The sequence below is a fragment of the Sus scrofa genome, chromosome 6, assembly GCF_000003025.6.
Source record: "Sus scrofa isolate TJ Tabasco breed Duroc chromosome 6, Sscrofa11.1, whole genome shotgun sequence".
Lineage (NCBI taxonomy): Eukaryota > Metazoa > Chordata > Mammalia > Artiodactyla > Suidae > Sus > Sus scrofa.
Window position 1 is genome coordinate 48405873 of NC_010448.4, and position 72089 is coordinate 48477961.

Here is a 72089-nt window from a genome sequence, read left to right on the forward strand (position 1 = left end):
CTTCTCCAGCCCTAAAGCGTAGGTTCTACTTGATTCGCGGCTAATTCTCAGGGGCAGTCCAGGTCTTCCCGCCCCCGCGCAGGAGGCAATCCTCGGCCGCAGCCCAAGGCATCTCCAGCCCGACCACTAAATAAGAAAGAAGAGCACTTGGCCATGACATTCTAACAGACCTCTTGAGAAATTCCTCAAGTGAAAGAGAAAAAAGAGAACCGCTCCTCGGTTGGCAAGAACACACAAGCGGGAAGCGCCCGCGCGAGACCCCGTTACCGCAAGCTATTGCGCAAGCGCACCGCTCCAGGGCCCAGCGCGCGCGAGCCCGCAAGGAACCGAGTGCGCATGCGCACATATTGGGGCGGAGCCTAGGACGAGGTTTGCCCTTCCCTCCACCTGTCCGGCCCTTCCAGCCTTCTCTCGGTGGTGTCTTAAAACTACGTTTCCCAGAAGGCACCAGGTCCTGGCTTTCCGCTGGCGTCAGCGGAAGCGGTGACTGGATTAGGCCGGGCCACACAGAGGCCGGCTTGGTCACTATGGAGGAGATAGGCATCCTGGTGGAGAAAGCTCAGGTCCGGTGGGGTCTGGCTCTCGGGGAGAGGGGGAAGCCGACCTGCATGGGATGCTGCGTGACTTGCGGGATCCAGGCCTGGGTCTGAGTGATTTCGAAGGGCTCGGTAGAGAGCTTCGTGCCGTCCCGAGGCCTGGAGCGGGTGGTTGAGTGATGTTAGGAGGGCAGTAGCGCTCAGAAAGCGGGCTGGGGAAACGAGTGGCATTAGAGGTTCTTTGGGACTGAATAATTCCAAAGTTTAGCAGAGAGTGCTGTGACATCGGTGGCCCGGCGGAATTGGTCGGGTGATGAGTGATGAGCCTTGGCCGTGGGGCCGAATGATAGCAGAGGCTGGGCTGGGAGCTGACTGATATTCGGGGCTTAGCTGTTGTTTGAGGGCCGAGTAGTATCTGTGGTCTGGCCGAATGGTATTTGGGGCCTACCTGGGGAGCTGGATGACATTGGGGCCTAATGTGAGTTGGAGTTCTGTGACTTGAGGGATCTTTAGGGGGTAACTGAGTAATAATTCCAGGACAGTTTGAAGTCATGGTGACTTTAACAGTCAACTGAGAGGGCCGGAACCTGCTTTGGGGTGGGGGGCGCTGGAGGGCATTGGGGGTCTAGTAAGTAGTTGATTTAGGCCCTCGTTGGGAATTGGGTGACATTGGGGACATGATAGCAAAAGACCTGTTTGGAAGGTTGGTTGACCTAGGGGCTTGTTAGTAGCTGAATGACTTCAGGAACCTGTTTAGGTGGCTGAGAGCTTTCCAGAATCGATTTAGTGGCCAAGTGCCTTTATGCTGAAGTGGGAAGGGGACTCTAGATTTTTTCATAAGGGGACCCTCTTCCAAACTGTGTTTCCCTCCATGGTCTAGGATGAGATCCCAGCTCTGTCTGTGTCACGGCCCCAGACTGGCCTGTCCTTCTTGGGGCCTGAGCCTGAGGACCTGGAGGACCTGTACAGCCGCTACAAGGTACAATTCAGACCCAATCCGGACACTGCTCTGGGCCCAGCATCCCATACTTTCCCCACCTTTCACCACTCCTTGGGTCAGCAAGGCCTGGAGCCATACCCTGCCTCTCTCCTCTCTGTTCACAGAAGCTGCAGCAAGAGCTGGAGTTCCTGGAGGTGCAGGAGGAGTACATCAAGGATGAGCAAAAGAACCTGAAGAAGGAATTCCTCCACGCCCAGGAGGAGGTGAAGCGAATCCAAAGCATCCCACTAGTTATCGGGCAGTTTCTGGAGGCTGTGGATCAGAATACAGCCATCGTGGGCTCCACCACAGGTGCGTGGGGGCAGGGGCTGTTTCCTCATCTGTCCATGCAACAGCCGTTAACTGTTTCCTACCATGTGCCAGGAACTTAGCACGGCAAACGAGGCAAGACAGTGTAATGGTGTCTTTCAAAGTATTTTGATCTGATACAAGAGTGGAAATGTGTTTCATATTTTCTTTTTGTGTGTGTGCGTGTATATAACATATAGTAAAAGTTTGGCCAAACAATGGTTAGTCTTACTATGTGTGACAGGCTCTAATTCGTTTTCAACCCTGTTCTCATCATGACTCTGTAAACTACTACTGGATTAGGACCTGTAGTTTGAAAGCATAGGTGATGTGTTAAGAGACTGGGCTTTGGTAAGGACTCTGTATACAGTACCTGCTGTTGCTAACATGGATCTAGGCTCTGCCTTCATGATGGTCATTGTCTCTGTGTCTGATCTGTTTCTTCCTGTTTCTGGCCTCTGCTCCTCGAGACCAAGCCGTATTCTTGTAAAGCTTGTGGGGAAAGGTGTGTGACTGGGCAATGAAATTGCACTGATGGGCTGGTTGTGAGGTAGTGAAGGGAGGGAGATGTCTAAAATGAGGCTTGTGTCTTTGGTCTATAGCACGGAGGGGGACAGTGGGGTGATCCCTGAGATGGTGCCTTAGGCAGAAAAGCGGTTTGTGGGGAGACGGTGAGGGCAGTCTGAGACATCACTGCCTGGGAGGTGTCTGGGAGGCTGCTGGACAGCCAGGTCTGAAGGTCAGGAGAGAGACTGAGGCTAGACAGAGATGCGTGTCATAAATGTAGAAAGTGGACCGGAGGCCCAGTGAGCAGAGTCTGGTGCAGAGACCTGGATGAAAAGGATGGCGCTGAATCAGGGCAGGGTCCTTGGGAAGGAGAGAGGGATTGGCTGGAGAAACATTTCTGGAGGTGGGTGGAAGGCCATAGTGACTGATGGGCTGTGGAGAGAAGCAGAGAAAGGTCCAGGATGGGCCGTAGGGCTCTGGCTAGTGACGATTAGGGATCACTGGCCTCCCAGGGACAGAGTCCTAGAAAGAGCAGCACCATGCGGGGTGGGGGGGAGGTGTCACTGAGAACACATTGAGACACAGGGAGTGAGACATGCCCTGAGGACATTGTAGGAGGCTGCTGGTCACCCAGGGTTGGAGCTCGAAAGAGGCAGGGCTGTAGACAGACAGGGAAGCTGTCAATGTGCATGTGGGCTGTGGAAGGGAGGAGGCAAGACCGGAAGCCAGGGGCAGGGGACAGTGTTGAGGTTCGGGCACGTCTCATTTTCCCCTCTCCCTGTCTTCTTCCCAAAGGCTCCAACTACTATGTGCGCATCCTGAGCACCATTGATCGGGAGCTGCTCAAGCCCAATGCCTCGGTGGCGCTCCACAAGCACAGCAATGCCCTGGTGGATGTGCTGCCTCCCGAGGCCGACAGCAGCATCATGATGCTCACCTCAGGTGAGGGGGAGCCCAGGGCCGAGGAGGCCTGAAGGGACCCTGCGGGCCAGGCTGAGGACCCAGCTGTGCTCTCTCTCCCACCAGACCAGAAGCCAGACGTGATGTACGCGGACATCGGGGGCATGGACATCCAGAAGCAGGAGGTGCGGGAGGCCGTGGAGCTCCCGCTTACACACTTCGAGCTCTACAAGCAGGTGAGGAGCTGGAGCCGCCAGAGAAGGGAGAGGCTGCCCCACGGGTCTCGAGGTGGCGATGGACTCCCTGGCTCATCCTCTCCTGCCCCTCTGTGCTTCAGATCGGCATCGACCCTCCCCGAGGCGTCCTCATGTACGGCCCGCCCGGCTGCGGGAAGACCATGTTGGCAAAGGCTGTGGCTCATCACACGACAGGTGAGCTGCCGGGCCCCTCTCCTGAGCTCTGCCCTCCCGGGCTCTCAGCGCTCTCCTCCTCCCCAGGAAGCAGTGATGACGAGCACGGACGCCGGGGTCAGAGCCCCAGCGTGCGTCTTACTGCCGGTGCTGTCCTGGGGAGGCAGCTTCATTCTCGTACCTCTGTGTCCTCATCGGACAGAACCCTCCCTTCACAGCACGCTTGTGAATTCATTAAACGGTGCCACCTTTTTCCTACTGTGGGTCCTGACCCACCAGTAATTATGAATTCAAACCCATGGGTTGCAACCAGCATTGTAAAAAATGCAGAAAACGTCAGAGTCCACCCCACATCATAAGAGCTCATATTTGTGAAACTTAACACACACCCATGTGCACACACATGTGCTGTGGTTGTTTATAAATGTATTTCTTCCTGTAGGTTCCAAACAAAAGTGTCTAAACGTCACTCTATTACTATTTGTAAAGCCCAAGAACAGGATTTGGTATATCTTAAAATTTTAACATGTATTAGCTGGGGAGCAGTAGAGGGCAGTGGGGGAGCTGTGTGTTTTCTGGGCCAAACTTACCCGGGTTTGAAATCTGGCCCCCCCCCAACTATTTCTGTAAGTTGGTACTAATCACCTAGTTTGTGTTACGACTCAGCAAGTTAGCCTCCCTGTGACTGTTTCCTAATTTTCTGAATTGTTCAGAGGACTAAATGAACAGAAACCTTTTAGAACTATACCTGGCTTCTAGTAAGAGGACAGGAAATGTTAGCCATTGTCACGATCATCCATTTGCTCAGCAGCTCATTGGTCTTCTGCTCCCCCAGGTGCTGGGGTACATGATGAGTCAGCTGTGTCCCCTGCGCTGGGGGATCTCCTGGTGTGGCTGGGAAAGAGGAAAGTAAACACTTAGACCTCAGTCATTCCATTAATAACTACCAAGCACCCGGTATGTTCCACGCTATGTTCTAGGTGCAGGAGCCATGACCGTGAGCAGAACAGTGTCTGTTCCTCCCGGAGGCAGTGTCTCCGTTGAGGACGTGCTTAAATGAGAAGTGAACAGATGGGATGTCTTGTGCCCGGAGAGAACACCTAAGCCAGGGCAGGGGCATAGGGAGTATCAGAGACTGCAGCTTTAGTGCTAGGACTGGAGGTTGGCAGGGGAGACTTTTCTGAGGTGATATTTACGTAAAGACCTAGAAGAAGCCTTGAGAGGGGGAGCGTGTCAGGCTGAGGGCTGGTGGCCTTGAGGCGGGAGTGTGCTTAGTGCTCCAGGATGTGAGGAGGCCCCTGTCGTGGAAGCCACGTGAGCGAGGGGGTCATGGTTGGTGGTGAGCTGGGGTGGGGACAGTCCGCAGACTAGCAAACCTCCAAGGAAGCAAGACAGGTAGTGGGACCGACCTAAAGGAGGGCTGTCAATCCAATCTGCAGAGGAAGAGAGGCGTGAGGAGTCTGTCAGGCACACCGTTGGGAGGGGGCATCCAAGACAGCAGGAATAGCATTTGCAAAGGCCAAGGGGTAGGAAAGAATTCTTTTAAGGAGTTGTGAGCTGACCGTGACTAAGGGAACTTTGTTTCTGGTATCCACCCAGTAACTGAATTGTGATAGGTGCTCAGAAAATGAGTGCTGGCTGGCTGGCTGGCTGAGGAGGGGCTGGGCTGGTCCAGGGGGTGAGGCTGAAGAGATCAGAGAGGGTGTGGATATAACTACAGTCTTAGTACTAATCTGAGAGATTTTGCCTGTTGTCCTGAGAGCAAGGTTTTAGACTGGCAGAGTTCCATAGAAACACAGTTGACCCTGGAACAACAGGGGCTTCAAGTGCGAGAGTCCATTTATACCTGGACTTTTGTCACATGATGCATGGTTGGATGAATCCACAGATGCCGAACTGCAGCTCTGGAGGGCTGGCTGCAAAGCTATACACAGAGGGTCAGCACCCCAAACCCTGTGTTGTTCAAGTATCAACTGTCTAATGCAAGCTACATATGTAATTTTTTTTTTTTTTGGTCTTTTTGCCATTTCTTTGGGCCACTCCTGCGGCATATGGAGTTTCCCAGACTAGGGGTCGAATCGGAGCTGTAGCTGCCAGCTTACGCCACAGTCACAGCAACACAGGATCCGAGCCGCATCTGCGACCTACACCACAGCTCACGGCAATGCCGGATCGTTAACCCACTGAGCAAGGGCAGGGATCGAACCTGCAACCTCATGGTTCCTAGTCGGATTCGTTAACCACTGCGCCACGATGGGAACTCCTACATATGTAATTTAAATTTAAGTACACATATTTTTAAAACAGTTAAAAGAAATTGGTGAACTTAGTCTAAAATATATTTTTTAATTTAACCAGTATACTCAAAATATTTTAACATGTAGCAGATAAAAAATTTGAGTTTTTTCTATAATTTTTATTATAGTAAAATGTATATAACAAATTTACCATTTTAACCAATTTATAAATAAACAATTTATAAGTGGCATCAAATGCATTCAGTGTTGTGCAGCTACCACCACTATCTATTTTCAGAACTTGTTCATCATCCCAAACTGAAACTCCATACCCATTCAATAATAATCCCCTATTTCTCCCCACAATCCCTGGTAACCTCTATTCTACTTTCAGTCTCTGTGAATTGGCCTATTCTGGGTGCCTCATGTATGCATGGATGAATCATACAGTATTTGTCTTTTTATGACTGGCTTATTTCCTTCAGGACTCATCCAGGTTGTAGCATGTGTCAAAATTTACCTCCTTTTGAAGGCCGTATAGTATTCCATTGTGTATATACAGCACATTTTACCTATCTTTTCATTTGTTGGTGGATGTTTGTTGAGATACTTAATTTTTTTTGTACTAAGTCTTTTGAAATCTGGTATTATTTCCCATTTACATAACATCTCATTTTGGACCAGCCACATTTCACTTGCTCAGTAACCACATGTGGCCAGTGGCTACCATATTAGGAGGGCAGGGCTGCAACTTTCACAACTCCTCGCTTATGACCTAAAACCACCAAGTCTAAATAGTGGACCTTGTGTCTTCCTTCTCTGTGGTGGCTGGAGGCAGCGTCCTAAAGGTTGCTCCTTGCAACACAAAGCCAGAACCAGTCACTCATAAACAAGTTAAACTCTAAGAAAAGACAGAAAGGTGAGGCAGGCCCAGAACAAACCTGTCTTCAACTCCATTGCCCGTTGTAGTTGATATTGTTGTTGATTATGTCAGAATATGTACTCGTGGCCCCTGACTCTTGCATGATATTCAGAAGTGGGTCCTTCAAGCAAATGGAATTGGGCTTTTGGTCAGGCAACATGATAGAAAATCTGTTTGCTAAGGATCCTGACTTTATGAGTGGGGCAAAAAAAGTCATACATCTTTGGGCAGGATTCATGATTTGGGCAGCTGGGTCGCTATGGGGTACAAGCAAGAAGCTGGTCCTCCTGACTAGGTCTGGGATGCAGCCTGAGGCATGAGAGAACTACCTGGCTCCTTGCAGTGGGCATCTAAAGAAAGGGATGTCCTCAGGGAATTCCCAGTTTCAGTGAAAGCAGTATGGGGCCCTATAGGACTCCCATCCTTGTCTGACGCCTGTCATCCTGCCATCAGCTGCATTCATCCGAGTCGTGGGCTCAGAGTTTGTACAGAAGTACCTGGGTGAGGGCCCTCGCATGGTCCGGGATGTGTTCCGCCTGGCCAAGGAGAACGCACCTGCCATCATCTTCATAGATGAGATCGATGCCATTGCCACCAAGAGATTTGATGCCCAGACAGGGGGTGAGTGATGCCCAAACAGGCCCTGGGGTCTTGAGGTCTTGGGCAGGCTTGTCGTGCAAGATTCCCTGGGCTAACTGTGTTACCCGCTCTCTCCAGCTGACAGGGAGGTTCAGAGAATCCTGCTGGAGCTACTCAATCAAATGGATGGGTTCGACCAAAATGTCAATGTCAAGGTTTGGGGTTCAGGACGGGCAAGGGGAGGTGTGGTGTGGGAATCAGGCAAAGGTGGAGGCTGGCCTGGGAGGGGTCAGGTATGGCCACGGGAAGGAGGGTATACCGGGGACAGAGGACTGAGCTAGCCTATCCCCCACCAGGTGATCATGGCCACAAACAGAGCAGACACCCTGGATCCTGCCCTGCTGCGGCCAGGACGCCTTGACCGAAAAATTGAATTTCCACTCCCTGACCGCCGCCAGAAGAGACTCATTTTCTCCACTATCACCAGCAAGATGAATCTCTCTGAGGAGGTTGATTTGGAAGATTGTATCCTGCTCTAGCAGTGAGAGGAGGGTCACGATGGGAATGGGGACAGGCTCTTCATCTCCACCTCTGGCACCACCACCACCCAGATGGGGCAGGTGGGGGCCAAGGTCCAGGAAGTGGGTGGTGACAAAGACAGCCCAAGGATGGCTTCTGGGTCCAGCATTCACCCTGTCACGCAGGGAATGGTTTTCTTAACTCACACACCACAGATGTGGCCCGACCAGATAAGATTTCAGGAGCTGATATCAACTCCATCTGTCAGGAGGTAAGTGCTGGTTTCTCTCAGGATGGGGCAGGGGGCGGTCTATGAAGACCCTTCCTCCTTGAGCCCATTCTGCTGCAGGCCTTCTGTCCATTATCACCTCCCTGGGTCTTGGGGCCGTTTGTCTCTCCCTCCACCATCACCAAGGGCGGGGAGAGCAGGGACAAGATGGTAACGCCCATCCCTCAACAGAGTGGGATGCTGGCTGTCCGGGAGAACCGCTACATCGTCCTGGCCAAGGACTTCGAGAAGGCCTACAAGACAGTCATCAAGAAGGACGAACAGGAGCATGAGTTTTACAAGTGACCCCTATCCCCACACCCCAGGAGCTGGGGACTTCTTACCTCTCTAGCCTGTCCCCTGTCCTCGTTCTCTTTTCTCTTTACCCAGGATTGCTTTATTCATTAAACAGACAAGACTGAATCTGTTTAATTTCTTCTTCTGAGTTTCACTCCTTTGGAGAAGCAGGGCTGACTAGGATCCTCTGTGCCCCTTCTGCGCTCATGACAGATGAGCAGTTTGAGGCACATGGCCTGGGAGGGGGGCGTGCTCAAGACTGGACTAAATGAGAACCTGGGCAGGCAACTGAAGGATTTCAGCATGAAGGAAGCAGCATGAGAAAAAAAAGAAAGAAGAAGTGGGTCATTAAGATACCCAACGTCCTCATCATTCACATTCAGTAGCAGCTAATACCTAAAACAGTTTACAGAAGCATATAACTTAGATAACTCAGACATGTGGAAGCAATTTTATGAGACTGATGCACTACCTACTCCACTAACGAGGCACCTTGTAGAAGCAAATTTTAAAAGAAACAAAAGAAAATGGGAAGTTATTGCCTCTTGGAAGTAGATCAGAAAATTATACTTTCTTTTTTTTTTTCCTTTTTGGCCATCCTGAGGCATAAGGAGTTCCTGGGCCAAGCAGGAGCCTACACCACAGCAGTGGCAACACCAGATCCTTAACCCACTGTGCCAGGCTGGGGATTGAACCTATAGCCCAGTGCTCCAGAGACACCACCAATCCCATTGTGCCACAGTGGGAACTCTTGCTATACACTTTATAAATAGCTGACCTTTTCAATTAAGTACTTAAAAATGGCAATAAGAAAATCATGGGGGGGGGAAAGAATTTTACAATTCAGCTGATATTTGGAAGGAGGAGGGTATAGGAAGGAAATGGCTGAAGTGGGAAAACACACCCTAAACATCAGTGATAAAAGGCAAAGCGATTGGGATAGAACAAAGCCATGTACACCAGAAATGACAGCAGACCAGAGTAAGGCTAAAACTTTAATTGGTAAGAGGCAGTAATATCTCACATTAGCTGGGGGAGGGGATATTTGGTATATTTTGTGTGTTGCCCAGCAACTTTGTTGTCTGCTTCAGCAAAATTAGGAAGTGACCTGTTGTTACCGTCTCAGAGTGACCTTGGTGATGGTGTTCCATGAGACCGTTTATGTCCTCAAGAGAATAATAGCCTAGCCTTGAGTGCCAGGCCAGCTTTCTTTTATTTATTTATTTATTTATTTTTGATCTTTTTGCTATTTCTTGGGCCACTCCCACGGCATATGGAGGTTCCCAGGCCAGGGGTCGAATCAGAGCCATAGCCACCAGCCTCCGCCACAGCCACAGCAACTCGGGATCCAAGCTGTGTCTGCAACCTACACCACAGCTCACAGAGGTTCCCAGGCCAGGGGTCGAATCAGAGCCATAGCCACCAGCCTCCGCCACAGTCACAGCAACTCGGGATCCAAGCTGTGTCTGCAACCTACACCACAGCTCACAGCAACGCCGGATCGTTAACCCACTGAGCAAGGGTGGGGACCGAACCCGCAACCTCATGATTCCTAGTCGGATTCATTAACCACTGCGCCACGACAGGAACTCCCAGACCAGCTTTCAATACCACTGAGGCTTACCTGTAAGTGGCAGGTCAGTTTTTGCATCTCAGGGGCTGCTTTTTTTCGATACTCAATTACATACTACCATGTTGCAAGAAAGGGGCCACTTTGCTGAAGAGCCTAGGCACTCATACCTTTTGGAAGTAGAATCTTTAAAGCAAGCATTTTCCTTTTTTCTCTGTTCCACTCTGCAAGGATGAGAAAAAAAAATTCAAACATATGCAAATCTGTTTTTAACTGTTTTCATTGTAAAAATAATACACATAAAGGTGCCCCAAATAAAAATGTATTGTGTAATAACTTACTATAAACAGAACACTTGTGTAAACATCATCCAAGGACCAGGGGTTAGGTTGCCACAGAAAAAGAAATTCCTACACAACTATTTGCCCACAGGCAGTGATCCATTTTCTGAATACATTTGCAGTTACTGCCATGGTGAGTGCACCCTGGCCTGATACAGCAACAGTGTGGACACATGGCAGTCATTTCCTCAGTTTCATGTGCTCTTCAATAGCACTTGCTCTGAGTATAAGCAGGATCCATAAGCATAGCTCAGATCAGACTACAGAGCATGTTCTGCCAAGTAGTTTGCAAGGACTCTGTTGATCAAAAATGACTGTGTAGCAGTGTGGCAACATGACAAACGTCACCGCTGTCTGCAAGTCCAGAAACCAGGTCATGACGGCACAGATCACACTGCAGCCATCCCAGATGATTCAAACATAGGCTTCCATATCAGCCTCAGAGGGAGAGGATGATGAAGAAGCCTAAGATGCCAGAAGATGGTGTTCAGTGTCCTCATGACTGCACCATGTTTTTACTCATCCTCACAAATTATCCCCATGTGTTACTTGTGCATTTTGCCTTTTCTTCAGGAATTTAAGGTGTATTTACTGTTTTATGTGATAGGACAGGTGTTTCCAGTGGACTCTTCCTGCTGAAGCCGGGACACATCAGGCCAGGCAGATGCTGAACCCAGAGCCCCGCAAGGGAGGGCCAGGCCTCTCCCCAGAGGTGACCTCAGTGGCCCAGCACTTGCTGATTTTATTTGTATGTCGATCCAGATGAATAATAGTTGTATGTACATCTAGTTTCAACCCACCATCACAAGACTCATTCCAGTTTTCTCCTTTTCCATATCTGCAATTTCTCAGACAGCGAGAAGCCTGGCTGCTCCCATTGCACTTGATATTTTTACTTTTTGATCAGCACCCCCATCCCAGCCTCCATCACATGTAACAAACTCCTATCACTGCTGCAATGGCCTTTCCCACACAGATGCTCTCCCCATACCACTTGGGTTCTGACATCCACTCTCCTATTCAACCAATATCAGCGTCTCCAACACCCCCACTTGGGCTCCACAGGTAGCCACAGCCTTCCTCACCCAGCCTGAGCTCTGAAGTCCCCTGTAGGGCATTCCTCCAGTGTGGATGCCCTCCTTATGCTGCTGCTCAGGTTAACACTCCCATACCAGAGGGTGTAACCATTTGCATTACCCCTAATAAGCCCTTCAGTCAGCACCTAGCTACTCCCTGCCTCAACACCCTCCTCACCCTGCTCTGGCGCCAAGACCCGCTCTAAAGCCCATCCTATGGCTTTAGGGCTGAACTGCTCACAAAGGGAAGGGAAGAGAAAGGGACAAATGTGTTAGCATCAGACTCTAACTGCCCACTCATGATTCTATGGCACAGTGCCTTTCTAGGCATAAAGCTATCTCCTCAGTCTGAGATTCTCAAATTTATCTGCCAGACACTCCTAACAGCACAGAAGGGTAGAAAGAATTCCCTCAAATTTTAAAAAAGTTCCCATGTTATGATGGAGCATGAAAATGTGAGAAACGGGATGTATATATGTACGTGTGACTGGGTCACCTCGGTGTACAGTAGAAAATTGACAGAACACTGTAAACTGGCTATGATGAAAAGATAATAATTTTTAAAAATTTGTAGAAGTTCCCACAGTTTGTGTTTTTGTCTATGAAAAAACTTCATGTGATTCTATACAAAAAGGCAAAATTATTCGACAGATAAATCGCAAATCTTTGCTCCAAATCTTGAAATAACAGCTGATGCTGCAAGAAGATGCAACATATTGTCTTTATAATCTGTCTGTGGCTGCACACGGTCACACACACCCAGTCAGCACATATGTAGATCACACACCCACGTTTCACATAGCCCCGCTTGCACCCGCCACTCAACTGCCGCAGTCACACAGCGCCCCGCACACCCAGCCCCTCACACACACACACACACACACACACACACACACACACACACATCACCCGGTCACAGCCCCGCACGCCCACAGTCCCCGCCGCGCCACTCCCCGCCATGCTCAGGTACGAATCACCCTCGAATGCCGCTTCAGGCGCACACCGTCCCTTCCCCAAAGAGTTACATGCAGGGACACAGCTCACTCTCAGCCAGACGCGCAGTAGGTGCCGAAGCCCTCACAGCGGGGCACACACACACACACACAGGCTCACGAAGCCAGGTACGATGGGCCACACACCTGTGCACCAGGCGCCCAGACTACCTCAGGGAAGAAACCGACAGAATCCGTCCCTACGCGCTTGGCCTCAGGGCTGCACCCACGGCTGCACTCGGCGGCGCAGCACTCTGAGGGTCCCGAGAGGCTCGCACCTGCCGGACCGCTCCCGTCGGGAGGTCGCTCGGCTTACAACGCTGGTCAGCGGTCTCCGCGGGGCGACCAGAGACGCCAGATCCGCGCGGCGCACATACGCCTGCGCACTCAAAGCCCGAGCACATCGCCTTCCGGCTGTGGACTACATTTCCCAGAAGCCCCAGGGGAGGCGTAAACTTGGACCCTGAGGGCCCTCAACCGGGCGTTCTGGGTGGCTCAGCCACCGCAGGTGAGTTAATGGAATCCTGGGGAGAAGTGGGAGCCAGGCGAGGCGGAGCGGGACTCACCTGGGGTAGGGGTGGGAGTGGAGCTGCCCCCAAAGTGTGGAGCCCCGGGCCCATTGTGTTTGCAGCCTCGGGCCTGTGGGGGCTGGAGGAGCAGAGGAGGATCGTGTGTCTGAGTGTGATAGGCTGTGTGTAGTGCGTGTGTGTGTTTGCGCGCGCCTGCACACCCACACTTAGCAGGACCGAATCGGGGCTCCTGTCGGCGTGCGCGGTTGTCAGTCTGATACTGGTGCTTGCCTCAGTGGTGAGCGTCACGGACCCACACTCCTGCTGCTTTCCCCACCCTCCCCTCACAGCCCTGGGTGTCGGCACAGAGCTGTCCTCAAGAGGAAAGTCCAATAAGATGAAGGCCCTAGGAGGAAGTTTCCCAGCAAGAAGGCACAGTCCTGGACAAAGGATGGGGCTATTGAAGCTAGAATTGTCTCGGAGACAGATTCCTGGGATGAAATGATGGGAAGCGTTCCTACTTCAGGCGCTGCGGTTGCTGCTACATTTTTCAGGAACCGCAGCATTCCCATACCTCGGATTCTAGGAAGCTGCTGTGATTTCAAAGACAAGTTCCAGCCTCCTTCTCCCATCCGGTCCGTATGTGTGAGGTGAGTGCTGATGTGGCCCTAGAGGGTCCCTTCTCTGTCTCAGCTCTAAGAAAGGCCTGGTGTCTCCCGATTTCCTTCTTATCCAGTTCTGCCATTCTTCACAAGGGGATCCTGGGGAGAAAGGGAAAATTGTTGCACATTGAAAGTACAGATCAGGTGAGTTTCTACTTCCTCTTTGTTCATAAATGCATTTTTGCTTTTAGTACATGGAAATATTTGCATTTTTTTCTGAAGTGTCCAGTGCCATGGGTGTGCTCTTAAAAAAGAAAAAAGAAGAAAGAAAGGTTGTCAAAAGAAAAATGAACAATATGAGTAAAGAAATAGTCATTGTGATGAACAATAATGCTCAAATTTTATGAGTGCCATTTATTATTATTGAGATTCAGAGACATTTTACAAGGGTTATATCCAGTGATATATATATTTTTTGTGGCCGATCCCACAGCATATGGAAGTTCCTGGGCCAGGGACTGAATCCCAGCTGCAACTGGCACCACTGCCACACCTCTGGCAATGCAGGATCCCTTAACTCACTGTGCTGGGCTGAGGAGGGAACCTGTGCGCCAACGCAGCGACCCGAGTTGCTGCAGTTTGATTCTTAACCCACTGCACCACAGCGGAAACTCCCAAAGCAGTATTTCAATAGATTATTCAGTGGAGAAAGAGAACCAAAACCTGTTCTGTTTTGCCCATATTTTCTTATTTAGTCTACACACTCCCCTCACCTGACATGTCCATTCAGGGAAGAACTTGTCAGTAAAAAGATCTTATTGTAATGAAGAATGTTCAAGAATTGGTAGGCTTTATTTAAAATGGTCACACTGATTCCCTTACTATTCCCACACATGTCAAACAGAATTGCTTCTAAGATTTAAAAAAAAATTGGGTATAGATTGTATACATAAGATTATGGAATTAATGCTTGCTTTTTGAAAAAAACAATCAGTTATTCAGTTATATTACATGAGAGACTTATATGAGATTGATGCACTGCCCACTGTGCTAAGAAGGTCATGAGGGACTTATAAAAAAGAAAGTTAAAATAGCATCACCAGTAATATTTGGGGAGGTTTATTTTAGCACATTTTTCTGCACCTGTATATGTGTGGTGTGTATGTGTTTGTGTGCAGAATAGAAACTGTTCTACTTGAGCACTCAAAGGACATAGACTCAACTCCCATTAGAAAACGTTAACTCTATGAATCCAAACCATAGGTTTCTTTTACCTCCATGAATATGGAAGAAGAGGAAAGTGCCAGTGACCCCCTCTAGAGTGATAAACTTTCCAAGTACTTACAGCACCAAATTCCCACAGTTTAGTGTTACCTAAATTAATTAAGAGCAATTCAGATAGCACAATTTATCAAATAAGGTAGCCCTTCAGGATACTTTTTTTTAGATTTTTAAGTTTGTTTTCACAGGACATGGCAATCACTTTTCCTGTCCAAGAATCTTTTAATGCAAATAACATTTTGGAAGACAGATTTATAATAGTAGGAAACAAAATAAGATGTAATAACTATAAATATTCATGTGAATCTTTACATAAGACAGAAGGAAAAGACTGAACCTCCGGTACTGCATTTAATGTCTTATTACATTCTTTTTCTTAGGTTTATGTCAAAGAATGTGTCTCCTCTTTATAGCTGCAAATACAAGGAGAGATTTCTTGGTTAGATTTCTGAAAATCTGTTTGTTAGTATCGTTAGTTAAAACTAATTTCACATCCAAGCCTTGGCTTTAAAATATGTGCAATGTCATTATAAAAAAGAGTGGGCATGAGACTCAAATTTTACTATGAAAAAAGAAAGTAGGGAGTTCCCATTGTGGCTGAGTGGATGTATCCATGAGGATGCGGGCTGATCCCTGGTCTCACTCAGTGGGTTAAGGATCCTGCATTGCAGTGAGCTTTGGTGTGGGTCGAAGACGCAGCTTAGATCCTGCATTGCTGTGGCTGTGGCGGCAGCTGCAGCTCCAATTCAACCCCTAGCCTGGGAACCTCCATGTGCTGCAGGAATGGCCCCCAAAAGCAAAAAAAAAGTAGCAAAGAATTTCATCTAATAACAGTAGAATGAAGTACGTTACATAATAATACTAACTTTTATTTCGTAATTATAATGTCATTAAATGGTGTCTATGTAACATCCCAATCTTCATGACAACTGTAGGACACAGTGATTTTCTTATCCTGTTTACCAATAAACTGAGAAGTTGGTAGCTGTTAGACTAGAATTCACATTTTGGAAATCTGACAGCAGAGTCTGTGTTATTAATTACATTATCATTCCTCCCATAATTTTACATCTTTAATTTGCCTGTATCAGTCAGTCATTCCTTAGGAATGTCTTTCTTCGGCTATAAATATGGACCAATGTCATCAGTATTAATGAGGCCTTAGTATGCCATCATAACTGACCTTAATTTAACTTGGCGACTCCTATAGCCATTTATATTATTAACAGTTGGTTATTCTAAGTTGTCATGTGATAAACATCTTCTGCATGTATCTTAGTTTGCTTTTTGGCCATTTCCTAAGAAAATCTGCCTAAAATGGAATATTAGTCAAGTCTCAGTCACACAGGCTCAAACTATGCTGAATCTAATGATAGTAATTTACAAGCCCTGAAAACACAGTTACTCCCGTAAGTCTCCTGTAATACAGCAAATGATATAAAGTCAGAATGGACTGAATAAGCATGAGAGAAGAGGCAGTAAAAGCTACTAGGGAAATTCAGGTCACATGCCTTGGGAATTCATAGGAAGGAGATATTCTTTCTCTAGCTAACTCTGTCAGGTTTTGATCAAATTATTCTGCATCCAGGGGAACTCTGTGGTGAGAAGGGGATTTTATGCTGTATGCGTCATACCACCTCTGTCCAGCAGAACGCTCTTTGGTGACGGATATAATTTATGTTTGCATTCTCCATTATATTTGCATTCTCCATTTGCAGCCTCCACATGAGGCTGTTGAGCACCTGAAATGTGGCTGGTGCACCTGAGTAACAGAACTTTTACATTCATTTAATTTTACTTAATTTAAACTTTGATTTAAACACCCCTAGGTGGCGATCATTTTGGATAGCACAACTTCCTATTCTAATAATGTTAGATTCAAAGGGAGACGAGTGGTACTGCTGCAGAAGTTGAGGCGGGCTAGAGACCCTTCTGCAGGGTGCGCGTCTGGCCTCAAACAGGAGGCCGCTGCTCGATATCTGCACTTGTGCAGGTGGTTCACTGTGGCACAGAGAGGGTTTGGCTTCACCCACGCTCCCTCGTGTCTCTCTTGATTTGCATGTGGGGCACCATATGTGGAGATGAAAGTAGGAAGAAGGCAAAACAGGATGGTAGTAACTCAAGTCCTTTAGAGATTTGAGACCCGCATGGTCTCAAAGCCTCGTGTTCCTCTCTCAGCCCTGGCCTCTCCGGACTCTGAGCTTTTCCAGCGGAGGAAGCCCAAAGAGCACTAACAAGTTCTTGCAGCTCCAGAACCATGGCCCATGTAAGTTCACGCCTCTCCTCCTCGAAGTCTTGTGGTTTTGAATGCATGTGATCCTTATTATCCTGAGACTTCCTTCCTGAGGCGACCCTGTTGCTGAAGTTGCCCGGAGTTACTCCGATCACAGTGAAGGATGGTGCCACACAACCGAGTGGCCTCCTGTTTACCCGGCTTGCCTCCCACCTGTGTTCACCTCTCCAAGTGCCCCCGACTCTCTCAGGAGCATGATGGAGCAGGGAAGGGTAAAGGTGCTTGAGGAAGGCACTTGAACGTCCCTTGTTAGAGTCATGCTTCCGTGACACAGAGATGATGACCCCTTTAGACTCCACAGACCCGAGTTTTGCTGAGTGAGAAGGTGGTATTCAGTGTGGAGCATTCGGCACGTGGCAAGAGCTCCCATCTGGAGAGACGGGTAGGAGCAGACTGGAGTGCAGCTGAGGCCTTCATGTGGGGATTTCAGGGATTCATCCAGGGGGTCCCCTGAGGGATGAGCAATAGGACAGAAGTCAATTTCGTGGTTGAGAAGGGGTGCTGGTCTCTAGTGATGTCTGTATGTCGCGGATCGTCCCACAGCGGCATCCTCCAGCTCCGGAGCAAGATGAGGGCTCCTGAGGGATCCGCTGGACGCTCAGGGGGAATGAAGAAAGCTGTGGGAACTGGGGAAGACCTCAGATGTCTCGTCCCCCCGAAATGCCTAAGGATGACAGAAGGACAGGTCTGATAGAGCTACAAGATGCATGATGAGCCAGATAGTACATAAATGAACTAAAGTTTGTCATTTGTTATGACAAGGAAAACCGCTTATGACATTGTTTTATGTAATGAACCTGAATTTTGATTAAATCAAATGTCAATCAAGTCCTATTTTCTAAGATAGAGATTGTAGAGTACGTTCGAGAAAAACAATTCATTACTTTTTTTTTTTTTTTTTTTTTTTACAAATTCCTTGAAGGGAAGAGAGAACAAATTCATATCTATTCAGAACTTAAAATGCAGGCACATAATAGGCAGTGTACTTATTTATGTGATTTCATTTCATTGGGAAACCTTGATTATTCTATTCATGCATTTTCCCCATGGTGTACAGGACATTTCCTATACCAAGGGTATCCTTGTACTAACAGTGGTCTTTAAAAGCACATAGGATTTCCCTTGTGTCTCAGTGGGTTAAGGATCTGGTGTTGTCACTGCAGTAGGTCGCTGCTGTGGCACAGGTTCCATCCCTGGCCTGGGAATGTCCATATGCCACTGGGGTGGGGAACACATAGCCATTCCACTTTAATCTTTTTTTTTTTTCCTTTTGGCCACGCATGCACCAAACCCCACCAGAGTAGGGACCCAAGCTGTGGCAGTGAGAATGCTGGGTACTTAACCCACTGAGCCACAAGGGAACTCCGCCACTCTACTCTAGAAATAACTGAGTTTCTGTTTCTTCCCTATGTGTAATGGGCTTGAACCCCAGTTTACTGCTTGCTGTACTGTTTTCTCTTTCCTGCAAAGCAGTTTTCCATCTTGAAATACATTTAAAACGATGTTTGTAATACATGAGTCTGTCATTTTAGATGTCCTTGTCATTCACGGACGTGGCCATAGACCTCTCCCAGGAGGAGTGGGAATGCCTGGACCTGGATCAGAGGGCCTTGTTCAGGGAAGTGATGCTGGAGAACTACAGAAACTTGGTCTCATTGGGTAAGGATATCTGCAAATCACTTAAATCTGGTTTCCGGAGTACCTGTTTTCTCCATTGTTAAATTTCAGAGCTCTTTTAAGACACCAGCTGAATGTCTGTCTCCTATTTCAAAAGAAGTGGTTTGCGCAGTATTGGGTTGGAAATGGGCACGTGGTTCAGCCCACCCTCCCCATCATTTAGTGACCTTCCCTCCTCCCTCTGGCCCTTCCGACAGTTGCCTGTTTTTCTAAATGATTCCCATATTTGAGTTGTACAACTTTTCAGAGGAGCCAGGTGTCATATAATATGTATACTTGGAATTCTTGTAACTGTTCAGGTCTGGCCTACCTGCACAGAGATCATCTAGTCTCAGGGTTCTGGGTTTTTGTCACCATCAAATGAACCTGTACAGTTTATACAGTGGTAGATGAATTAACAGTATCCACTTAAAATTCAAGCAAACACATCCCATCCTATAAGAGACATATACTCTTTAACCTTCTTTGTGGCTGAAATGTCTGGTCTGTGAATCTTATATTTTCTGTTGAAAGAATTCTGAGGAAGAATTTGGAAGTGTTTTAGGAAACAGTATTTTTCTTTTAATAAAATAATAACAGTAATACCACATCTAGGCATCCTTGTAAACTCTTAGATATATTAATCCATTTAATTCTCCCAAGAGCCCTATGAAGTAGTTAATATTAGCCCCATTTCCACTTGATAAAAGCCTAACACCTGAAAAAAGGAAGAGCTAGTAGGTTCCAGAGGATCTGAACCCAGACCATAGTGCTCCAGAGTCTGAGTTCTCAACCCCTCTCTAAACTCCCTTTAAAAGCAGAACCAGGAGTTCCTGTCATGGCTCAGAGGTAAAGAACCTAACTAGGATCCACGAGGACTTGGTTTCGATCCCTGGCCTTGATCAGTGGGTTAAGGATCTGGCGTTGCCATGAGCTGTGGTATAGATCACAACGTTGCTGTGGCTTTGGTGTAACAGGCAGCTGTAGCTCCAATTTGACCCCTAGCCTGGGAACTTCCGTATGCCGTGGGTGCAGCCTTAAAAAAAAAAAAAAAAAAAAAATGCAAGCAGCAGAGCCAGACTTTTCTCTCCCCTGTCTGGTCTCTTTAGTCCTATGATCTGAGTCCATCTAAATGACAATATTCTTCAATAGCCTTTTTCATTTTATCAAATATAATTTTGACCTGCAGTTTAATATAAACATAACCAAGTATAAATTAAGTCATTTTGAACTCAGAGTTTTTTGTTTGTTCAAAATCATGTGGCATTTCTTTCCTGTGAGCAGGATGTCCCACTCCTAAGCCAGACGTGATTACTTTGCTGGAGCAAGAGAAAGAGCCCTGGGTGGTAATGAGAGAAGGAACAAGAAATTGGTACACAGGTGAGTGATGGCAAATTAGACAAGAGGGATGCCCTCACAGGTTACAGCCCTCTCTGGTCAGGGAGAGGCTCGCCCCTGAGATGTTCGGGCTCCTTTGGAGGGCCCATGGCCTGTGGAGAAAAGGCCTGACATCTGAGAAAACATCAGAATCCTCTCAACATGAGCTCCCAAAGGCAGTTCATCTCTACCGCCACTTGGCATCTCCTTGTTTCTTTTCTGTTTCCCTCCCATTTCAAAGAGGAAACTGCCCTCTGTCTTCCCCAGTGAGAACCATTTTACCTATGTTTCCAAGTCCTTCTTTATAGTTACACTTCTATTTATTTCTCCATTGTCTAAAATTATTTTACTCAACACCTGTTTGCTATTTACTTGAAATCAGCACTGTGTTTGAGTCTGGGTCCTATTGATATAGGTTCCTACCATCATGGAGGTGGTGGTGTTTTAGCAAAGGAGACACTGGTACAGATAAGCAAGGCAATATGGGTGGTAACATCTTTATCTTTGGTAATTTTTTTCTAAGAGTAAGGAGAAACATTTGGGAAAACAATCAACAGATTCTCAAAATGGTCTGCCTCAGAATCATCTGATGAAAAATATAAAAAGTGTAGACATTCAGGATTTGTTCCTACAGATTTTGATTCCATTTATCTGGGTTGCTGCCTGCAGAGCAGTACATCCATCCCAAGTAGGAAGGCACTGCCTTAACTTGTTCCTTTGGTCACTTATTTTATCCTCTTTTAGAGACATATTTTCTGATGTCTTTTCCTTGATTCAGATTGAACTACAACAACTTAGAGTTCTCTAAGTCAGGATCCAGCAAACTAAAGCTGGAGGACCTTATTGCCTACCATCTGCTTTTGTATGGCTCACAGGCTAACCCTGGATTTTACATTTTTGTGGTTGGAAAAAAAATCAAAAAATGAATATTTTGTGACATAAACACTTTATGAAATTCAAAGTTCAGTTTCCATAAATAAAGTGGTATTACAACATAGCTACAATTATTCAATTCCATACTATCAGTGTCTGCCTTTGAGCTGTAACAGCAGAGATGAATAATTGTGACAAAGACCACAGGTTTTACAAAAGATAAAATTTTTATTCCCTGGCTCTTTACAGAAAAGTTTGCTGACCCCTGCTCTAAACCTTTACTTTTTTTTTTTTTTTTGTCTTTTTGCCTTTTTCTAGGGCTGCACCCAAGGCATATGGAGGTTCCTAGGCTAGGGGTCTAATCGGAGCTGTAGCCACCAGCCTACGCCACAGCTCACGGCAACGCGGGATCCGAGCCACATCTGCAACCTACACCACAGTTCATGGCAATGCCAGATCCTTAACCCACTGAGCGAGGCCAGGGATCAAACCCACAACCTCATGGTTCCTAGTAGGATTCGTTAGCCACTGAACCACGACGGGAACTCCTAAACCTTTACCTCTAATGTGTTTCGGTTTTAGTCTTTTATTTTGACTAGGAGATGCAATCCCTTATTCCACCCTCTACGTAGAAAAATCACAACATTTGTTTCCTTTTTGCTTATTTTTCAGATTTGGAGTCTAAGTATGTCACCAATAAGTTATTTCCAGAAAAGGATATTTGTGAAATATATTTATCTCAGTTGAAGATAGTGAACAAAAGCAAAACTTACATGCATGAAGACACCACTTTCAGAAATGACATGCAGTGTAAACATGAGTTCGGAAGGCAAGGACATCAGATGAAATGCGCCCGTCAAATGATAATCCAAAAACATATATCTCTTCCTCTACATCAGAAAATTCATGCTATAGAGAAATCATACGAATGTAAGGAATGTAGGAAGGCTTTTAGACAACAGTCATACCTTATTCAACATCTAAGAATTCATACTGGTGAGAGACCCTATAAATGTAAGGAATGTGGAAAGGCCTTTTGTCGTGTAGGGGACCTTAGAGTACATCAGACAATTCATGCTGGGGAGAGACCCTATGAATGTAACAACTGTGGGAAGACCTTTAGACTTCATTATCACCTTACTGAACATAAGAGAATACATTCTGGTGTGAAACCCCATGCGTGTAAGGAATGTGGAAAGGCCTTTAGTCGTGTTCGAGACCTTAAAGTACACCAGACAATTCATGCTGGCGAGAGACCTTATGAATGTAAAGACTGTGGGAAGACCTTTAGACTTCATTATCAACTCACTGAACATCAAAGAATTCATACAGGTGAGAGGCCTTACAAATGTAAGATTTGTGGAAAGACCTTTAGGGTACAACGGCATATTAGTCAACATCAGAAAATTCATACTGGTGTAAAACCCTATAAATGTAATGACTGTGGGAAAGCCTTCAGTCATGGCTCATACCTTGTTCAACATCAGAAAATTCATACTGGTGACAAACCCTATGAATGTAAAGAATGTGGTAAGTCATTTAGTTTTCACGCAGAACTTACTAGACATCATAGAATTCACACTGGTGAGAAACCCTATGAATGTAAAGAATGTGGAAAAGCCTTTCGTCTCCAAACAGAACTTACTCGTCACTGTAGAATTCATACTGGAGAGAAACCCTATGAATGTAAGGAATGTGGGAAGGCCTTTATTTGTGGCTATCAACTTACTTTACATCTGAGAGCTCATACTGGTGAGATTCCCTATGAATGTAAGGAGTGTGGGAAAACCTTCAGTAGTCGCTACCATCTTACTCAACATTATAGAATTCATACTGGTGAGAAACCCTATGGATGTAAAGAATGTGGGAAGGCTTTTCGTCTTCAAGCAGAACTTACCCGACATCACAGAATTCATACTTGTGAGAAACCATATGAATGTAAGGAATGTGGAAAGGCCTTTATTCGTAGCAATCAACTTATTTCACACCAGCGAATTCACACCAATGAGAATACCTATGAATGCAAGGAATGTGGGAAGATTTTTAGTCGCCGCTACAATCTTACTCAACATTATAAAATTCATACTGGTGAAAAACCCTATTTATGTAAAGAATGTGGGAAGGTCTTTCGCTTTCAAACAGAACTTACTCAGCATCGCAGAATTCATACTGGCGAAAAGCCCTATAAATGTCAGGAATGTGGGAAAGCCTTTATTCGTAGCAATCATCTTACTCAGCATCACAGAATTCATACTGGTGAGAAACCCTATGAATGTAAAGAGTGTGGGAAAACCTTTAGTCGTCACTATCATCTCACTCAACATCACAGAATCCATACTGGTGAGAAACCCTACAGATGTAATGAATGTGGGGAGGCTTTTATTTGTAGTTATCAACTTACCTTACATCAAAGAATTCACACTGGTGAGATTCCGTATGAATGTAAGGAATGTGGAAAGACTTTTAGTCGCAGGTATCACCTGACTCAACATTTTAGACTTCATACTGGTGAGAAACCTTATGGGTGCAAAGAATGTGGGGATGCCTTTCGTCTTCAGGCAGAACTTACTCGACATCACACAGTTCACACTGGTGAGAAACCCTATAAATGTCAAGAATGTGAGAAGGCCTTTAGTGTTAAGTCAGAACTTACACGACACCACAGAATTCATACTGGTGAGAGGCCCTATAAATGTAAAGAATGTGGGAAAGCCTTTATTCGTAGTGATCAACTCACTTTACATCAGAGAAACCATATTAATGAGGTAACTCTATGCCTAATGTAAAGAGGATACAGTGGCCTTTAGAAAATGCCTTTTATAATGATAGAGAATTCATAATTTAAGAAAGTTTTTACTTGTTAGGGGACATGAGGGAACCACTTTTACTTCATGCCCAAAACTTAACAGAAATAGTTTTATATTATACATATTGACTTAAAAGAGTTGAAAAATTATAGCATCACCCAGTCCTGGTTAAAGAATGATACTGTTGTAGTGCATCTCAAACCAAGATGAAGGGTGCCTGCTTCTCCCCCACCCCAAAATTGTTGGTTCATCGGTACTTTTACAAGATGCGATGAAATGTTATTGCTAGGAAAATGAAAGAAAAACAGATGCAAAAGCCCCGCTTTTAAAATTACTGGATTTAATAGACCTACATCAACTCTAATATTTAATAAATGTTTCTAAATGTTTGCTCTCAGTGTCTGTACCAGAAGCAAACCATCTGTGGACCATAATCAGTACATAGGACCATACTTTATATAAACAGCATTGTAACAGAAGATAATTCTGTTAATGTGATGGATGTGGTAGATCTTTAGCCATGGCACATCTTTACTATAATTCTTATAATTCCACCCCTGCCTGTGTGGTATTAGCAAGACACTTCTCCCCTCTGTGCCTCAGTTTTAAAGTGATGATGATAGTACTTACCTAATAATACTTTTTTTTTTTTTTTCTTTTTAAGGCCATGCCTGCAGCATATGGAAGTTCTCAGGCTAGGAGTCAAATCAGAGCTGCAGCTGCTGCTATACTATGCCATAGCCACAGCAATACCAGATCCAAGCCACATCTTCGACCTACACCACAGCTTGCAGCAACACTGGATCCCACTGAGTGAGGCCAAGGATCAAACCCACATCCTTATGTATAATAGTCGGGTTCTTAACCTGCTGAACCACAATGGGAACTCCTCTGATAATACTTTCTTAAAGGATAAAATGTTAATGAAAAACAAAACCTTTAGAAGAGAATTGTTCAATAAGTATTATTTTATTAGCAGTAGTAGTAATATTAGTAAATTCATGCGAGAAGACCCAAATTTGTAAAAACTGTCCACTACCTTTCATTTTGTTTAAATTACCGTTAATTATGGATGAAATCTAGTAAAATAAACTTTCGAAAATTCAGAAGTCATTTCTGAAAACTAATATGAGAAAGAAATCTCAAAAAAAAAAAAAAAAAAAAAAAAAGGAGTTCCCATCATGGCTCAGCAGAAACAAATCTGACTAGTATCCATGAGGATGTGGGTTCGATCCTTGGCCTTGCTCAGTGGGTTAAGGATCCAGCATTTCCATGAGCTGTGCTGTAGGTTGCAGATGTGGCTTGGAGCCCGTGTTGCTGTGGCTGTGACGTAGGCTGGTGGCTCCAGCTCCGATTAGATCCCTTGCCTGGGAACCTCCACATGCTGTTGGGGCGGCCCTAAAAAAAAAATCTCTAGAGTTGATGGATATGGAGATTATAAGAGTAAAGCTTCTGAAGGATCAGGAAGAGCTGTGATACTTTTTATAATTCATAAAGCAGACATGTTACAGTCTGCTTTGCCGCAAATTCATGACAAATTAGAAATTAACAATGAAAAAGGCATTGTTCATTTAGGAAAAAAATAAAAGTACAATATAGTACAATAGTACAATAAAGTACAAATAGTACAATGCACACTGGTATGCCCTCTGTAGATTCACTGGTCAATAATACATTGTCATACCTGGTTTCTTCTATATAATTTTTGACATTTTTTTCTGTAGTATTTGAGTATAAATATAGACATCATGACATTTCACACACACATATATATTTCTCTGTATCATGCAACTCCTAAGAATAAAGGCTGCCTCCTACATAATCACTATGTAACTTTACACCTAAGGAGATTAACAGCAGTGCCATATCTGTAATATTACATATAGATAACCAGTGCCTTAACCCAAGATATCTAAAAGAATGTCCAGGAACAGTAGTATTTAATGGTACTTGAGAAATGTTCTGTGGTCACAGACACTTATGAAGTTCTGAATACTAAATCCTTTCTAAGGAAAAAAAAAAAGCTTTATTACGAAACTATCAAAGGACTTAAGAGGCCTACAATAAAGAAAATTTGCTTAACTTGGTTATCCTATTGTATCTCCAACTTTACTAAGAAAGTCCCATTCGCAATGCCTAATATCTTTGGGATGTGAATCCACATCCCATATATTAGTGATAATAGTAAATTCATGTGAGAGGAAGATCCTATGAATGTAAAGAATTTGTAAAAACTGTCCACTACTGGAGTTCCTGTCATGGCACAGTGCTTAACGAATCCGACTAGGAACCATGAGGTTGTGGGTTCGATCTCTGCCCTTGCTCAGTGGGTTAAGGATCCGGCGTTGCCATGAGCTGTGGTGTAGGTGGCAGAAGTGGCTCAGATCCCGAGTTGCTGTGGCTCTGCTGTAGGCCGGCGGCATCAGCTCTGATTAGACCCCTAGCCTGGGAACCTCTATATGCCTCGGGTACGGCCCTGAAAAAGACAAAAAAAACAAAAAACTGTCCGCTACCTTTTTTCACTATTTCAGATATACTTCAGTGATCACTTGTCTGTGATTACTGGATTGCGTGAGCTGGAATTTAATTGTATGCATGTGGGAGTAGAATCACTTATACATTATGTATTCTTTATGTATGTTGTATATTGCTAAACTGGCCATAGGTTACATGCACTTCCAATTCTACTACATGGTGCCAAATTGTTCTCTTAGGCTCCTATCAAATTGAGTATTCTTATAGCCTCACAGTAGATATGTTTTAATAAATATTTTCATAAATTTCAATTTCAGTTGAGCATTTTTTTCAAACATGTTTGTTGGCCAAGAACCTTTGACTTTGAGTTTCCTATTCTTGGCTTTGTCCGTTGTTTTTGTTCTGTCTTATAATTGTTTTCTAATTGATGTGAATGTCATTCTGAATAGTTCATTTACTATATGGATGTGATTATTTTCTCCTACATCAAATATAGCACACGCTATCTATCTACTGAACAGCCACTGTTTTTTGGTTTTGTTTTTTGTTTTTTTTTTGGCTGTCCCCCAGCATATGGAGCTCCCAGGCCAGGGATCATATCCAAGCTGCAGTTGCAACCAATGCTAACAACACAGGATCCTTTCACCACTGTACTGGACTGGGGATTGAACCTGCAGCTGGTGCTGCAAAGATGTTGCCGATCCTGTTGCACCACAGCAGGAACTCCTTTATTTACTTTTCTTATTGCCATAGTCTTTTCAGAACAAGGTTGAATATTATGGTGATAAGTCATCAATTTCTCCAGATTTCATGGAAATTTCCCAACATTTAGTCATTTACTATAATGTTCACTTTATTTGGAGATAAATTCTCTGCCTCTAAGTAATTTCCTTCAATATGTGTAGGAGACCAGAGGATATCTGCTTTGTTTGGTACTGACTGCCGAATTTTGTCCAAGGCTGTTTTGTTATCTGTTGAAATAATCTTATATTTTCACCTTGAATTGATTGATGTATTGATTTTGTTTTTATTAATTTCTTGAATTTTAAACAATTCCTGTATATATTGTGATTTTTAGCAAACTTATGAAGTCCATTTGGTGATATTTATAAGTTCCCATTTATAATCATATGTGAGGCAGTATTATAGTTTCCTTTTTCTTTTATTGATAAGATTTTAGAATTGTAATTAAAAACTAGAAACAGAGGAGTTCCCGTTGTGGTTCAGCAGGTTATGAACCCAACTAGTATCCATGAGGATGCAGGTTTGATCCCTGACCTCAGTCAGTGGGTTAAGGATCTAGCATTGCCATGAGCTGTGGTATATGTTGCAGATGTGGCACAGATCTCACGTGGCTGTGGCTGTGGCTGTGGCTGGCAGCTGCAGCTCCGATTCTACCCCTAGACTGGAACTTCCATATGCTGCAGGTGCAGCCCTAAAAAGAAAAAACTAGAAATAGGAGTTCTCTTGTGGCATAGTGGGTTAGGGATCTGGTGTTGTCACTACAGCAGTTTGGGTTGCTGCTGTGACACAGGTTTAATCCCTGGCCCAGAAACTTCCACACGCCATGGGTGAAACCAAAAAAAAAAAAAAAAAAAAAACAAAGATTTATGGAGAAACAATTTGTCTTTAAAATATGATGGATTTTTGGGAATCAGTGGTTAATGAACCCTACTAGTAACCATAAGGTTTTGGCTTCGATCCCTGGCCTTGCTCAGTCGGTTAAGGATCCGGCGTTGCTGTGAGCTGTGGTATAGGTCGCAAACGAGGCTCAGATCCTGCATTGCTGTGGCTGTGGCATAGGCCAGTGGCTACAGCTCCGATTAGACCCCTAGCCTGGGAACCTCCACATGCGGTGGGTTCAGCCCTAAAAAGACAAAGAAAAAAAAAAGATGGATTTTTATATTTTGACCTTGTATTTGATATACTTGCTATACATTCACTTAGTTCTAGGAAGACACTTTTTTTATAGATCACTTAGAGTTTTCTATAAAGACAATCAAGATGTGTGAAGATAGTTCCTTCTTCATTTTCAGTTTCTTGAATGTCCTTCATTTGCTTTATTGCAAAGGCTGGGACAGTGCTGAAGAAGCACTCAGAACAGACCTCGTTTCTGACCTTAGGGGGAAAGCATTCAGTATTTTATCATGCAGTTTATGTTAGCTGTTCATTTCCATAAATATCTTTCATCAGATTGGGAAAGTTTTGTTTCTTTTTTTTTCTTTTCTTTTTTTTTTTTTTTAATCCTTTTGCCATTTCTTGGGCCGCTCCGCAGCATATGGAGGTTCCCAGGCTAGGGGTCGAATCTGAGCTGTAGCCGCCAGCCTACACCACAGCTCACAGCAACACGGGATCCTTAACCCACCGAGCAAGGCCAGGGATCAAACCCGCAACCTCATGGTTCCTAGTCGGATTCGTTAACCACTGCGCCACGAAGGGAACTCTGAAAGTTTTGTTTCATTCCTAACTTCTTGAGAGCTTTATCATGAACAGTGTTGAATTTTGTCAAATACATAAAAAACAACTATTGACAGGATCTTTCGGTTTCTCTCACTTTTAACATGTTGAATGGCTTTTAGACTGTCATACCAGCCTTGCATTCACACGTTATACCCTACCTAGTCATGATGTATTATCCTTGATATTTACTGCTGAATTCCATTTGCTAATTGTTTGATTTTTGTGGGTATTTTTATTACTGATATCAGTCTGTAATTTTTTTCCTCATGACACTGTTCTCAGATTTTAGCATCAGTTAAGTTGATGCCATAAAGTGAGATGGAAAGTGGTCCTTCCTTCTCTGTCTTCTGAAAGAGGTGTTGCTAAGAGTCATATTACCTCTTTCTTAACTCTTGGGTCAAATTGCCATTGAAACCATCTGTGCCTGGAATTTTCTTTGTGGGAAGGATTTACAGTTTCAAGGACAATATATGCCCCCCAATTAAAATTTTCTATCACAGCAAACTAGTGAAAATGAAATGTAAAAGAGAAAAGTTCTATTTTTAGAAAACTTAAAGCACATAAGAATAAGTTTAACAAAATTCATGCAGGACTGCTACCTGAAAAGGATACAATTTGCTGAGAAAGGCTAGAGAATACCTAAATAAATGGAAAGACAGGCCATAATCATGGAAAAAAAGACCCCAAAAAGTTTAGAAGTCAGCTCAAATTTATCTGTACATTCAATGGAAGGTAATTAAAATCCCAACAGGCTTTCTTTTTTTTTTTTTTTTTTTTTGTCTTTTTGTCTTTTTGTCTTTTCTAGGTCCGCACCCAAGGCATATGGCGGTTCACAGGCTAGGGGTCCAATTGGAGCTGTAGCTGCTGGCCTACACCACAGCTCATGGCAATGCCAGATTCTTAACCCACTGAATTAGGCCAGAGATCGAACCCTCAAGCTCATGGTTCCTAGTCAGAATCATTAACCACTGAGCCATGATGGGAACTCTCCAACAGGCATTTTTGTAGAAATTGCGGAGTTGACTGTAAAACATATAAGGAAATGCAAAGGAGTTTTAGAATGTGTAGACAATATTTTATTTTTTATTTATTTATTTTTTTGGGCCTTTTTGCCATTTCTTGGGCGCTCCCGTGGCATATGGAGGTTCCCAGGCTAGGGGTCTAATTGGAGCTGTAGTCACCGGCCTACACCAGAGCCACAGCCAACGTGGGATCTGAGCCACGTCTGCAACCTATACCATAGTTCACAGCAACGCAGGATCCTTAACCCACTGAGCAAGGCCAGGGATCGAACCCGCAACCTCATGGTTCCTAGTCGGATTCATTAACCACTGCGCCATGACAGGAACTCCAGGTAGACAATATTTTAAAAGATAGCAATGCTGGGGGATTTACATGACCTCAAGTCAAAATTTACCATGGGAGTCCTCATCATGGCTCAGTGGTAACAAAGGCCCATCCATGAGGATGCAGGTTTGATCCCCGGCCTTGCTCAGTGGGTTAAGGATCCCTATAAACACTGCCATGAGCTACTAGGTCGCAGACATGGCTGTGGCATAGGGCAGCTGCAGCTCCGAATGGACCCCTAGCCTGGGAACTTCCATATGCCGTGGGTGTGGCCCTAAAAAGAAAAAAAGAAAAAAAAAAAGATTTACTGTGAAGCTAGAATAATCAAAACAATGTGGTATTGGTATAATGATCAAGAAATAGATAAGTGGAATAAAATAGGATATCAAGAAACAGATTATACCCATGTGTTTGATTTTTCCAAAAAAATTCCAAGGCAATTCAGTGGGGGAAAGAATACATTCTTTCAACAGATGGTGCTGGGACAACTGGATGAACTTGGGGGAAATGTTAATCTCAACCTATATCTAACACCATAAACAAAAGAAATTGAGGGGGAGCACAGATATAAACAACTATAAATTCTGGAGTAAGCAAAAAAAAAGACCAGAACTAGAAATATGAGAAGTATGGAAGGAAAAATCTCATTGGAAAATGCAAATGTACAGTAAACATAGCAGATCAATCACCCATAAAGCTAGCTACTAGGAAAGTTAAAAGATAAGTAGCAAAGTCATCTATATATCACAATAAATAGTTAAGAGATACATGAAATAAAAAGATATAAAATATGATGTTAAAAATTAAACATGGAGACTGTTAAAATGCAGAATTGTGTGAACGCATCAGAAGACACGGCTGACTTAAAGTATTCAGATGGATGAAAGGGAGATAGCTTCTCATGGTAACCACAAACCAAAAATCTATAAACACACACACACACAAAGGAATCCAAACACAACAACAAAGATAGTCATCAACTCACAAGTGGGGAGAGAACAAAAGGAGATAGGACCAAAAATGAACTACAAAAGCAATCCTAAAACTATGAACAAAATAGCAATAAGTACACACCTATCAATAACTATTTTGTTTTAAATATTTTTTATGTATTTTTATTAAAATATTGTCAATTTACACTGTGCCAATTTCTGCTGTACAGCAAAATGACCCAGTTACACACACACACACACACACACACACATATATATATATATATACACACACACTGTTTTTCTCATATTATCTTCCATCATGTCTATCCCAAGAGATTAGTTACAGTCCTCTGTGCTGTACAGTAGGGCCTCATTATCCATTCTAAATGTAATACTCTGCAGCTACCAACCCCAAACTTTCTGTCCATCCCACTCCCTCCCCCCTCCCCCTTGGCAACCACAAGTCTATTCATGTCTGTGAGTCTATTTCTGTTTTGTAGATAGGTTCGTTTGTGCCATATTTTATTTTTTAATTAAAAAAAATTTTTTTTTGTCTTTTTAGGCCTGTACCCATGGCATATGGAGGTTCACGGGCTAAGGGTGGAATCAGAGCTGTAGCTGCTGGCCTCCACCACAGCCACAGCAACACGGGATCCAAGCCACGTCCTTACACCACAGCTCATGGCAATGTCAGATCCTTAACCCACTCAGCAAGGCCAGGGATCAAACCTGTGTCCTCATGGATACTGGTGAGATTCACTTCCACTGAGCCATGACAGGGGCTCCTTGTGCCACATTTTAGATTCCGCATATAAGTGATATCACATGGTATTTATCTTTCTCTTTTTGATTTAACTTCACTTAGTATGATAATCTCTAGTTGCATCCACCTTGCTGTAAATGTCATTATTTTGTTCTTTTTATGGCTCAATAGTATTCAATTGTACATATGTACCACATCTTAATCCATTCAACTGGAACTATATCCAATCTCTGGAATAGAACATGATGGAAAATAGTATGAGAAAAGAATGTATGTATGACTGGGTCACTATGCTGTACAGCAGAGATTGACACAACACCCTAAATCAACGATACTTTAATAATAAATAAATAACAGAAACTTAAAAAGAATAAATAAAGTGCTGAAAGAGAAAAAGTAAAAGACCCAAATGATGAGTTGTCGAAATCAACCAGATCTCTAAAACAAAGGTGCCTTGGTGAGGGAAAGTGCAGCCTATTCTTTATTTAGATGCGTGGTTGTCGATTATCCCTGACAGCCTACTTATAAGTCACTGCCTGGGCAGAGGAAGCTGAAGTCAGGCACTTAATAAAGAAAGAGGAATTCCCGTCGTGGCTCAGTGGTTAACGAATCCAACTAGGAACCATGAGGTTGTGGGTTCAATCCCTGGCTTCGCTCAGTGGGTTAAGGATCCAGCATTGCAGTGAGCTGTGATGTAGGTCAAAGACAAGGCTTGGATTTGATGTTACTGTGGCTCTGACGTAGGCTGGTGGCTACAGCTCTGATTTGACCCTTTGCCTGGGAATCTCCATATGCTGAGAGAGTGGCCCGAGAAATGGCAAAAAGACAAAAAAAATTAAAAAAAAAAAAAAAGAAAAGCCAAATTCCAGGGCTTATAAATACAACCATTTAATTCCATCTCCTGCATAATTTTATAATTTCCTCTGTATTCACCATTCTTAATTTGGGGAGTCATATGCCTTCAGACCATCTGATAATTACCCCTCATAAAGTGTTTTATCACTTCATATAGACACATCATCAACATAATTTCATGAAGACTAGAAACTCCCTGAAACAGACCAAAAATCTCCTATAGGTCCTTGAATCACTGGATATAAAACAAAAACTAATAAAGAATTTTTGGAGAGGACTCTCTGTCCTTGATATTTACAAAGATATTTACAAATCAATGTCTTCAAAAGTAGCAAATCATTACCTTTGGCAATATGATGCAACAAACAATTTCTGTAAGATAAAATTAGCAGAGAAGCTATACATTGTGGCTTTAAAGTTTTTGGATAGTATGGAAAAAACTTAAATGGAAAAAACTTAATATGCATTAATTTTTTAAAAAGTCACTTGTCCTCAGAAGCCACTTTTAGAAATCTACCCTATAAAATTAAAGAATCTATATGCTGAGAAATAGCATGGGAAAATATTCCTTGAAGTGTTATTTATTGTGGGAAAAAATGAAACCAAACTGCAAGTCCAAGAATAGAGAAATAGTTGAAAACAAAATGCGAGAATCTACATTGTTATATTTTGCAATTCTTTTTTTTTTTTTTTTTTTAGGGCCGCACCTGTGGCATATGGAAGTTCCCAGGCTAGGGGCCTAATCAGAGCTGCAGCTGACAGCCACGGCCACTGCAACACGGGATCCAAGCCACGTCTGCAACCTACACCAGAGCTCTCAGCAACACTAGATCCTTAACCCACTGAGTGAGACCAGGGATCAAACCTGCATCCTCATGGATACTAGTCATGTTCTTGACCTGTTGAGCCACAACGGGAAGTCCCTTTTGCCATTCTTTTAAATGAATTTTTTCTATATCTGCTGATATATTTGGTTAGTATTATTGAACATTAATCAGTGTGATGGCTGCAAAGAACAAAAAGCTACTTGAGGTCTTAGGATTTGCAAGTCAGGAGACAGAGATCAGGTAAAACCAAGAGTGTTCTGGGGAAAAGAAAGAGTAAGGGGCTTATCAAGGCAAAAGCCCACGAGGTTGCTAAAGTTGTTTGGCAAGAATTATGATTGGCTCTGGTGCAAAAAGGAAAGATTTAGCCTTAAGGGATAGGCTGCCACGAGTTCTTTTGGGTAGGAGACTAGGTATTTTGAGTTTCTGGAACACTGTGCACATGTCCTGGATGCCGGCATGAGGACGATAAGGTGGTGACTGCTCAGACTCCATCTAGGTTGAGATACGCTGAAGTCCCACTTCCTCTGTGGCCTCCCAATTCCATTTGAGAGAGATCTCCCAGCCATACCAAAGCCGTTTAGATTTTCCTTTCACAGTAGGGGACAAATACTGTCACTAGGGGACAATACTGTCACACGACTGGTGGAATGGACTGCCTCCAACAGGTCTTAGCTATCGGTCATCCTTTGCGCACTGAATCTTTACAATTTCATCTCCTCCCTTCCCCAGAGTACCGCCTGGAGATTGGAGAGTCTCTTATGATTGCACCTCCTCTTCTCGAGGCAAACCATGCTCTTGTTTAAGTTGTGCCCGTGTGTTGGACTGGACTTAGGGTTTCCAGTAACCTTTCACGATAGGGACACACACAGCCTTCCCAGATGTCAGCTCTATACATCACCCTCCGGTGAGGCCCTGCCTCCATTCTGTAAAATATCTTAGGATTCAGACTGTACGGATCTCTGGGACTACTGGGAGAATTTCTAGGCTTTCTCTGTGGTGTACAATACGGGAAGAATCAGCGTAGATGTCTCTTTCCCCGTTGCTAGTGTCCTCAGTGGCTAGAATGGTGTCTAGTTCACACAGACACCCCACATTATAAGTAAACAAATGAATGCCACCACACTTTCCATGTCTTTTAAATATCACAGTAGTTTCTCATGTGTACTTTTTTTCACTTTTGAGAAAGCTTTAATCATGCTAGTGCCTTAACAGGCAAGGCCTTGAGAAAATGGCACAATTGTGAATGGCTGAGCCTTTGGATGAGTGGATATTATTCAACTATAAAAAAGGGGAAAAATCCTGCCACTTGTGATAATTTGGATGGATACTGAGGGAATTTTGCTGTATGAGATAAATCAGAGACGCGAACACTGTATGATTTCACTTACATATAGAATCTAAAAAATCAAACTCAGAGGGAGAAGAACGGCGGTTGTCAGGGGCTGGGAGGTAAGGGAGATGGGGAGCTCTTGGTAAGAGGTACAAACTTGCATTTATAAGATAAATAGGTTCTGGGGATCTAATGGACAGCTTGACCACTCTAGTTAATAATACTGTATTGTCTTATGTACTTGAAAGTTACTAATAAAGTGATCTTCACTGCTCTTGTCATAAAAATGGATGGTAATTATGTGAAGTGACTGAGATATTACCAACCTCATTATGGTAGTCATTTTGAAATATATACATTTATCAAATCATCCCATTGTATGGAGCAGGATAGGGAGCCCAGAAATAAACCCATGAGCTGATGGTCAGTTAATCTATGACAAAAGAGGCAAGAATACACAACGGAGAAAAGACAGTATCTGAAATAATGATGCTGCAAAAATTGGACAACTGCATGTAAAAGAACAAAATTAAAACTTTCTCTAACACCACGCACAAAAATAAACTCAAAATGGATTCAAGACCTAAATATAAGACTGATACTATAGGAGTTCCCGTCGTGGCGCAGTGGTTAATGAATCCGACTAGGAACCATGAGGTTGCAGGTTCGATCCCTGCCCTTGCTCAGTGGGTTAATGATGTGGCATTGCCGTGAGCTGTGGTGTAGGTTGCAGACGCAGCTTGGATCCAGCATTGCTGTGGCTGTGGCGTAGGCGGCGGCTACAGCTCCGATTGGACCCCTAGCCTGGGAACCTCCATATGCCGCAAGAGTGGCCCAAGAAAATGGCAAAAGACAAAAAAAAAAAAAAAAAAAAAAACCTGATACTATAAACTTCCTAGAGAAACAATAGGCAGAACACTCATTGACATAAATCACAGCGATATTTGTTTTAGATTCATCTCATAAAGTAAAGGAAATAAAAGCAAAAATAAACAAATAGGACCAAATTAAAGGTTTTTGCCTAGCAACGGAAACCATCAACAAAACAAAAAGACAACCTACTGAATGGGAGAAAATATTTGCAAATGATATGACCAAAAAGGGGTTAATATCCAACATATAGAAAATAGCTCATTCAACTCAACATCAAAAAATCAAACAACCTGATTATTGAAATGGGCACAAGAACTGAACATTTTTCCAAAGAGGAAATGCAGATGGCCAACAGACACGTGAAAAGATGTTCAATACTGCTGGAGTTCCCATCGTGGCTCAGTGGTTAATGAATCCGACTAGGAACCATGAGGTTGCGGGTTCGATCCCTGGCCTCACTCCGTGGGTTAAGGGTCTGGTGTTGCCGTGAGCTGTGGTGTAGGTTGCAGAGGTGGCTCAGATCCCACGTTACTGTGGCTGTGGTGTAGGCTGGCAGCTACAGCTCCGATTCGACCCCTAGCCTGGGAACCTCCATATGCCGCGAGAGCAGCCCAGAAAAGGCAAAAAGACAAAGAAAAAAAAAAAAAGGAAAAAAAAAGAAAGGATGTTCAATGCTGTTAATCATCAAGGAAATGCAAATCAAACCCACAATGAGGTATCACCTCACACTTGCCAGGATGAGTGTCATCACTAAGAACACAAGTAACAAATGCTGGTGAGGATACGGGGAACCCTTGTACACCTCCGTTGGTGGGAATGTAAAGGGGTGCAGTTACTGTGGAAAACAGCATGACGTTTTCTCAAAAAAAACTAAAAACAGAACTACCACATGACCCAGAAATTCTACTCCTGGGTATACATCCAAAAGACACAAAAACATGAATTCAAAAATACACAGGCACACTGTGTTCACAGCAGCATTATTTACAAAGCCAAGAAATGGCAGCAACCTAAGTGTCCATCAACAGATGAATGGATAAAAATGAATGGATAATGAAACACACACACACACACATGCACACACACAATGGAATCTACTCGGCATTTTAAAAAATGAAAATTTGCCATTTGCAGCAACATGGATGGAATTGGAGGGCATGATGCTTAATGAAGTAAATCACAGAGAAAGACAAATTCTATATGATAGAACTTATATGTGGAATCTAAAAAATACAACAAACTTGTGAATGTAACAAAAAAATGAAGCAGACACACAGATATAGAGAACAAACTAGTAGATGGTTACCAGTGGGGAGAGGGGGAGAGGGACAACACAGGAGTGGGAGAGTGGGAGGTACACACTAGTGGGTGTAAGACAGGCTACAAGGATGCATTATACAACACGAGGAATATAGCTGATATTTTGTAATAACTGTACGTGGAGTATAACTTTTAAAAATTGGACAAAATTAAAGTTTTGTTCAATCATCACATGACACACTTTAAACTTACAGTGTTATATGTCAATTATATCTCAATAAAGCTGTGGAAAAGAGCAAGCTGTAAAAGCAGAAGGCACAAGAGGCGAGGTGACAAAGTGTCGGTGTTCTCTGAGGAGCTGCTGGTCAGATTTTATCCAGTTCTGTGGGAATTTCAGTCAGATGAGTGAAAAACAACTTTGATCGCGTCTAGATTCTGAAGTTAACTTTATGATGCAGTTCAGCTGGGGAATATGCCCATCTCCAAATGGTGACTTTGCAGATGGTGAAACGTTTACCAGGGGGGCAATTTTGCATCTGGGAGAACAATTTGTTGCTCCTCTGGGACCATCAGTTAACGAGGTCATGAAGACAGCAGGTGACAAAGTGATCCACTGGGAGAAGTTTTGCCATCTCCTCCCTGCCAGTCAGACCCAGTCTCTTGAGATGTTCCACATCCTTGGACAAGCCAACCACTTTTAGTTAGGATGAGGATTATGTCACTCAGGCTTGGGAATGAGATGGAGATGGGAAGCCCTTTTCAATATTCCTATTACCCATCCTCAGCTTTGTTACAGAGACGTCTATTTTTTTCAGCTTTAATTTTCCATTAATTTTTTGTTTGATGTAAGTATATTTTATCCTCTTGCTTATATTATTGTCCATAATTCTCCCTCCTTTCATATATGTCACTTTTATTTTCTTCATTTTATTCATTTTTTATTCCTTAGGGTCTTTTACATCTCCAGTACTATTTCATTGTCTCAATCTTGTTTCATTTAAAAACTGTATCACACTTTCTTCATTCTATGTTGACTCTTCAGTTTATCCTCAACTACTTGAAAATTCCATATAGTCCATGAGTTGGCTGCTATCACCACCTACCTAAGTTTTCTTTCATGTCTCTTCTTTATTCTCTACACCTTAGTTGACATTTATTTACGTTTGATATTATTTGCCTCTATTTCAAATATTTGACCTCTTTTCTAATCATCTTATCCTTGTTTTTATTTCCCTGCATCATTTTTTAATATAATACCCCCTTTCCAAATTACCATACATCATTTTCATTTAAAAATGTTCCTGTTCTGGCTCAGTGGTAGCGAATCCAACTAGGACTCATGAGGACGCAGTTTGATCCCTGGCCTCACTCAATGGGTTAAGGATCCAGAGTTGCTGTGAGCTATGGTGTAGGTCACAGACGCAGCTCGGATCTGGTATTGCTGTGGCTGTGGTGTAGGCTGGCAGCTGCAGCTCTGATTCGACCCCTAGCCTGGGAACTTCCATATGCCACAGGTGCAGCCCTAAAAAAAGAAAAATCGGAGTTCCCGTGGTGGCTCAGTAGTTAACGAATCCGACTGGGAACCATGAGGTTGCGGGTTTGATCCCTGACCTTGCTCAGTGGGTTAAGGTTCCGGCGTTGCCGTGAGCTGTGGTGTAGGCTGGCAGCTACAGCTCCGATTAGACCCCTAGCCTGGGAACCTCCATATGCTGCAGGAGCAGCCCCAGAAAAGGCAGAAAGAAAGCAGGTTAAGAGAATTGGGAGTGCTGGGAGGTGAACTCTTAAGCACAGGCCAAGCAACTAGTCAGGCAGAGAAACAGCCCCACCCACCAGTAGACCTGCTGCCTTAAGACCCTCTAAGCATACAGCCACATCCGGACATAGCCTCGCCTAGTAGAGGTCCCAGGACCCAGCCCCAGTCACTCATGTGCCAGCACTAGATCTGGTACACCCAGGGCCATGCCACCAGAGACTCAGGGACCCAGCACCACTCAGCAGGGGCCTGGTAATGACCCCAGGACCAACCTCACCCACCAGTGTGCAGGCTCCAGGACGCTCTGAGCACCAGCCTTGCCCACCAGCAGGTAAAAAACCAACTTCTATGGGAAAACATCAAGCATATTACATTCACATTACAGGGTTACAGAAAAAGGAGAGAGAGAGAAAGGGGCAGAGAACATATATTTGCTGTCTATAGACTTCATGGTCCCCACAAACCAAAAATCCCTAATACATAAACACACAGAAAAAAAGAATGAAATTTAAACACAACATTAAAGATAGTCATCAAATCACGAGAGGAAAAGAGAACAAAAGAACAAAAAAGGACTACAAAAACAATTAACAAAATGGCAGTAAGTATATACCCATCAATAATTACTTTAAATGTAAATGGATAAATGTGCCAGTCAAAAGACACAGGTGCAATAATGCTTCAACACAGGCAAATCAATAAATGTGAAACACCCTATTAATAAAATGTAAAATACAAATCTTATAATCATCTCAACAGATGCAGAAAAACATTCAACAAATTTTCACACAGCTTCTTGATGAAAACTCTCAACCAAATGCATGTAGAAAAAACATACCTCAACATAATAAAGGTTATATTTAAGCTCACAGCTAACATCATACTCGACAATGAGAGGCTGAAAGTTTTCCCTCTAAGATCAGGAACAAGACGAGGATGCTCACTCTCACCACTCCTATTCAACACAGTACCTGAAAAGTCCTAGCCAGAACAAGGAGGCAGGAAAACGAAATATAAGGCATCCAAATAAAAGAAGAAGATAGCATGATCTGACTGAGAAAGGACCTTAAAGACTCCACCAAAAAAAAACTGTTAGATCTAATCAAGAAACAGTAATGTCGCAGGATACAAAATCAGCATACAAAAATTAGGCATTAAAAACAAATTAAGTGGGAGAAAAAAAAATCCCGTTTATAACAGCACCAAAAATAAAATAAAATAGGAATAAATTTAACCAAGTAGGTGAAAGAGGTGTACCCTGAAAACTATAAGACACTAATGAAAGAAAATGAAGACACAAACAAGTGGAAACAAGTGGCACTATATCAAGCTAAACAGCTTCTGTGCAGCAAAAAAATTATCAAAAAAAAAAATGAAAGGCAACCTACAGAATAGGAGAAAATATTTGCAAACCATGTATTGGATAAGAGATTAATATACAAAATATATAAGGAACACATATGACTCAATAGCAAAAAACAAAAACAAACCCCAGATAATCCAAGTTTTAAATGAGCAAAGGACTTAAAAACATTTTTCCAGAGATATTCAAGTAGTCTAAAGGTACATGAAGAGTTGTTCAACATCACCACTCATCAGAGAAATGCGAACCAAAACCACAATGGGCGATCACCTCACACCTGCTAGAATGGCTATCAAAAAGAGAAAGAGGTAACAAGTGGGTGAGGATGTGGAGAAAAGGGAACACCTGTACGCAGTTGGTGGGAATATAAATTAGTGGAAACCACTATGGAAAAATGATATGGAGATGCCAAATAATTAAAAATAGAACTACCATATGAGCCAGCAATCCTATTTCTGGGTATATATCTGAAGAACATGGAATCACTATATAGGCACTTCCATGTTCACTGCAGCATTATTTACAACTGCCAAAAAATGGAAACAACCTAAGTGGCAAATGATGGATGAGTAAATGCGGTATGTCTGTGTGTACACACACACACAACACACGCACGCACACACACACACACACACACACACACCACACAATGGAATATTATTCACCCATAAAAAATTGAGGAAATCTTGCCATTTTTGACAATATGAATGAAATTTTAGGGCATTATGCTAAGTGAAATAAACAGAGAAAGATAAATACTCTTATGATCTCACTTACATGCAGAATCTAAAAGAACCCTGAACTCATAGCAATAGAGAACATATTGGTGGTTGCCAAGCAGCAGGGGGTGGGTTTGAAGAAAATAAGTGACAATAATCAAAAGATACACATGTCCAGTTACATGATAAATAAGAAATGTACAATACTGGGACTAGAGTTACCAATACTGCATTACACATTGGAAAGTTGCTGGGAGGGTAGAGTGCTCATCACACCGAAATTAACTACGTGGTCAAAAGCCGAATAATGAATCAACTGCGAGATAAACAAGAAAGAGTTTTCGAAAATACACTCTGTTGAAAATTGACGGAGCACTTTCTTCCAAAGATGAAGACTTACAGGGGCCTTCTGTACAATTCATCAACTGACTGCTTGGTTCAGGCTGTCCAAGGAAGAGGATTCATAAGGCTTTTTACCATCTTGGCTGCTAATGACCCCTTGGTCATTGGTGTTCTGGCTTACTTATGAAAAAATTAGAGAGATGCGTGGAGTCAGTCCATTTTAAGCCCTTAAAGATACCGTGTTCAGTATCATTGAAATACGGGGCGTCTACAACACCCCCACCTACTATTTCTTCCTCTTAGGAAGACACCTTGCTCCACAGAGACTGTGATTTCTAGGGGGGCAGCACTTTATTTTTAATTTGGAAACCCAGGTTCTCCTCGACTCCTCTTTTTGTTCAGAAGCAATCTGATTGGCTCACACAAGGCCACCCAATGCGACCCAGCACTGCGTTTTCTAAAGAAGAATCAAATCCTGCCCACTTAGCTTAAGTGAGAAGATTTGGCCTTCGAGATGCTGTTCTGTGCCAAAGCGCCTGCTTAGAAGAGAAAGTGCCAGAAGGGAAACAGCATCCCAGACCTGAAGTAGACCATGGGAATGTGGAAAAATACATACACACATATGACCATATTCAATGTGTAGTGTCAGTGCTGAGGACTGAAATTTGATGTCACTTTCCTGCTGTCATGAAAGTGCACATACTGTAAATTAAAGGGAGATGAATGAATAAATATTTTGAGTTTCCCTAATTGTGAAGGAAGTTGATATACTTTTCTTGCCAGGAGAATAAGGATCGAGTTGAGATGATGTTTGAATCTCAGGGGGAAAAGCCCTTTTCTCTTTGGTGCGTCATCGTCAGTGGATCTGTGTTAACTGATTTAACTGTGTTAACCACACATGCTCGGGACTGCCCTCCAGCCACAGACCGGATCTTGATGAAAACCAAGAAGAGTGTTTGCATTCCCTTCCAGCTTGAATTTGTTGCTTGCTCTCAAGAATCTCAGTATGTGGAAGATGCAGTGTATCTGATTAAAGTTCAGGTGGATAAGTCCTTTTATTATAAAGAAACATCTGTTATCATCTGCCTTTCAGTGGCATTTTAAAAGCAAGGCTAGGATGAAGCCGGCCACTTCTGACGTACATCTTTTCTGAATGTCCCCTGCCCTAACCCCAAGAGCCCTAGAAAGAACCCAGAAATCACACCATAGCTGTCTCTAGCCTGAATCTTAACTCAGTTTGACAAGCCTTCCTGCCTAAAAAGTGATAAGCATGAAGTGCCCATGCTATACAGTTATGTCTCCAATCACTGAATCAAATCCCTTTGCTTAGAAATGTAATGGAGGAGTTGCTGTCATGGCTCAGTGGTTAACGAATCCGACTAGGGACCATGAGGTTGCGGGTTCGATCCCTGGCCTTGCTCAGTGGTTTGGGGATCTGGCATTGCCGTGAGCTGTGGTGTAGGTTGTAGACACAGCTTGAATCCTGAGTTGCTGTGGCTGTGGTGTAGGCCGGTGGCTACAGCTCCGATTTAACCCCTAGCCTGGGAAGCTCCATATGCTGCGGGAGTGGCCCAAGAAATGGCAAAAAGACAAAATACAAAACAAACAAACAAAAAAATGCAATGGAGTTCTTTAGGCTCACCACCTGTTCCCCCAACTTCAGGCAGTGGGAATTTCTGGATGGATAGCCACAGTTATGGCTAGAAGCTATAACTGCCAATATAGGAAAACCCGAGAAACTCAGATCCAACAAAGACCTGGGAGCTGACCAAACAGAATAGAACGTGGCTGTGGATGATGATGAACAGAAAAACGTTTACAAGGGCTCTGTGGTTGCACTAATGTGTAATCACTGCCATTTAAGAGGGGAAGGATACATTAAAATATATTTTAATGTGGTGTAAAAAAAATTAACTACATGAGGTATTGGATGTGCTAACTAAAATTATTGTGGGAATCATTTTATAATGCATACATATATCAAATCATTTTGTTGCATTCCTTGCATTTATACACTATATATGCCTCAATAAAGCTGGAGAAAATGAAAAAATAAAAAATAGATGGGAGTTCCCACTGTCGCACAGTAGGTTAAGAATCTAACTTCAGTGTCTCAGATTGCTGTGGAGGCACAGGTTTGATCCCCAGCCCGGCACAGTGAGTTAAAGGCTCAGGCATTCTTGCAGCTTTGGCGCAGGTCACAGCTGCAGCCTGGATTCACTCCCTGGCTGAGGAACCTCAATATGCTGCAGATGTGGCCATTAAAAAAAAGTCGGTTTTCTTAACTATCAATTATTAGTTTTACCACTGCTTCCTTCCTTTGGTTTATAGTTTATTCAGTTTGTTTTATAGTTTCCTGACTTAAAGGCTTAAATTGACCTAAATTTCTTTTGCAAAAGTTTATCAATTTCTTATGTGCCAGGCATGGAATAAGTAGGTGTACTGAATAACCACAAAACAAGGTTCCAGCCAAAACAATCTTGGCTTCCTGTATACACTGAAGGATACTAAGGGGGTGTTTTGTGGGTTTGTTTGTTTGTTTTGTTTTGCTTTTGGGGGCTGCATGCACTGCATAAGGAAGTTCCCAGGCTCGGGGTCGAATCAGAGCTACAGCTGCCAGCCTACACCACAGCCATAGTAACATAGGATCTGAGCTGTGTCTGTGACCTACATCACAGGTCACAGCAGCACTGGATCCCCAGGTCCTTAACCCCTGAGCGAGGCCAGGGATTGAACCCGCATCCTCATGGATCCTAGGCCATTAAGTGGATCTTTGCTCATTAACTGCTGAGCCACGAAGGCAACTCTTTTGTTTTTTTGCCACACCTGCAGCATATGGAAGTTCCTGGGCCAGAGATAGAATCTGGGCCACAGCTGTGATCTATGCCAGAAACCCTCAACCCACTGTGCTGGGGTGGGGATCAAACCCTGACCTCAGCATCGACCCAAGCAATTTCAGATGCTTAACCCACTGTACCATAATGGGAACCCCAAGGATACTGATTTTTATACAGAGCATAGCTTCAGCCACAGTGCACAAGTTCAGTTATGTCGGCCTTTTAATGTCATTCATGCCTGAATAGTCTATTCCAATTTTTATTTTCTATTTAATCCAGGATTTAAAAACACATGATTATAAATTTCCAGAGAGATGACAAAGACGGCCACACAAATTACCAACTGCAAACTAGATCTTTACAGTGGAGATTCAGAAATCACCATTGTACCCAAATGATCAAACTTAGTTTCACTAAGGATGGGTGGCCTGTCCTTAAATGTTTTCTGATATGTTGCAATATGACAAACATAACCTACAAAGTATTCTTTCCTCAAACATTTAATGTGAAACTAATGGAGTTTCTAGACAACTTCCTTTGTTAAAGAAATGAAAAGGCTAAAGCAAGGCTAACTGACACTGCAAAGAAACAAAAAACCTGGTAGACAATTTTCCTGGACATCGCAAAAGTCAACATGATTTTTAATTTTTTTTATTTTGTCTTTTCTAGGGTCGCACCCACAGTATATGGAGGTTGCCAGGCTAGCGGTCCAATCGGAGCTATTGCTGCCGGCCTACGCCACAGCAACGCGGGATCTGAGCCAGTCTGCAACCTACAACACAGCTCACAGCAATGCCAGATCCTTAACCCACTGAGCAAGGCCAGGGATCGAACCTGCATCCTCATGGTTCCTAGTTGGATTTGTTTCGTTGCGCCACAACGGGAACTCCAACATGGTTTTTAAGTGAGGAGAAATGTTCTATTCTAGCGGCTCTCTAACTGAGGTGCTGGTCAGAATCACCTGGAGAGCTAGTAAAATACCCAGGCTGGGGCTCCCTCAGGTAGGATGAAGACTAGACCTTTGCAGTCTTACCAAGTTCCACAGGTGATTCCGATACCCAAGGAAACTTGAGAGAAACTGCTGCCGACTAAAAGAGGCTAAAGAGCGCTACCAACCAAATACAACACAGAATCTGGAATGCACTCGCCTTAGAAAATAAACAGCTATAAAAAGCATTTTAGACACCAATGAAGAAATCTAAATATAGGAAAGATATTATGGAATTATGAACATTATGAATAATTTCCTTAAGGGTGATTATGGTACTACAGCCGAATGTAAGATGGTCTTTATGTCTGGGAGACACAGACTGATGTAATAAGAGATACGGCGTCATGGTGTCTAAAACATACTCTCAATGGTACAACAAAAAATATACAGAAAAAGAAACACATTAAATTGTTAACCACTTTGAATCTATGTAGGGGTACATTGGTGTTTGTTCTACTATTTTTTCAACTTTTCCCGTTTTAACAATTTTCAAGATAATGAGTTGGATTAATATAGAAGTGGGTAGTTTTTTATTTTGCTATCCTTTTGATAAATAATTTATTTAACTTCTGGACCGAGAACATAAATTACACACTTTCTGCCTGCTGAAATCTTTACAGGCAAATCATTTTTGAAAAAATTCTCCTTGGTTCTTCAGCAGCTATAGATATATATATATTTTTTCTTTTTTGCTTTTTTAGGGCTGCACCCGAGGCATGCAGTGGTTCCCAGTCTAGGGGTCTAATTGGAGCTAGAGCTGCTGGCCTACACCACAACCACAGCCACAGGAGACCCAAGCTACATCTGTGTCTTGCACCACAGCTCATAGCAATGCCGGATCCTTCACCCACTGAGCGAGGCCAGGGATGGAACCTTCAACCTCATGGTCCCTAGTCAGATTCGTTAACTGCTGCACCACAATGGGAACTCCAACAGCAGTATTTGCAACATTTCCATATTCATTAAACCCATAAGCTTTTTTCCCCCCGCATTAACTTTTTGACATAAGGAACGAGCTCTTGATGAAAATCCTCTCATGTTCTTTAACTTCCACTAGACTTTATCCAAAATAAGTTATTTAATAAAATCAATAATAGACGTGGCTTTTCTAAATTACTCACTATAATACAACTTCCTTCTCACAACAATAACAGTAAACAACAATGTAAAAGCTATTCTTTGAAAGCAGGCAAATACTCCTCCAAGGATGTGATGTGCACACTAACACATTTTCTCCCACGAATGCACTAATACTAGCGTTGCCATTTACTAATGGTGCAAAAAGAGGATAAACATCTAGTCTAACATCACACAGAGAGTGAAATGGCAATGATGACAAAGTATGCACCTCAGGTAGACATTTTCTTGTATTTGTTCAAGTTTTTCTCCAGCTTGAATTTAAACGCTTTTATAAATTTACGAAATTAACATATCTAGTAAAATCTCTTTTATGGTTAGCGAATTATGAACATGAAAGGTATCCTATATTCCTTACATTCAAAGACATTCTCTGAACTCTAAGATGTTTACTGTGTCTATAAATAGTTCCACATTACGTATCCTCAGTTTCTCACCAGTATTAATACTATGCAGTTGAGCAAATCTCAGACGAAGAAAGGTCTTGCCACATTCTTTTATATTCATGGGATTTCTCACTAGTATGAGTCCTCTGATGTTGAGTAAGTTGTTCGTATTCAGTGAAGGTTTGTCCACATTCCTTATGTTCACAGGACTTCTCACAAGTATGAATCTTCTGATGTCAAGTAAGCTGACCATTCACAGTAAAAGCTTCCCCCCATTCTTTACACTCATAGGGTTTTAGACCTGTATGAATTCTTCAATGGGCAACAAAAACTGAACTAAGTCCAAAACTAAGTCCTACATTCATAAATTTTCTCACCAGTGAGAATTCTGTAATGTTGAGCTACAACTAAAGGTCTTTCCACATTCTTTACTTTCACAGGGTCTCATACCCATATGAACCCTCTGATGTGCAGTAAAGACTGAACTAAGCCTAAAAGTTTTCTCACATTCCTTACATTTATAGGGTTTCTCACCAGGATGAATTCTCTGATGTACAGTAAGGTCATAATTATTGCTAAAGACCTTTTCACATTCCTTAGTCAAAGGGTTTCTCACCGGTGTGAATATCAACATGTTTAATAAGGTTTGAGCTATGATGAAAAGCCTTTCCACATTCCCTACACTGATAGAGTTCACCAGTGTGAATTCCCTGATGTGCTCTAAGGTCTCCACCGCAAGTAAAGCATTTCCCACAGTCCTCACATGCATTGGGGTTCTCACCAGTATGAATTCTGTAATGTCCAAGAAATTGGGAAGGGTGTTGAAAGGTCTTCCCACATTCCCTACATTCAAAAGATTTCTCACCCGAGTGAATTCTCAGATGAACTCTAAGGTCTGTACCACGACTAAAGCTCTTTCCACATTCCTTACATTCAAAGGATTTCTCACCAGTATGAATATGCCGACGTTGAACACGGTTTGAGCCACGACTGAAGACCTTCCCACATTCCTTACACTCAAATGGCTTCTCACCAGTAAGAACATTCTCACGGCGACTAAGCTGGCTGGGAAGACCAAAGGCTTTTGCACATTCCTTACATTCAAAAGGTTCTCCCTGGAATGAATCTTCTGATGCTGAATAAGGTTTGAACCACGATTGGAGCTTTTCCCACATTAATTACATTCATACGGTTTCACACTTGTGTGAATACTCAGATACTGAAGAAGGTCTGAGACACAACTAAAGGACTTCCTGCTTTTACATTCAAATGTTTTCTCACCTGTCTGAACGTTCTCATGGAGATTAAGCTGGGTGGGAAGACTAAAGGCTGTTCCACATTCCTTAAACTCAAAGGGTTACTCACCAGTATGAAATTCCTGGTGTCAAGTAAGTTGTATACGAAGTCTAACCTTCTTACGTTCCTTACATTAAAAAGGTTTCTTTCCAGTATGAATACTGTGCTGTTGAATAAGGTTTGAACCATGGGATGAAAAAACTTCCCATTCCTTACCTTCGTAAAGTTTCATACCAGTATGAATTCGCTGATGCTCAATAAGGTGGTACTGATGTCTGAAGGCTGTCCCACATTCCTTACCTTCAAAGGGTTTCTCACCAGTATGAGTTTTCTGATGTTGAGAAAGTGGTAGGTGAAGTCTAAAAACCTTCCCACAATCCTCACATTCATATGGTTTCCCACCTGTTTGAATACTCTGATGTTGAATAAGGTTGGAGCCATGATTAAAGGCCTTTCCACATTCCTTACTTTCACATGGTTTCTTTTTTCTTTTCTTTTTCCTTCTTTTTGTATTTTTGTCTTTTCCAGGGCCACACCCACGGCACATGGAGGTTCCCAGGCTAGGGGTCTAATCGGAGCTATAGCTGCCAGCCTACGCCACACACAGCAATGCCGGATCCAAGCCACATCTGCGACCTACACCACAGCTCGCGGCAACGCCAGATCCTTAACCCTGAGCAAGGCCAGGGACTGAACCTGCATCCTCATGGGATACTAGTCAGGTTTGTTACCACTGAGCCACTATGGGAATTCCTGTCCACACCAAGAGCCAAATCATCACATACACACACACAACCACTCTACTCCCCAATCTCTTTCTCTCATAAAAATTGGCAGCAAACAAAAGGAGTCCAGACAAAATCAAACTGTCTCCTAAACACCAGGGAACACACTGTCCTCCAAAATATCTCTGAGGAGGGATACTGGCCAGTCCATCTAGGCCTAGGACAGGGTCCCTCATAACGCTCTGAGCAGATCCTCCAACCCCAGGTTCCACCTTTCAGGGCTGAAAAAGGGTCACATTCACTTGAGAACCTCCTTGTGAACTCAGGACTGGGCAAAGAAGGACAAGGCATGACAGCTGGAAAGGAGGGAGATGGAATTGCTCAGGAAGTCTCTAGCATTCTGAGCCCAACAAAACCACCTGATTAAATCCAGCAGAACATCCATGTGATGGATTAAGTAGTCATTAAATATTCAAGATACACACTCAGCAGAAAAAACCAGGTTACAAAATAGGATGTATGACAGGATTACATTTGTAAAATATATGCATATACAAATACAAAGAAAAAGGCCAACACATGCTGATAGAAAAAAATTCTAGAAAATTACATGCCATGGTAACAGTTCTTATCTCTGGATCACGGTCTCAATTCTCTACTTTTTGCTCAGGCATATTTCATAATTGTTGTAATTATGTTAATGGCCAGGCATTAACTTGGAATATATAGTTATGTTTATAGAGACACATACATATACATATGTGTACATATAGTACATTTTTCTTCCTATGAAGACACTGCTCTTTAAACTGGATAAAAGACAACCTTTTATTTAGATAGCCTCTCTGTGAACTTGGGGGAAAAAAAACTCAGGATACTCTAATGGGTTCTTACTTTTACTTAATAGATTTGTTTCCCTTTTATTTCCCAATTATTGAACCAAGAATGTTTTTTGGTTTTGGTTTTATGTGTTTTTAAAATTTTTTTAAATTAAAGTACGGTTGATTTACAATTTGTGTCAATTTCTGCCATATAGCAAAGTGACCCGTCATACATATACATATATACATGTACATCTTATTCTCATTATATTCCATCATGTTCTATCACAAGAGACTGGATATAGTTCCCTGTGCTATACAGTAGAAGAAGCAAGAATGTTTATCTGAGTATGTTAGAATATTTTCTAGAACAACTGTCTACAAGTCTGGAAGCAATGACTCACATGCATTAGTGACAGTCTCCCTGCTGCTTCTTCCATGTCTTCTTAACAAACGTTTACTGTGTTTCTGAACCCATCACTTTAGCTGTGATGTTCTCTACACAACTGCTGAATCATGTCGTTGTAAGTCACTTTGCATTTAACACATTTAGAATTTCAAAAGGAGGTACAAATCTTACATTGTTTTATTTAACTCGACAGAAATCCCTTAGGCTTATTATAATCTAGTCAACGTCTGGTAACTATAGACTAAGAGATGCCAATTTCCTGTAAACGCTCAAGGTATGCTAGGTGAATTTTTCTAATGGACTTTATCATATTCCAACATACTCTCGGATTTTTTATCTTTTTTTTTTTTTTTTTTTTTTTTTTTGTCTTTTGTCTTTTTGTTGTTGTTGTTGTTGTTGCTATTTCTTGGGCCGCTCCCGCGGCATATGGAGGTTCCCAGGCTAGGGGTCGAATCGGAGCTGTAGCCCCCGGCCTGTGCCAGAGCCACAGCAACGCGGGATCTGAGCCGCGTCTGCAACCTACACCACAGTTCACGGCAACGCCGGATCGTTAACCCACTGAGCAAGGGCAGGGACCAAACCCGCAACCTCAAGGTTCCTGGTCGGATTCGTTAACCACTGCGCCACGACGGGAACTCCGAATTTTTTATCTTTGCTGGATAATAAGAAACTTAAATGTGGCCACTCTTGTCTTTTTCGTCATTATATCCTCCAAATATTATACCGCCAGGATTCACCCCACTTCAAGTACTGACCATCTACGATGAACTCCAATTCCAATTCTAAGAATTTTACATAGGAAACAGCTATGGAAGCATACATAATACATAATACATGCTCAAGGATGATCACCCGAGAATACTATATGATAACCAAAAATCCGGAACTTAAATATCTAATCGGTTGGCAGATGGTTAAATCAACTATGGTCCGCTATACGGTGGCATCCCAGGCCATTATTCATTATAATGGTCCACAATAATTGAGAGGCAAAAAATTCATAATGAATTACAGTGAGACAAGCAGGATTTAAAAATTATACCTAATTTCAAAGATGGCATCCTGTCATTCGTCTTTTTTAAAAACCACAAATTTTGTTTTCATATTCGAGATGTGAATCTGAACAAGGATAATTAGTACCACCTTAGTGCCTCTGTCTCCTTATGAGTAAAACAAAACAGTATAACCTGCTGTTGGGGTTGTCAGGAAGAAAATTAAGAAAATGCTATTAGAACACATAATTACATATAATAACTGCTTGATATGTTATTACTATTGAGAATAAATAAAATTACCTTTCAGAGATTTAATTCTACTGTTTTTCCTCTTTATTAAAGTTACTACAGTAAAATATAGTGTATGGCCGGCTCTTTGTTAGAATGCTACACAAAAATATTTACAGCCTCACCTGGAGATGCAATCCTTAACCAGTAACATTAGCCAAAAGGGTTCTCATGAAGACAGAAGATGCCTTCTGGCACAGGAGCTTCCGAGGGAGAGGCAGTGGTATGCTGCTCTTCTCTCCACAGACTCAGAAAGGAGTGAAAACTGTGACTGAATTGGACTCATTTTTCTTTACCTTTTCTTTTTTTTTTTTTTTTTTTTTTTGCTTTTTATGGCCACACCCACGGCATATGGAAGTTCCCAGGCTAGGGGTCCAATCAGAGCTATAGCTGCTGGCCTACACCACAGCCACAGCAACACCAGATTCTAGCCACATCTTTGACCTACACCACAGCTCACGGCAACAATGTGATCCTTAACCCACTGAGTGAAGCCAGGGATCAAACCCACAACCTCATGGTTCCTGGTCAGATTCATTTCCACTGCACCACGACAGGAACTCCAGATTCATTTTTCAAACTGGTTTTCACATATCCACATAGAAAACACAACTCAAAAAATGCAAACCAAAACCTCAATAATGCCTATCTCCAGACAGTGGGACTATAACATTGACTTTCTTCTTTTTAAGTTACTTCGTAAGAACAGTTCCACACTATTCCATCATCAAAAATACACAACAAAGCTACCTCCAAATTAAAAAATAAAAGCAGTTATCAGGGAGTCAATACTTCCAACTACTAAAAACACTGAGCTTGTCATGAGACTTAGTGAAGAAATCAAAGTGACTTTAAGAAATAATATCTACAGCTGTATGTTAATAATATAATTAGCTATTTCTGTTATCCAGATTCTTCTCTGAAAGAACACAATGCAGTAAGTGGCATCCCCAGACTAAGTGAGAAAATGCGTGGCATATACAGTTTTCTTCTTCACTGAAGAACCAGTTGAAGTATCATTTTGGGGATCCTCCTTACAGAATGTCTTATGAAACCCTAGTTCAGTGAAGAGGATTCATATACAATGTGACATTTCCTTGACTACTATTGCTCCTAACAGGAGGACTTCCTAACCTGTACCAAATATGTTTTCTTTTCACCATTCTTTATAAACTTAATTTTATTCTACCACCTGAGCCTAGTATGATTTAATACTCAGTTTGTACGAGATCATTTTATTTTATTTTATTTTTTTTTTGTCTTTTTGCTATTTCTTTGGGCCGCTCCCGCGGCATATGGAGGTTCCCAGGCTAGGGGTCGAATCGGAGCTGTGGCCACCGGCCTACACCAGGGCCATAGCAACGCTGGATCCGAGCTGCGTCTGCAACCTACACCACAGCTCACGGCAATGCCGGATCGTTAACCCACTGAGCAAGGGCAGGGATCGAACCCGCAACCTCATGGTTCCTAGTCGGATTCGTTAACCACTGCGCCACGACGGGAACTCCGCGAGATCATTTTAAATGTCATCCCAGGTATCACAGTCTTTTGACTCAAAACTATGGTTTCTCAACCTCGGGACTACTGACACACTGACCCAGTCGGTCTTTGTTGGGTGCGTGAGGTGGAGAGGGCTAGCCTGCGGATTACAGGATGTTTAGAGAACATCCCTGTCTCCTACCCTTCAGATCCAAGTGCCACTGCCCCCTCAGTGTGGCAAGAAAAAAATGTCTAAATAAAATCAATGTCCCCTGGAGGATAAAACCACCCCCGGTTGAGAACTACAGTTCTAGGTCAATGAGGCCCAACCTTCTGGGTTATACACACTTTGGGTAATCTCATGATATTACTATACACTTTCTCTCCCCCACCAAAACTGACATTTAAAATTTCCTAAATACTTCAATATACTATGTCAAGGGGTTTGTGGTCCCCTGAAACCAAAAATGGAATCAGAGGAACGCGGGTTAAGAATTTCTATTCTAAATCACTTGAGCATCTCACTCATTTTCTTGATAGGCAGGCAGCAATCATGATGGGTCACATAGTCCTACTGTTTCTGTTGTGTAAACGTGGAGGGAATGAACTAAAATGGCCACACATAAACAAGAGTTAAAACTTACTGCATGCCTGGCAATGTTCTAGGGGCTTTACACATTTAACTCATCTAATATTGATTACAAGCCTGAAACAGCTAGAAAGAGACAGAGCCAAGATGCCACCCCAGATATTCTGAATTCACAAACTCTTTTTTTTTTTTTTTTTTTTGCATGCAAAAGTTTCCAGGCCAGGGATCAAACCTGCACCAGAGCAGTGATCTGAGCCACAGCAGTGACAATGCTTTGCCACCAGGGAACTCCACAGTTCTCAACATAATAACCCCACATTCTTGGAGTTCCCACTGTGGCACAGTGGATTAAGGACCTGGCACTGACACAGCTGCAGCTTGGATTTGATCCCTGCCCTGGGAACTTCCATATGCCTCAGCTGCAGCCAAACAGCAAAAACCTCCACATTCTTAACCACAGTACTACACAGTCTCTCAAAAAGGCAACATAACAAGAAGGCCAAAACACAAGTCAGGCTGCCAAACCTCAAAGGAGACCTGGCCAGTATCCCAAATTTCAACTGATGGGACTCTCTAGAATATCCTGCCTCTTATTATCAGCTTCTGTGCTATCACTTTCCCACTCCTGTAAGCCTCACAGACTGATTGAAATCATCCTACTATCTCCGTTCTTTATCTGCTTTGCATAATAGACCTTTATAGATCAAAAGATACCTGTTGCATAATTTCACCTAAACAGTCATGTCCTCCTTACCAAATCAGAGTCTAAAATGAAGGTTTAATATTCACTCTGGCGGTTTACATCCATATCACCTTAGGAAAAGAGAGTACGCTGGAAGATGTGAATGATTTACCAGAGGGCTAAGTGACTAGTTAAGTGGAGAGGCAAGGATGAATGAGGGCCCACAACGGTTGCAAAATTTCCTGGAGCATCTGTAGTCTAAAAGTAAAAGGTCTTTTTTTTTTTCCCCTCCAGCATATGAAGCTCCCCAGCCAGGAACTGAATCCAACCTCCACTGCAACCTGTGCTGCATCCTCTAACCTACTGCAGACAGGGATCAAACTAGCACCTCCGAGGTGACCCAGGCCACTGCAGTTGGATTCCTAACCCACTGCTACAGTGGGAACTCCAAAGGGTCATTTCTTAAAAACAAAACATCAACTCACCCTTGACATTTAGATGTGTAGCAATAATATCTGATCCTCCTTGGGGGTCCTTCTTTTAGATAATGGTATGAAAGGGGAAGGAGAAGGCAAGCATAAGACCCCGACTAAATGTGAAGGCACCTTCAGGGCACACCTTCCCTTACAATGCAGAAAAAATGAACGGAAGTAAAAGGAGGAATTGGTCTGAGTTCGCATCTAGTTCCCCGGGGACAGAGTTCCAAGAATGCTGTGGTTTTCAACGCATTGCTGCCCTCCTGGGAGACCCTCAGGAGCACTTCTAGCTCTAAACTATTCATCCCAAATCCAAGTAAGCAACTTTTTTTTTTTTTTTTTTGTCTTTTTAGGGCCGCCCCCACTGCATATGAAAGTTCCCAGGTTGAATCAGCTGGCCTATGCCACAGCCCCAGCAACAGGCGATCCTTTACCCACTGAGCAGGGGCCAGGGATCCAGCCACTTTCAGGAGTTCTTACTGTGGCACAGTGGGTTAAGAATTCTACTGCAGCGACTCAGGTCCATCCGGAGGTGTGGGTTTGATCCCCGCCCAGCTCAGTAAGTTAAAGGATCCAGTGTTGCTGCAGCTGCAGCATAGAACAGCAGCTGAGGCTTGGTTTCAATTCCTGGCCTGGAGAAATTCCATATGCAGCAGATGCGGCTATTAAATTTAGAGAGAGAAAGGAGGAAGGAAAGATGGAACAAAGGAAAAAAGAAAGGAAGAACGAGAAAAAAGACAAAGAAAAACTTTCATTCTAGGCTCTATATCTGACCTCCCCACTGGGGCCATTGCTCTGCTCAGTGCCCCTGGCTGTGAGGGGAGGAGGAAGCAACAGAAAACAGCGACTGGTCCCAGTAACACTCACCCAGTCACAGCAACCACGCTCAGCGTGAACACGTCCCCTCCCGCTGTCAGAGCAGCACGCGGAGCCCTTGCCCCGCCCTGCGCAGTGCACAGCGCGCGCCCGCCCTCACGCCCACAGTCGGGCGTGCACCACCCACGGTGGCAAAATCCCTCTCCCAGGCAGCAGGTGCTCGAACTTTAGGGTCTAGGGTCCTGTGTCGGCGCCCCGGGCTCCTCCTCCTGGGCACCTCCCTCGCCCCACCCTCGGGCTTGGGCCCCGAGACCGCAGAGACTTCACAAACCGCTAAATTCTTCTTGGAGGGGGGCCTCACCCGTCCGTCAACGATCCTGGAGACCGAAAGCTGACTGTTAATTCGGCGCGGTGGCCACTGGGAAATACAGCCGCAAGGCGGACTGGGTGGTCAGATTGTTCCCAGCATGCAATTTGGGGCTGCTGGGGTCGGGGGAGTGCGCAGGTGTAGGCTGCTGACTAAGGCCCTCAGACCCTCAGACACGTGTTGCTTCTTGGAGCATCAAGGAAGTTTTTTGTTTAAGGAAAAAGGCACTTAAACATAAGTTTTAAAGAAGAAAGAACTTTATATAGAGGCTTCACACAAAAAAAACCCTGTTAAACAGATTCAGTAAAGTTGTAGGATACTAACTCAACATAAAAAACCCAGTTGTTTCTATCCACTAACAACAAACTATCTGAAAAAGAAATTAAACTTAACCAAGTGTACAATGAAAACTGAAACACTGGCGTTTCCATTGTGGCTTAGCGAGTTAAGAACTGAACATAGTGTCCATGAGGATGCAGATTTGATCCCGGGCCTTGCTCAGTGCCTTAAGGATCAGATGTTGCTACAAGTTGCCTCATAGGTCACAGGTGTGGCTTGGATCCAGCACTGTTGTAGCTGTGGCTAAGCCAGCAGCTGTAGCTCTGATTGGACCCTTAGCCTGGGAACTTCCACATGCTGCAGATGTGGCCCTAAAAAAAAAAGAAAGAAAACTAAAACACTGATGAAAGAAATTGAAGACACAAGCGGAAAGTTATTCCATGTTCATAAATTGGAATAATTAATATTGTTAAAATGTCCATACTACCCAAAGTGATTTACAAATTCGATGCAATCCCTATCAAAACTCCAATGGCATTTTTCAGAGAAATAGGAAAAAAAATCCTAAAATTCATATGGAAAGACAAAAGATCCGGAAAAGCCAAAGCAATCTTAGGCAAGAAGAACAGAGGTGGGAGTTTCCATTGAGGCTCAGCAGAAACGAATCTGACTGGCATCCATGAGGATGCAGGTTCCATCCCTGGCCTCACTCAGTGAGTTAAAGATCTGGCATTGCTGTGAGCTGTGGTGTAGGTCACAGATGCAGCTCGGATCCTGCATTCCTGTGGTTGTGGTGTAGGCCAGAAGCTGCAGCTCTGATCCTACCCCTAGCTTGGGAACCTCCCTATGCCATGGGTGCAGACCTAAAAAGATGAAAAAGAAAAAAAGAAAAAAAAAAAAAAGAACGAAGCTGGAGGCATCACATTTCTGACTTAGCTACAGTAATCAAACAGAATAATACTGGCACAAAAATTGACATATAGACTAGTACAGAATAGAAAGTCCAGAAATGAACACACACTTACATGGGCAATTAATCTACGACCAAGGAGATAAGAATATATATCGGGGAAAATACAGTTTCTTCGATAAATGGTGTTAGGACAACTGGACAGCTTTACATGCAAAAGAATCAAACTGGACTACTTTCTCACACCATATACAAAAAAAAAAAAAACTCAAAATGGATTAAGAACTTAAATGTAAGACCAGAGATCATAAAACTCCTAGAAGAAAACATAGGCAGTAAGCTCTTTGACACTGGTCTTAGCAATATTGGGGAGGAGAGTTATGTCTCAGGCAAGGGAAACAGAAACAAAAATAAACAAATGGAACTATATCATACTAAAAAGCTTTTCACAGCAAAGGGAACTATCAACAAAGCAAAAAGGCTGCCTACTGAATGGGAGATGATATTTGCAAACCATATATCCAATAAAGGGCTAATATCCAAAATATACAAAGAATTCATACAACTCAGCATCAAAAACAAACAGAAAACCCAAATAACCCAGTTAAATCATGGACAGAGGACGTGAACAGACATTTTTCCAAAGAAGACATACAAATGGCCAACAGGCACACGAAAAGATGCTCAACATCCCTAACCATTAGGGAAATGCAAATCAAAATCACAATGAGATATCGCCTAACACCTGTCAGGATGGCTGTTATCAAAAAAAAGTCAACAAATAAGTGTCGGCAAGGATGTGGAGAAAAGAGAACCCTTGTGCACTGTTGGTGGGAAAGTAAATTGGTGCAGCCACTGTGGAAAATAGTACAAAATTTCCACAAAAAATTAAAAATAGAACTACTAAATGATCTAGCAATTCCACTCCTGAGTATTTATCCAAAGAAAGTGAAAATACTAATTGGAATAGATATATGTACCCCCTCTGTTCATGGCAGCACTATTTACAGTAGCCAATATATGGAAACAGCCTAAGTGCCCGTGGATAGATGAATGGATAAAGAAGATGTGGTACAAATAATGGAACATTAGCCACAAAAAAGAAGGAATTCTTCACATTTGTGATGACAAGGATGGACCTAGAGGGTATTATGCTAAGTAAATAAAAAAGAGACAAATACCATATAATTTCACTTATATATGAAATTTAAAAAAAGGGGGGGGGATAAGCAGAACAGAACAGAAACAGAGTCATAGATACAGAGAACAAATAGGTGGTACCCAGAGGTGAGAGGGGGCAGAGGGATGAGCGAAACTGATGAGGGAGATTAAGAGGGATATCTTCCAATTACAAAAAAATGAGTCAGGGGAATGAAATGTACAGCATAAGGAATATAGCCAATAGTGTAATATCTTGGTATGGTGACAGATGGTCACTAGCCTTATGATGATTATTTTGCATTTTGTTTTTGTTTCTGTTTTGTCTTTTTGGGGGGGCCAGCCGGGGCATATGGAGGTTCCCAGGCTAGGGGTCAAATGGAGCTATAGCTGCCGGCCTACACCACAGCCACAGCCACGCCAGATCCAAGCCATGTCTGCCACCTACACCACAGCTCAGGGCAACGCTGGATCCTTAACCCACTGAATGAGGCCAGGGATCGAACCCACATCCTCGTGGATACTAGTCGGGTTTGCTACGCCTGAGCCACGATGATGGGAACTTTTGGGTGGAGGGAGAATTGGATGAAGGTAGTCAAAAGGTACAAACTTCCAGCAACAAGTACTAGAGACGTACTGTACAACGTGATTAATCTATTGAATACTGCTGTACGTTATATATGAAAGTGCAGAGTAAAATCCTGAGAGTTGTCATCATAAGGAAAAAATTTTCTTTTATTTTTATCTATATGGGAGAATGGAGATGCACTAAACTTACTGCAAGAATCATTTCATGATGGATGTAAGTCAAATCATTATGCTATAAACCTTAGACTTATACAGTGCTCTTATGTCAATTATACCTAAGTAAAACTGGAAGAAAAATAAATAAATATGGGAGTTCCTGTCATGGCTCAGCGGAAACAAATCTGACTAGCATCCAAGAGGACACAGGTTCAATCCTTGGTCTTGCTCAGTGGGTTAAGGACCTAGCGTTGCCGTGAGCTGTGGTGTAGGTTGCAGACGTGGCTCGGATCCCCCGTTGCTGTTGCTGCGGTGTGTGTAGGCTGGCAGTTACAGCTCCAATTCGACCCCTAGCCTAGGAACCTCCAAATGCCGTGGGTATGGCCCTAAGAAGACAAAAATTTTTTTTAATTTAAAAAATAATAAATAAGGTAAGCAAGTTACCTTTAAAAAAAAGTTATCTCCTCTGTTCCCTCTAAAAACTTTATTTTAGAGTCTCAAGCTATCTGGAATTGATATGGGGTGGCATGGTTGCACGGTAGTAACACTTTTGTCATAAATCAGGTGACCATAAACATATAGGTCTATCACTGGCTTCTATTCTGTTCCATCAGTTTCTCTTTGCACAGCTATCACACTGTCTTAACTCCTCTACCACTATAATAGATCGTTACACATGTCAGCAGGTGTCCTCCAGCATTATTTTTCTTAAGATTGCCTTGGTTATTTTGGCCCTTTGCATTTTCACATGAATTTTGATTTTTTTTCGGTCAGGATTGCATTAATACATTCGGGGGGATTTTTTATATCTTTACAATATTGAGCCTTCTCATCCATTAATATTACATTCATCCTTATTCAGGGCTTCTTTATCTCAGATAAATCGTGTATTTTTCAGTGCAGTGGGCGTATTCATTTTGTCGGAGTATTCCTACGTAGCTGTCATACTGTAATGTAAATGGCATGATTTTTTTCTTTCTTTATTGCAGGTATAGAGAAATACAGTTAGCTTTTATTTATTGGCCTATATATGGCAACATGGCTAAATTCACAAGTTAATTCTAAGTTTATGTAAACTCTGTACCTAGAAAACCCAAGCAAAGAAGTGAATTTTGGATAATCACAGTTTTAGGCCTTCCTTTTCAAATCGTATGTCTTTTAGTTTAGTTTATTTATTTATTTATTTATTTATTGTCTTTTTGCTATTTCTTTGGGCCGCTCCTGCGGTATATGGAGGTTCCCAGGCTAGGGGTCTAATCGGAGCTGTAGCCACTGGCCTACGCCAGAGCCACAGCAACGCGGGATCCGAGCCGCGTCTGCAACCTACACCACAGCTCACAGCAACGCCGGATCGTTAACCCACTGAGCAAGGGCAGGGACCGAACCCGCGACCTCATGGTTCCTAGTCGGATTCGTTAACCACTGCGCCACGACGGGAACTCCCTAGTTTAGTTTAAAAATCCCTTTATTTCAATGGTGAGGATGTCGAGTACAACCAATGTTGAGCAGAGATTGTAATAGCAAACACCTTTGTTTTATCACTAATGTTAGAGGGATTCTTTCAATATTTCAGTATTGAGTATGATGGTTTTTGTAGTTTTTGTTTTATTTTGTTTCATTTACTTATTTGTTTTGGAGAATATCCCTTAACAGACTCAGGAAGTTAGCTTCTAGTTTTAGTTTGCTAAGAATTTCCATCATGAATGGGTCTTGCATTTTGTCAAGTGCTAATTATTTGTTTAACATGATTGCATAATTTTTGTATTTTTCTTTGTTAGTGTGGTAAAATGTACTGAATATTAAAAAATACATTTTGATATATGGAGGTTTCCAGGCTAGGGGTTGAGTCGTAGCTGTAGCCACTGGCCTACGCCACAGCCAAAGCAACACCTGATCCGAGCTGCGTCTGTGACCTACACTACAGCTCATGGCAATGCCGGATCCTTAACCCACTGAGCGAGGCCAAGGATCGAACCCATGTCCTCACGAATACTAGTCAGGGTCATTAACCGCTGAGCCACAACGGTAACTCCTATAGGATTCCTTTTGAGGGGATGAAAATGTTCTGGATTTAGAGGCAAAGATTTGGTGGTGGTACAACTTTGTGAGTATACTAAAAACTGCTGACATGTATACTTTAACAGGGGGAATTTTATTGCATGCAAATTATCTCTTTCTAAAAAAAAAAAAAAAGAAAAAAGGAATAAAAAATAAAAGTAAATATTAAAAAAATACATTTCATCCCTGGAGTAAAATTCACTTGTTCATGATGTAATTTTACATGTCACTGGATTTAATTTGCTACTACTTTGTTAAATATTTTGCATCTGAGATTATCAAAGCTTGGTCTATATTGTTTCCTGTAATAGCTTCATTAAGTTCTGGAAACAATTTTATTCTAGACTCCCAAAGAAAGTTAGGAAGGGAGTTCCCACTGTGGTGCAGTAGAAACGAACCCGTCTAGTAGCCACGAGGACTCGGGTTCCATCCCTGGGCTCGCTCAGTGAGTCGGGGATCCCCAGTTGCTATGGCGGTGTTGTAGGCCGGCAGCTGTAGCTGCTGCTGGGATTCAATCCCTGGCCTAAGAATGTGGCTAGGCCCATAAACATATATAAAAATTTTAAAGAAATTTTAATGTCCCAGAGTCTGACTTTTAGTTTCAGTTAGGACCAAGTAGTTGTTTGCGAAATTGTAATAGTTATGCACTTGTGATGGTAAGAATTTATTCTACAACCATAGGGAGATGCCCTATGATTCTGCGATTTGGGTTTACAGTCTTCACCCATGGAACTGATTCAACACAGACACCTTAAATATCCTTATATTTTCTGTATTTTTAAGGCCCAAATAGTAGCATTACCTGTTTTTTAGTCAAGACTTGCAAAGTTGGAGCGCCTGTCATGGCTCAGCAGAAACACATCTGACTAGCATCCATGAGGCCGCAGGTTCGATTCCTGGCCTCACTCAGTGGGTTAAGGATCTGGTGTTGCCGTGAGCTGTGGTACAGGTCACAGATGTGGCTCAGATGTGCTGTGGCTGTGGCTGTGTCTTTGGCCATTGTCTACAGCTCTGATTCGACCCCTAGCCTGGGAAACTCCATATGCCTTGGGTGTGGCCCTAAAAAAAAAAAAAAAAAAAAAAGAGAAACTTGAAAAGTCCATGTGACCCAGCAATTCTACTTCCATGTATTTATACAAAGGAAACGAAATCACCATCTTGAAAATAAATCTGCCCCACCAAGTTCATTGCAGCATTATTTGCGATAGCCAAAACATGGAAGCAACTTATCAAGAGATGAACAGAGAAAATGTGGGTGGAGATATATACATATTTCCACTGCTGTGGCTCAGATTTGATCTCTGGCCCAGAAAGTTCTGCATGCTATGGGCGCAGCCAAAAGGAAAAAAAGAAAAGAAAAGAAAAAGAAATGGCATTTCTACAGAAAGAACAAAAAATAATGCAGATATAAATTCAATAACGTCAGGAATAACAAAAACTAAATTGATTAAATTCAACAGTCGAGTCAGTTTCTTGATTGAATAAGGTCGATTCAATACTATATTTTAAGAAGACAAAACTGAATAAGGTTAATTTTCAAACCACTAAAATTTTTGAGCTACTCTGGGCTATAAAACAATTTTCAATATAGTCTTCGAAATTCACATCCTACCCATCAAATTTCATGACCATGAAGCCATATAACCACATTCACCAATAAAAACTTAAACAAAAAAAAAATACTTCCTAAAAATATTTATGAGTGAACAGAACCACTTATTTGGAATAAACAAATGTATATTAATGAAAAAATCATGAAAGTTTTACATAGCAAAAGTGAAGGGCTAATTCTAAAGCAAATATTTATAAGGAGATTCAAGATATAAATGGATAACATTTCTTAAAGACAGATTAAGGAGTTCCTGGCGTGGCTCAGAAGAAATGAATTTGATTAGCATCCATGAGGACGCAGGTTTGATCCCTGGCCTCACTCAATGGGTTAAGAATCTGGTGTTGCTGTGAGCTGTGGTGTAGGTTGCAGACTTGGCTCAGATCCAGCGTTGCTGTGGCTGTGATGTAGACCAGTGGCTACAGTGCAGCCCTTAAAAAAAAAAAAAAAAAAAAAAAAGACAGATTAAAAATTAAACAAAGTATCTCAATAAAGATATGAGAGTTGTGGGGGTTTTTTTGGCTACACTCACAGTATGGAGAAGTCCCCAGGCCAGGGATCAAATCCATGCCACAGCAGTAACCAGAGCCACGGCAGTGACTATGCCAGTTCCTTAACCCACTGAGCCGCCAGGGAACTCCAAGATATTAGGTTATTTTAAAGTAAAGTGGACAGAAGAAAATAAGAGCAGAAAGTAACAAAATAGAAAATAAAGAAATTGCAGAGAATAGGAACCCCATTGTGACTTAATTGGTATCCTTAAAAGATGATGTGTTCAATAAAATAATCTGCATCCAAATGTATAGCTTTCTTCAGATTCTGCATTATTTTTTAAAAGTAGTTCTCATCAGAGTTCCCGTCGTGGCACAGTGGAAACGAATCCGACTAGGAACCATGAGGTTGCGGGTTCGATCCCTGGCCTCACTCAGTGGGTTAAGGATCTGGCATTGCCGTGAGCTGTGATGTAGGTCACAGACATGGCTTGGATCTGGCATTGCTGTGGCGCTGACGTAGGCTGGCAGCGGTAGCTCTGTTTGGACCCCTAGGCTGGGAACCTCCACATGCCGCAGGTGCGGCTCTAAAAGGACAAAAGACCAAAAAAAAAAAAAAAAAAAAAAAAAAAAAAGTAGTTCTCATCTTGGAGTTCCCTTCGTCTCTGGAAGGATGCAGGTTCGATCCTTGGCCTCATTCAGTGGGCTAGACATCCTGCGTTGGCACAAGCTGTGCCACAGGTTGCAGATGTGGCTCAGATCTGGTGTTGCTGTGGCTGTAGAGATAGGCAGCAGCTGCAGCTCCGATTTGACTCCAGGCCCAGGAACTTCCATATGCTGCAGGGGCAGCCATCAAACAAACAAACAAACAAACAAACAAAAACCAAACAAACTAGTTCTCATCTTTACACCTTACAGTATGCATGGATAAACTTTTCCTAGGACCTAAGATTCCTTATGGGTCATTATTCATCCTAAATCCCTCCAGCTTGGAATCTAGTATCACCATATGATATCACTGGCTGGCTGGCTGCTGGCTGCTGTATGTCTACTGTCTGCTGGCTGGCTGGCTGGCTGGCTGGCTGGCTATATGTCTGCCGTCCCTGCCAATCACTTCCTATCACCACATGAAAATTTTAAATCTCAAATAACTGTAATTTGATCCAACATTACTCCAGGTTTCATTCTTGCAGATATCCACGTACTCATAGATGACTGTCCAGTATTGTCCCTTCCGGTTTCTTACCATCCTCTCCTGCAATGATCTTGTCCCCCACCTGATCTCAACGCCTCACCCCCATCGTCACATTCTGAAACCTGACGTAACAAATAACCCCGGTGCTCACTTAGCATGACGTCAGCCCCCACTCATGAACCACCTCACCCTCCCCTTCTTCCAGCTGATATTCTAACTCTAAAAGGTCTGCGTTGTCACTAGAAATTCAATCGACTGAATTGTCCTTTTCCTTCCATCCCTTCTTACCCCCTTTACTGGGAAATGCCCATGCCCTCAATTCTCCACAACAATGAAATCATATACATTATGTGTGTAAATGTGAAAGTATAAACAATAAATGTTTTAGATGAAAGTAAATAAAAAAAAATGATTTGACCTTGGCGGTCTAAGGGAGATAATCGACAGAAAGAAATGATAACATTTTTAAAAGAACCTCACAGAAGACAAATGACCAAAAACCAAAAAAAAAAAAATATATATATATATATATATATGCATATGTGTACACACACACACACACACAAGATTTTTAACTTCAGCAGTCACAGGAAAATTAAAATTAAAATCATAGTGTGATATCAGCCATCAGTATGGCTAGAATGAAAAAAAGGGACGATATCAAATATTGAGGGACTATTTGGAGCAACAGAATTCTCAAATGCTGCTGCTGAACCTATCAGTTCACTCAGACGAACACTTTGGAAAACTGTTTGGCATTGTCTCCTAAAGCTATGATGTGTCCACCAAATGATCCAACGATTTTCCACTAGCTATATTCTCAGAAGAAATTCATGTATAAAAGTCCCAAAAGATACGTGCAAACATACTCCTGACGGCACCATTCTAAGAGCCAAATCTGGAAACAAGCCAGATGAACACGTACGTTAGAAGGATCGCGTTGTCTTGGATCTATACAATGGAATAACATGCAGATAGGAGACTAAAGTCTCTTCAGCTACGTGCCATAGCACGTGTGAGTTTCAGAATCCTAAGGTTAAGCCACAGAAGTCGAGGCGAATGGAGTATTTTGTTGATTCCACTTATACAAAACTCAGAACTAACCTAGGGTGTTAGAAATCTGGATAGTGGTTACATTTGGGATCAGTGACTTTATTATGGTATAAAAATAGATACAAATCTTCCTTGACTTACCCTAGGGTTACGTCCCAATAAACCTATCATAAAGTTGAAACTTCATTGAACACCCCTAACCTACCAAACATCACAGCTTAGACTAACCCACCTTAAATGTACTCAGAACATTTACATTAGCCTACAGTTGGGTGAGATCATCTAACACAAAGTCTATCTTTTTTCTTTTTTGGCCACCCCATGGCATGGGAGCTCCCAGGCCAAGGATCAAATCTGAGCTGCAGCTGTGACCCAAGCCACAGCTGTGGCACCCCCAGATCCTTAACCCGCCGCACCAGGCTGAGGACTGAATCCGTGTCCCAGCGCTCCCAAGATCTGCCAATCCCACTGCACCACAGCAGGAACTCCACAAAGCTATTTTATAATAAAGGGTTGAATATCTCATATAATTTATAAAATACTGTACTGAAAGTGGAAAACTGAATGGTTGTCTGGGTATGGAATGATTGTAAGTGTCTGGTGATCACACGCTGACTGGCAGCTGTGCCTACTGTCACTTCCCAGCATCACAAGAGACTATGATTCTGCATATGCCTATCCAGGAAAAAGATGAAAATTCAAAACTTTTAAGAACATTTTCTACTGAATGTGATTCATGTTCGCAACTTCTTAACGTTGAAAAACTGTTCAGGCAGGACTGTCTGTACCAGGATGTTGGTATTATTCTGTCTTTTAATGGGGTTTTGGTTTCATGAGAGTGTTCAAGTGGTGAAAAGGTAATGGCCTGTAGATCTATGATTTAGACCTTTTTCCTTGTGAATATATTCTTCATATTTATATATAAAATTCATGGGGGAAAAAAAGACTTCAGGACAAGGAAATAAGAGCTTGGAACTTTCATAAATCTCATCTGTGCTGAAACCCAGCACCGAAGTAACAAGACAATAAAGACTTGTGTTTGCCAGAGAAGAAAAAAGACAAATGCATAAAAATCTACACAAGTATGAATGACGTTCATCACGTCCGCTCTTCTGACACTAGTCCGTTGGACCTCCCCTGAATTACTAGTCTGCCTTCTAAATGGTCTCTAGTCTCCTGCTTTGCTCTGCAGAGCTAGAACCCAGGAGAAACATCCCTGCATCTGTTGGGGTTCAATCAGAGAAGCAGAACCACTGGGAGGGATATGGAACGCGAGATTTTTAAAAAGAATTAGGAGCTCCCTTCATGGCTCAGTGGTTAACGATCCCGACTAGGATCCACGAGGATGCAGGTTCCATCCCTGGCCTTGCTCAGTGGGTTAAGGATCTGGCGTTGCCATGAGCTGTGGTGTAGGTCCCAGACACGGCTCAGATTCCCCATTGCTGTGGCTGCAGTGTAGGCCGGCAGCTACAGCTCTGATTGGACCCCTAGCCTGGGAACTTCCATAGGCTGCAAGTGCAGCCCTAAAAATAAAAATAAAATAAAAATAAAAAATAAAATTAGATCTTTCATGGGAACCCTCCTACATTGTTAGTGGGAATGTAAATTGGTGCAGCCATTATGGAAAACAATGTGGAGCTTCCTTAAAAGAAAAAGTAAAAATAGAGTTACCATATGATCCAGCAATCCCACTCCTGGGCATAAATCTAGAAAAAAATGAAAAATCTATTTTGAAAAGATATACTCACCTCAATGTTCATGGCAGCATTACTTACAATAGCCAAGACATGGAAGCAACCTGAATGACCACTGACAGATGAATGGATAAAGAAGATTATATATACATTATATATATAATTATTATTATATATAGATGCCACGTTATATATATAATTATAATTATATATAGACACATTATATATATGATTATAATTATATATAGACACCACGTTATATATATAATGGAATATTACTCAACCATAAAAAGAATGCAATAGTATCATTTGCAGCAACATGGAGGGAAATATACTAAGTAAAGTAAGTCAGACAGAGAAATACAAACATCATGTGATATTACTCATATGCAGAATCTAAAAAAATGATACAAACAAATTTATTTACAAAACAGACTCACAGATGTAGAAAACAAACTTATGGCTACACAGAGGAGAAAGGGGGAAGGGGTAAATTAGGAATGTGGAATTAACAGATATACACTACTATATAGACAATAAATAAACAAGGACCTACTGTATAGCATAAGAAACTATATTCAATATCTTGTAATAACCTATAATAGAAAAGAATCTGAAAAAATAAATATATACATATATATGCATCACTTTGCTGTACACTGAAACTAACACAACACTGTAAATCGACTATACTTCATTAAAAATTAGTTTTTAAAATGATTTTAAAAAAAGAATTAGACCTTTTGCAATGGACGTCTACAGGATGCTGCTGCCTCTGGTGTGGGGCCTGAGGTCAGCATGGGTTGGGGGGCCGAGTCATCAGGTTGGATAGAAGAGCTGGACATGAAATGGGAGGGAGTAAAAACAGGGTGGAGCCTGGGTCCGTGTCTCACAACCTCTCTGTTCTACAACGTGAGTGGTCTGTAGAAGCTGGCACCCGGTGGTGAACAGCACACCACTGTCCCACCCTACCCGCCCCTTCCCTCGCCAGGAGGAGCTAAGAGAGGACACCTGGGCTGGAGCCAGCAGGGCGGGAGAGCAGAAGAGCAGCAACCTGGAGCAGCACGGCCAGCACTGCCCTTCAGAGCATGTGGCTACTGCTTCTCTTCCAACTTGTAAATATGGCACAAACATCACCTTGGCCAACCCTGACTTTGAAACCATTCAGGAAGGGAGTTCTTGGAAACATGCTTCCAGCTTAGCTGAATTGATACAGTATAAAACCACCAGCAGCACTCTTTCCAAAAGAAAAAAAAAATTAAGATATATCCTTCCTCTGCTCAAAAATTTCTAATGGTTCCCTTTCTCTTTTAGGATAAAAGAAAAAATAATTACACTACTGATTGCACTTTCGTATAGCCAGCACCTTTTCTTTTTTTCTTTTCTTTTTTCTTTTTTTTTTTTGGTCTTTTTAGGGCTGCACCCAAGACATATGGAGGTTCCCAGGCTAGGAGCTGAATTGCAGCTACAGCTGCCAGCCTACACCACAGCCACAGCAACACCAGATCCAAGCCATGTCTGTGACCTACACCACAGCTCAGGGCAAGACTGGATCCTTAACCCACTGAGCAAGGCCAGGGATCAAACCTGCATCCTCAAGGATACTAGTCAGATTCATTTCCACTGAGCCACAATGGAAACTCCCTTTTTTATTTTATTTTTAAGCTGGCACTTTTTACTCCTCCTACTTGCTCATTCCTTTTTTTTTTTTTTTTTTTTTAATTTTTGGCCATGCCCACAGCATGCAGAAGTTCCTGGGGCCAGGGATCCAGCCCTTGCCACAGTAGTGACAACACCATATCCTTAACCTCTAGGTCAGCAGGGAACTCCAGCCTGCTCATCCCTGTGCCTCCCTGCAGCCACATGGGTCACCTTGCCTTCAACTCACCAATAATGTCCTGCCTCAGTCTTTCTTCCAGCTTCTCCCTCCACCCCTACCTCCTTGCCCTGGGCTATCTGTTTTACCTCCTCCTCAAGTCACTCTGGGCTCCAAATATCATCGCTTCGGGGGAGGATCTCCTGAGCAGACTACTGAAAACTGAATCACCCAGACCACTCTGTCTCTCCCTCCTATCCATTACTTTTCAACAGAGCACTTAACCAGGAACTGAAATACTACCATGTTTTCTGTTTAACACTTTCTGCCCCTCCCGGTAGAATGTACACTCTGTAAGGACTGTTATTTTTTCCTATCTTATTTATTATCATATCTAATATCACCTATAACAGGGATAGCATACAGTAAGGGATCCTTGAATAGTCTGGATAAAATGAATGAACAAATGAAAAAGGAACTCAAAGTATAGGTCCACCTCCTTCATCTGATTTTTTTTTTTTCTTTTTTTAGGGCCATATCTGCGGCATATGGAAGTTCCCAGGCTAGGAGTGGAATCAGAGCTGCAGCTGCCTGCCTACACTGCAGCCACAGCAACACCAGATCCGAACTGCATCTTCGACTACACCACAGCTCACGGCAACACCAGAGGATACTTAACCCACTGATCGAGGCCAGGGATCGAACCCGCGTCCTCATGGATACTAGTCAGGTTCTTTACCGCTGAGCCACTCCCCATCTGATCTTTGACAAAGCTCACTGTTAGGTCTCAGGCCTATTCTCCCCGCTCTCGATTTTCCCTTTCTCTTATTTCAACCCTACCTAAGCTCCTGGTACCAATACATGCGGTCGACAGCCAAGTGTGGATTTCCAAAGCACACCTTCCATCTGTGCTCCACTCATATAGGTGAGCATGCTCTGTGACTAGACCCCGCATAATGCAGATGCTGTAGAGACATAACTCACTCCATGTGCTGAGAAGAATGCGTAAGATCTTTGTACCCAAACTACAACTTCCCCGGTTCCTCACCATCAAGAAACCGCCACAACCAAAACAGCTGTTCATGTCTTAAGAGAATTTTAAGTCATTGTCCACACCAGCCTTAAAACACCCCTTATGAAATGGTCACCAAATCCAGTGCATACTTTTTTTTTTCAGTGCGTCCATTTAAGGAAGGGCTTCTCAAGTTCATGTGCTCCTCCTTTGTGTTGATTTTCATCATCTTTATCGGAATCATCATCCCGTCTAGTCTGGTTTACTTCGAACATCTCCTGATTCTTTTTCCCAAGTTTTACTCTTGTTCAATAAGTTATGCTCATAATTGTTAGGCAAATTCCCCCTTCCTCCTTGATAAAAACCTGAAATAAGTATTGTGATCCTTGGTACACATTCTTTTTTTTTTAGGGCCACACTCAACAGCATATGGAAGTTTGAATCAGAGCTAGGGCTACTGGCCTACACTACAGTCATAGCAATGCCAGATCTGAACTGTGTCTGTGACCTACACCACAGCTCACAGCAACAATGGATCCTTAACCCACTGAGCGAGGCCAGGGATTGAATCCACAACCTCACGGGTTCTAGTCGGATTCGTTTCCAATGCACCACAACGGGAACTCCCATGGTACACACTCTTAACCTAACCTATAAAACTGGCAAACTGTCATTGAACCCTAACTCAATAACCTTAGTCACGCCAAATTCTCTTGCTCTTGGCACACAAGGCACATGGGATTTCTTTCGGTTCTTTATATGTTCTATGTTCCTTCCTGCAAATGGTGTCCAAACATGCTTTTCTATTGGCCTAGAATGTCCACCATGGCTGATGAACTCCTGCAAAATATTCAGGGAGTAGCCTACACTGCAGATACAAAGGGAAGTTTTTCAAGATCCTGAAACATCTCAAGCTCCTCATTGCAGCAAACTGAAATTACATGATTATTTGTGTAATGGGTTGTTTTTGTTTTTGTTTTTGTTTGTCTTTCTGCCTTTTCTAGGGCCGATCCCATGGCATACGGAGGTTCCCAGGCTAGGGGTCTAATCGGAGCTGCAGCCGCCAGCCTACACCAGAGCCACAGCAATGAGGATCTGAGCTGCATCTGCAACCTACACCACAGCTCACGGCAACGCCGGATCCTTAACCCACTGAACAAGGGCAGGGACCGAACCCGCAACCTCATGGTTCCTAGTCGGATCCGTTAACCACTGAACCGCAATGGGAACTCCGTAATGGGTTTTTTTGATGTCGGGATTCCCCACAGACTTTGTCAGAGGAGATACCCTCCCTGTCCACCACAGTGTCTACAACAGGAATGGTACAGAGAAGGGACGTCGCAGTATGAGACGAACAGATAAGTGACTATCGCACAATGCTGTCATAATCGGGTGAGGTCTAGAACGTCCTCAGCAGGAAGAGCAGAGGCTGGAGAGATGGGCCTTACTTTTTAAGAGCAAAAAGGGACTGAGGGTTGGAAAACAAGATACTAGGAGCACACTGGTGTTCACAAGCCACAACTGTGGATTGTTGAAAAGATGAGCATACATTTCAACGGCAGAAGAGAGAGAATAAAATATGACAAAAGAGCTCACAAGGATCATGATCGATTTTGTGGCCCTGGTCCCTGGGGATATTTGGGGGGATTGCCTAGCACTGTGAATGTACTGGACTTGCTGTTTGTGCCTGTGAAGGAAAAGTATCATGGATCCACTGGCCATATCATGAGTCCCAAACAAATAACATCAACAGAGGAGAAAATAATGGAACATATTGATTCCATAACTGTGTTAACAAACAGACAAGAGCAATAGCCAAGATTTGATTTCACACTGATATTTCTGCTCTGCGTCTGTCCAGTCATTCTCATGGCAACTATGACGTTGACCAGCAAATGAAACATCCAGCTCAGGATACATGGAGAAATGATATACTTTGGGGATTTGAATTTGAGTTCTGCCCCCTTGAAGTTTGCGGGGTTAATACTTAGGGCCTGGAAGACTCCCAGAAGGCAGGTGGTGCTGAGGGAATTTCCCCAGGCCACTCGGTGAAAATAAAAGACAAGTTTGCAGCCGACATCATTGAGAAAAGATTTCAACTCGAAGGTGGCCATTGTCGGAGGGATCCCTCCACAAAGAAGGGTCAGAATGTTGGCTAAAGCAAGATGGTTGATTATTTGCTCTAACGGTCTCAATGCACGTCTCCTACAAAGGGAGTAGATATAATGACAAAGGAGTGACGCATTCCCCACAGTCCCAATTCCGGTCTGAGCAAGGATGGCCATACCTATGGCCATGTCAGCAGAAACCATGCCCTCAGTGGCTGAGGTAGGATGATTTCGCTCAGATCCACAGAACCTGGGGAGAAGCAGAACAAAGGCGTGAATTTCTCTGAGTCAAGTGAAATACGGTTCTCCCCATAATATCTTGAAAATCCCCTTTCTGGGAACCCTATTCTAATGCTATGCCTAAAAATCCAACCCTAAAGTTTGTTGCTCTTAATCACCTCGGATAGTCCTCATAATATTTATAACAACTAAAATTATCTCATTGGATAATCTTCTTTCTATTGAAGGAAGCTAATTTCCTCCGAAAAAACACAAAAGCCGTGAACGTAGGGATCTTGTCGACCTT

General features: G+C 42.8%; 2 protein-coding genes across 6 annotated transcripts; both read left to right on the forward strand.

Annotated features, from left to right (window-relative positions):
• PSMC4 (proteasome 26S subunit, ATPase 4) lies at positions 365-8598 on the forward strand. Its single transcript, XM_021094383.1, has 11 exons — positions 365-563; positions 1417-1515; positions 1641-1827; positions 3127-3273; positions 3358-3467; positions 3569-3662; positions 7254-7421; positions 7518-7594; positions 7736-7904; positions 8114-8169; positions 8359-8598. The coding sequence occupies exons 1-11, from the start codon at positions 528-530 to the stop codon at positions 8470-8472; spliced, it is 1257 nt and encodes a 418-aa protein (XP_020950042.1). The 5' UTR covers positions 365-527; the 3' UTR covers positions 8473-8598.
• Positions 12845-26626, forward strand: LOC100521972 (zinc finger protein 546). Of its 5 annotated transcripts, XM_021094379.1 has the most exons (6): positions 12845-12950; positions 13302-13601; positions 17013-17100; positions 18660-18786; positions 20068-20163; positions 21706-26626. In XM_021094379.1, the coding sequence occupies exons 3-6, from the start codon at positions 17092-17094 to the stop codon at positions 23817-23819; spliced, it is 2346 nt and encodes a 781-aa protein (XP_020950038.1). In that variant the 5' UTR covers positions 12845-12950; positions 13302-13601; positions 17013-17091; the 3' UTR covers positions 23820-26626. The 5 variants fall into 5 exon arrangements, with proteins under 5 accessions (XP_020950038.1, XP_020950039.1, XP_020950037.1 ...); XM_021094380.1 differs by lacking the exon at positions 17013-17100; XM_021094378.1 differs by lacking the exon at positions 12845-12950 and having other exon boundaries at positions 12994-13601; positions 17013-17812.

Coding starts and splice junctions, on each gene's coding strand:
- PSMC4 (XM_021094383.1), top strand. CDS start 528: ATGGAGGAGATAGGCATCCTGGTGGAGAAAGCTCAG. Junction 3,663..7,253: donor TGTGGCTCATCACACGACAG/GTGAGCTGCCGG, acceptor TCCTGCCATCAG/CTGCATTCATCCGAGTCGTG. Junction 7,422..7,517: donor ATTTGATGCCCAGACAGGGG/GTGAGTGATGCC, acceptor CGCTCTCTCCAG/CTGACAGGGAGGTTCAGAGA.
- LOC100521972 (XM_021094378.1), top strand. CDS start 17,585: ATGAGCAATAGGACAGAAGTCAATTTCGTGGTTGAGAAGGGGTGCTGG. Junction 17,813..18,659: donor TAAGGATGACAGAAGGACAG/GTCTGATAGAGC, acceptor CTGTCATTTTAG/ATGTCCTTGTCATTCACGGA. Junction 18,787..20,067: donor CAGAAACTTGGTCTCATTGG/GTAAGGATATCT, acceptor TCCTGTGAGCAG/GATGTCCCACTCCTAAGCCA.